The 72,089-nt window shown below is 39.2% G+C and overlaps 2 protein-coding genes and 2 pseudogenes across 2 annotated transcripts in view; 2 read left to right on the top strand and 2 right to left on the bottom strand.

Moving 5' to 3' along the window:
* Nucleotides 1–594, top strand: part of Septin14 (septin 14) — a 34,076-nt gene extending 33,482 nt beyond the window's left edge. The window contains exon 10 of the mRNA XM_026400399.2: nt 415–594. Coding sequence (XP_026256184.1) covers nt 415–594 — 180 coding nt within the window. The remainder of the gene's footprint in view (nt 1–414) is intronic.
* Nucleotides 595–16,708: 16,114 nt separating this feature from the next.
* LOC144256817 (RING finger protein 11 pseudogene) lies at nt 16,709–17,131 on the bottom strand (annotated as a pseudogene).
* A 2,682-nt stretch (nt 17,132–19,813) lies between these two features.
* LOC113190831 (uncharacterized) lies at nt 19,814–24,519 on the bottom strand. Its single transcript, XM_026400327.2, is given in 5 exon segments — nt 19,814–19,908; nt 20,075–20,184; nt 22,110–22,196; nt 22,198–23,614; nt 24,486–24,519. Coding segments are annotated over 5 exon segments (1,743 nt in total).
* A 910-nt stretch (nt 24,520–25,429) lies between these two features.
* Nucleotides 25,430–25,947, top strand: LOC113190832 (large ribosomal subunit protein uL23 pseudogene; annotated as a pseudogene).
* The last annotated feature ends 46,142 nt before the right edge of the window (nt 25,948–72,089 follow it).

Genomic DNA, 72,089 nt, shown 5'->3' with positions numbered 1-72,089 from the left:
CACCTGGCAGACTACAAGGATTTTTGTGAGCCTAGATTTAGCAATTTCACTCAAAGAGACCCTGTGGAATAAAAGAGTTAGAACATATACTTTCTTAGGAAAAAGGAAAATGTTTAAAAATTTTTGTTCACAGAATTTTTTTTTAATGGTGCTGGGGATGGAACCCAGGACCTGTGCTTGGGCTGGAAGGGGTAAGTACTCTACTGACTGAGCTACACCCCCAGCCCCATAGCATCACTTTGTTTAGTGAAAGCATATTCAGTTTTAAAATCAACAAAAAGGATTACACATATGAAAACTCATGAAAATATAATGAATCTTTAAATATTGTTTGATGTTCAGGAAAAGACAATCTGTTCTTCAGCTGTTCTGTAACACTTGGATTTGGGTCATGACCGCACATTTGTCTTACAGCTGCAGGACAAGTTTGAGCACCTTAAAAGATTTCAACAAGAGGAGATAATAAAGCTTGAAGGAGAGAGAAGAAAACTGGAAGAAGAAATCATCGATTTCTGTAAAACAAAGGCTGCCTCTGAAAATGTGCAGGCTCAGCTGTGCGCCAACATGAGGAAGGACAAAGAGCGTAAGAAGTAGTCTTTTTACCTTCCAGCTGTGCAGGCTTCTGTCACTCTCTGTCCCCTCTGCTGAATCATGGCAGTGAGCTCTGGTTCCGGCTCTGGCCTTGAGAACTCACTGGTTGTCTCTCTGTGTGCTTCTTCCACTCAAACGTGGAGTCCTTGTTAGGTGCTGTGTCATAGATGAGCAGTGTCGCTCAGAACCAGTTCACAAGTGAAAAAAGAAGCAGGCAGCACAGTACAAATAGAGTGGGTTTGGGGAGGAGGTTCTTTTACCATAGCCATGGCTGTGGCGCCAGTAGTGACTTAAAATTCACATCTCAGTAGAAACTGTGGGCTTCGTTTGAAATGGTAGGCATAAAATGTTATAAAGAGGTCACAATGAAACCCATTTCCTTATCAATTCTACTGATAACAAGTCCTTGTTAATTTTCATTACGATACGATATTGACTTTTGGTTGGAATCCTTGTACTTTCATTTCAGACTCTGTAAAACTGATATTAGGATAAAAGGTTCAAAATCTAGAGACAGTACAATGGGCAGCTGTGAGTGCCATTTAGGTGATGATGTTATATATGCCTGGAAGATTTTCAGTAAGTTGAGTCTAAAGTGTTCAAAATTATGGAAAGTAAGATTTTTTTTTTCTTTTGTGAAAGCTTTCTTCTGGCCTTATGTGCTTTATTTTCTGAATTTAAAATATTTCCATCAGTTTATATGAGTGTGGCCGACTTCCACCATGGCTCAGTCTATTAAAATACAACTTTCTAGGGTCTTTCCCTCTGTTCCCTCCAGCTACATCTGGTTTAGCACACAGAGCCTTTCCAGAGTAATGTTTGCTTTTGTTGAACTTTTATTGCTGCATTCATTTTAATTGTAGCATTTTTAGGATATCAGAATATTGTAGTATAGTCTCAAAATACTTCCAAAAACATGATCTTTGATTAAACCGGCACTGCATAGTGTTATTCTGTGAAGAACAGAGGATGGGAAGGCAGGTCCCTGTCCGCTTCACATATGCATGTTGTTAATCGTTTTACAAATGTCTCAGTGGGGGAGGAAGGGTCTGCTATATGGTTTTCTAGCGCAATCTCTGCAAGGACAGGATCTTTGTTTTGCTCACTTAGGTTTTCATTCCTGGGCTTAGACGATTCCTGACCCACAGTGGAAATTAGTAGTTGAATAAATGAATGCTGCAAGAATACATCAGCTACATTATACGCACAAACTAATTTGGTACGTGAATTTCAGAAGACAATGTAACTTGTTAATGCTTTTCAACATGCTTGTGTGTTGTATTGCTGAAAGACTTGTATTCTCTTTCTTTCATCTTAATCAAATGTTATTAAAATCAGACTCACCAATGTTATGCCATAGCCAAAAACAATAAAATTAACCTTGTAAAAATTATTGCTCCTCTATAGTTAAGAATGGACGTTTAAGGTAATAATGGAAGAATCCAGTTTTAGTATAGCAAAAAGTATTCACCCTAAAATAAACCGTAATTTTTTTTCATTGGTTTTCTCAAGTATAAACCACCAAATCATAGTTTATTTTTGCTCTTTCCACAATTAAAAAAATAGAGTTAGTTTCCTATATAACTTTTTACTATATGAACAAACCACGACTTTGCTTGGCTTTATTTAAAACAGTTTCCAAATTTATGTAGCCCAGTAAGATTTAATGTGAGAATTCTTTATTTTTTCATTAACGTCCTGACATATTGCCTTATTGTGGGCTGAGGTTTTTTTGTAGTGATGTTTTGTTTCCATTAGTATTTCCTTGTATGTCTACTCTTTATTTTCTTTTTGGCTGCTGTTGGTATTTCAGGTGACATCATGAAATTATAACAGTCAAATGTGAATTGATGTCAATGTACCCAAACTACCTCTTTAAAGTCATTGATACAACACATTATCTCTCTGTTCATTGGTAACTGGTAAGACACACACCAATGCTTCTCATGTATTGGTTTTATTAATTGGGTAGAAAATGCAAAGTGATGTGCAGACCAAAATTATAATAAAATGTGTCTCACTTTCCCAGAGAGCTTTGTGTATTTAGGTGTCCTTGAGAGTGAGTCCATCTATTTAACTTTTTCTTTTTTTTGTACTGAGGATTGAACCCAGAGGTGCTTAACATCTGAACCACATCTCCAACCCCTTTTATTCTTTATTTTGAGAGAGGGCCTCACTAAATTGCTGAGGATGGCCTTGAACTTGTGATCCTCCTGCCTCAGCCTCCTGAACCACTGGGATTACAGGCATGTACCACTGCACCTGAATCTATTTAACTTTTTAATAAACAAGTTTTAGCTGGTACATGAAAACACAAGTTGTACACACTGCTGCAGTAAAGTGATGGTTCAACACATTGACCTTGTGTGGTGTTTACGGGGTAAAAATGTAGATCTCCTCATATACTTAGCTCTTCCTTGTGCTGAAGACCTTCCCAGCCCTTTCCTCCAACTCTCTGAGACGTACAGGCCATCGTTGTTGGCTAGGTCCTTGCTGTGCAAAGTGCATCAGACTCCCTACTTTTGTCTAACTGCACTCTAGTGCTCGCTGAGCAGCCTTTCCCCATTCCCCACTTCTGGAAACCACCTTTCTCTCAACTTCTGTGAGACCAGCTGTTTCAGGTCCCCTGTGTCAGTGGCATGTGGCTCCTGCCCTTCTGTGCCTGCTTATCCCATTTAATGCAGTCATCTCCAGGTCCAGCCATGTCACAATTTTCATGGCTCCAGAGCACTCCATTATGTTGACCAGTCTCATTTTCTGCATTCACTCCCTGGCCAGTGGGCACTTCCTAGCTGCTGGGCTGGGGCTGCAGTAAGTAGGAGAGCAGGTGTCTTTGGGGATGTGGCCAGTAGTGAGATGGCTGGATAATGTGGCAGCTCCATTTTTACTTATTTAAGAAAACCATAGTGGCTATACTAGTTTACATTCCTACCAACAGTGTACAAAGGTTCCATTATCTCCTCATCTCCAGTAGCATTTCTAATTTTTAGTCTTTTTGGGTAAGAGCCTTTTTTTTTTTAACTGTGATAATTCACTGTGGTTTTGAATTTCCCCATTGATTAGTGATTTTGAACATTTTGTTTTTCATGTACCTGTGGCTATTTGCATTTCCTATTTTGAGAAATGTCAATCAGATCATTGCCAATTTCTAAATTTTTGTTTTTTCTTTTGTATTTATTAGTGCATTGTGGTCAAACATAACATTGGGGTTCATTTTGGCATAATCATACAAGCATGAAATATAATCTCCAATTCAGTCCTGAGTACTTACCCTCTCTCTCCCCTCTCTTCCTTCCCTCTGTTCCTCTTCCTGTACTGTATTGGGCTTCTTTCTATTTACATATATTTTTTTTTAAAAATTGGTGCCTTATATGTAAACACAGAGGTGAAAGTTACTGTGGTATATACACCCATGTACACAGCAAGTTCTATTGATTTCTCTCCACTGTTCCTCCCCTTCCTCCTCCCTCGTTCCTCCCGCTTTGTTCCTTTCCTCTGCTCAACCGATCTCTCTTTTATTGCCATGGAATGCCCACCACCTCCCCCCTCTGACTTCGTTCTAGCTTCTGCATATGAGAGTAAATACTTGATCCTTGGCTTTCTGAGTCTGGCTCACTTAACCTCAGCATGATGTTCTCCAGTTCCATCCTTTTAGTAGCAAATTCTTCTTAATGGCTGAGTAGAACTCCATTGTGTATATATGCCACATTTTTTTTTTTTATCCATTCATCTGTTGCTGGGCCTCTAGACCGGTTCCATAACTTGGATACCATGAATTGTGCTGTTATAAACATTGTGGTAGCTGTTTTACTGTTAGAGTCTGTAAACAAGTCGGGATGGTGCCTGGCATTTTGCCAGGGGGAGTGGTTTGTGAGGTGGCGCCAGCGAGCCATTAAGTGTGGAGATTTCTTATTGGTTGACTGCTGTATCTAGTTTATGTTAATTAAGGTAAGCTGTGTGGAATGTATATATACCCCTCCTGTCCTACAATAAATGGCTCCCACTCCTGCTGTATCAATCTACACAAGTTTCTCGTCACCACCCCGGTTATTTTGCTGTAGCCGGACTGCGGCATTTTACCATAAAGCATGCTGATTTTAGTTCTTTGGAATAATTGCCAAGGAGTGGGATAGTTGGGTCATAGGATGGTTCCATCCTTAATCTTTTGAGGAATTTCCATACTGCTTTCCAGAATGGTGGTACTAACTTGCAGTCTTTTCCCCCGCATCCTCACCAGAATTTACTATTATTTGTATTCTTGATAATTGCCATTTTGACTGGAGTGAGATGAAGTCTCAATACAGTTTTGATTTGCATTTCCCTGATTGCTAGAGATGCTGAACATGTTTTCATGTATTTGTTGGCAATTTGTATTTCTTCTTTTTTTTAAAAAAAATTTATATTTATTATTATTTATTTATTTATGTGGTGCTGAGAAGCAAACCCAGTGCCTCACATATGCTAGGCAAATGTTCTACCATTGAGCTACAATCCTAGTCCTTTGTATTTCTTCTTTTGAGAAGTGTCTGCTTAGTTCATTTGCCAATTTATTAATTGGGTTATTTGTTTTTTTATTGTTAAGTTTTTTTGGTTCTTTGTATATTATAGATATTAATCCTCTATTATAAGAGTAGCTAGCAAAGATTTTTTGTCCCATTTTATAGGTTCTCTCTTCACCTTCTGGATTCCTTTCCTGTATAAAAGCTTCTTACTTTGATGCCATCCCGTTATTAACTATGGCATTATTTCCCTGAGTTTTAGGTGTCATTGAGAAAGTTATTGCTTGTGCCTGTATATTGGAGTGTTGTTTTTATCCATTTATGATTGGGCTGTTTTACTTTTGGTGTTGAACTTTTTGAGTTCTTTATATGTTCTGTATATTGATTCCCTGGCAGTGGAGCTGGTGGTAAGATCTCCCATTTTGCAGGTGTCTCTTCATGTCTTATATTCTTTGCTGTGCAGAATCTATTAAATTTGATGCTGTTCCACTTATTGATTCTTGATTTTATGTCTTGAGCTTTAGGGGCTTAAGGAAGTTGGTGCTTGTGCTGATAAGTTGAAGTGTTGAGCCTACATTTTCTTCTAGCTGTTGCAAGGTTTCTAGTCTAATTCCTAGCTCTTTGATCCACTTTGAGTTGACTTTTGTGCAGGGTAAAAGGTAGGGCTCTAGTTTCATTCTTCTACATATGGATAACGAATTTTCCCAGTGCCATTTGTTTAAAAGTATGCCTTTTCTCCAGTGTTTGTTTTTGGCATCTTTGTCAGGAATCAGATGACTATATTGGTCTGTGCCTTCTGTTCTGCACTATTTGCTTAACTGTCTGTTTTTATGCCAGTACCATGCAGTTTTTGTTACTATAGCTCTGTAGGGTAATTGGAAGTCAGGTATTGTGATACTTCCATCATTGCTTTTTCAGCTTAGAATTTCTTTGGCTATTCTGGGTCTTTTATTCTTCCAAATGAACTTTAGGACTTTCTCTGCCTCACAGCCCTGTGAAGAATGTCATTGGTATATTGATGGGGATTGTGTTCAATCTGTATATTCCTTTAGGTAGGATGGCCATCTTAACGATATGAATTCTGCCTATCCATGAAGATGGGAGGTCTTTACATCTTGTGTCTTCTTCAATGTTCTATCTATAGATTTCATGTAGAGGTCATTCACCTCCTGGGATAGATTTATTCCTAGGTATTTTATTTTATTTTTGAGGCTACTGTGAATGTGATTGTTTTCCTGATTTATTTCTCTGTATATTTATTACTGGTATATAGAAAAGCTTTTTTTAAAAAAAATAACTTTATTTATTTATTTTTATGAGGATCGAACCCAGTGCCTCACATGTGCTAGGCGAACGCTCTACCACTGAGCCACAACCCCAGCCCAGCTTTGGGTTTTTGTATGTTGATTTTTGTAACCTGCTACTTTGCTGAATTTATTATCTCTAGTAGTCTTCTGGTGGAATTTTTGGATCTTCTAAGTATAGGATGGTATCATCTGAAGAGTGATAATTTGACTTCTTATTTTCCTATTTTTATCACTTTTGTTTCTTTCTCCTACCTAATTGCTCTGGCTAGAATTTTCAGCACCACATTAAATAGAAGTCGTGAGAGAGGACATCCTTGTCTTGTCCCAGATTTTAAAGGAAATGCTTTTGGTTTTCCCCCCACTTACTATGAGGTTAGCTTTCGGTTTTTCATATATAGCCATTATGATGTTGTAGTAAGTTACTTCTGTTCCTTGTTCTTCCATTTTTTTATTACGTAAAGGTGTTAAATTTTTCCAGACTTTCTCTGCCTCTATTGAAATGTCTGTTCAATTTTTGTCCTTAATTCTATTTATATGGTTGTTTATATTTATTGATTTGATTATGTTAAACTATCCAAGTTTGTCCTGATGTACAATCTTCTAATATGTTGTTGAATATGATTTATAATGTTTTATTAAGGATTTTTGCATCTATGTTCATCAGAGATATTGGTCTGTAGTTTTCTTTCTTTGATGTGTGCACATATGATTTTGGTATGAAGATGATACTGGCTTTCTAGGGTGAATTTGGAAGTGCTCCATCCTTTCCTATTTCATGGAACAAGCTGAGGAGCTTTAGCATTAGATCTTCTTTATTTATTACTATTATTCTTTACTCTGCAGCATGATTTTTCTTTATTATGTTTTTCAGCTGTAGCTCTTCCATTCAGAAACGGGAGACCATGTTTTCATTAAGTCTGTTTTTCCAAATAACCCAGTCGATAAATGGGCAAAGGAACTGAGCAGACCCTCTTCTCAAAGGAAGAAATATGAATGATCAACAAATCTATGAAAAAATGTTCACCATCTCTAGCAATTAGAGAAATGCAAATTAAAACTACACTGAGATTCCATCTCACTCCAGTCAGAATGGCAATTATCAAGGAACAATAAGTGTTGGCGAGGATTTTGGTAAAAGGTTCATTCGTACATTGCTGGTGGGACTGCAAATTGGTGCAACCACTCTGGAAAGTAGTATGGAGATTCCTCAGAAAACTAGGATTGGAACCACCATTTGACCCAGCTATCTCACTCCTCAGCATATATCCAAAAGTTTTAAAATCAGCATATTCTAGTGATGTGGCCACATCAATGTTTATAGTAGTTTAGTTTACAATAGCTAAGCTATGGAGCCAACCTAGGTGCCCTTCAACAGATGAACTGATAAAGAAAATCAGTATATATGTGTATGTGTGTGTGTATATGTATACATATATATACACACACACATACACACATACACACGCATATACACACACACACACAATGGAATGGAATATTACTCATCCATAAAGAAGAATGACTTAAGACATTTTCCAGGAAATGGACAAAAACTATCATGCTAAGTGAAATAAGCCAGTTCAAAAAAACCAAAGGTCCAATGGTTTTGCTGATATATGGATATATTGATATATGGAAGCTAACCTAGAGTAAAGAGGAATGGAGAATAGATATTCAGTAGCTTAGACAAAGGGGAATGAAGGGAAGGGATGGGGGATGGGTAAAGGAAAGACAGTGGAATGAATCTGAAATAATTTTTCTATGTGCCTATAAGAATATATGAATTTCACCATCATGTATATCTGCAAGAATGGGGTTTGAATTAGAATAAGCTATATTCCATGCTTACATAATTATATCAGAATGGATTCTATGTTATGTATAACTAAAAAGAACCAATAAAAATGTTTGTTTTCCCCCTCTGCTTTCCCCAGCTTAGGAGTAGGTTGAAAACGTCTTAAATTGTATAAGTTGTTATGAATTTAAATCTTAATTTATCTATTTTAAGTGTTAATAAAGCATTCAAATTGTAGATTGTATATGACTTCTAAAAATAAAATGCACTTTTATTCCGAATACATATTACCAAAGCAATCTTCTTTCTGTTTGGGAAATTTCTATTTTTTTCTATTGAAAAAATATATTAATATTTCCAATGTTGAGATAGTTGGGTGCCACTTAGTGTTCAATTTAAATAACTACTAACTTTAAAAATTCAAAATTGCTCTTACAATTCAGGTTCTAGAAACCACATTTTGGAAATGCCCCGCCCCCCCAGAGTTTATGATGTCAAAATAAGACTGGGAAAAGAAATCATGTGGGATCAAAGTCATTGTAAAAATAACCACATGCTACTTCAATGTGAAGAACAGCCCTATTGCTTTTGACTTCACATGCAGATTTTTGCCTCTTTCAAACTGCATCAAAAATTTTAGGGAACATTTAGGTAACTGGAATATACAGAAAGACTCTGCATAGTAAGAAGTGGGCTTAATTAACCACAGCCCACACTGAGTAGAAGGAGGCAGTTCATTCAGAACATCCATGTCTTTACTGCAGGTGGTCAAAGTAGGAAAGACATAATGTGTGTGTGTGTGTGTGTGTGTGTGTGTGTTTAAATAGATGTGCCCTTCTATATAGAAGCTCCATTACATCAATAGCATAAAGTGGGCTTAATGGTTTACTTCAGACAACTCAGCAGTGTCAGTGTTTAAGGAAACAAGTACCTTAGAAACAAGCCAGCAGGCAGGTAGTGCACACATTGGAATCCTGGACCAAGGGGAGATCATGTCCCAGGTGAGACAGTGGGAGATGGTGGAAGACTTACTTCATTGACCTATTCAAAACAGTGTGCAAATTAAAACTGGCAAATTATTTCTGGAATTGGCTATAGTTAACTGAAACCTCAGATATTGAAACCATGGGTAAGGGGGACTACCAAAGTCAAGTGGTTGAAAGACAAAAAGGGAATCTCAAAAGCAGGAATAGAAAAGAATTCATCACACACCAGACAGCCTCCAAAATTTGTGATTTCTGTTCAGAATTCATGAAAGCTCCATCTTTTCAGGCAGTGAGATGACATTTAAATTGCTTAAAGGAAAAAAACCTCTATCAACTCAAAATTTTATACCTGACAAAATTGTCCTTCAAAAGTAAAGGAGAAATTTGTACACTCTAGCCCCACACATGTGTCCCAGCTGTGTATAAGAGATTTGTTTTAGATCCATAAACACTAATAAGTTGAGAAAGGAAAATACTACATAAAAATAGCAACCAAAAGACACATGGAATGGCCAAGAAAATATCAGATAAAAACCATTTCATGATGAAAAGGGCACCATATGTCAAGACCATGGCCAATCTGCCAAGATGATGTAAAAACTACAAGTACCAAAGTAAACAAACAAACAAAATTCTGAAGACACTTATAATAGGTAAAAAGACTAAGTTGGTAATCAAAGACACAATAAGACATTTAGATAAGAAGAAGTGAAATTCTGTTAGCTCATAATATGGCTTTTTGGGCAGTGTGCACACAATTTTAAGCAAGCTACGAAAGAACTATTAGATAAAACAATACAGCATGATTGAAGGATACAAAACCAACATACAAAATCAGTCCATTTCCTGGACATTAGCCATGAACATTTGGAAGTGAATTAGGGAGACCACTCTATGCATGGCAATATCAAAAATTAAATACTTAGTTATAAGCAAGTATGAGCCTACCACACTGAAAATCCTCACCAGAAGAAAACATGCCTGTAATCCCAGCAGTTTGAGAGGCTGAGGTAGGAGGATGGAGAGTTCAAAGCCAGCCTCAGCAAAAATTGAGGTGCTAAGCAACTCAGTGAGACCCTGTTTCTAAATAAAATACAAAATAGGGCTGGGGATATGGCTCAGTGATTGAGTGCCCCTGAGTTCAGTCCCTCGTAACTCCCCCCAACTAAAAAAAATCTTGTCCATATTCATGGACAAAATGATGTAATGTGGTTAAGTGAAAACCTCCAAGCTGACCTATGCATCAATGCAAACCTTACCAAAATCCCCATTAGTCTCTGCAAAATATTCAGTGATTCTAAAATTCATATGGAAGTTAAGGACCCTGAGCAGCCAATACAATCTTTAAAATGAGCAGAAATAGGAGACTCATATTTCCCAATTCCAAACCAGCATAAAGTTTCACTTATCAGTGAAGCTGGACCCCTCCCACCCTATGAAACCAACTCATAAGAGACAAACACCCTGACACAAGACCTAATCACTGGAAATCCACAAAGAAAAAGAGAAAATGCCCTGAGACTTGGTGGAACTTGGGGTCTCCTTAACATGTCTCCACAAGCACAGGAAACAAGAAGCGGACTGACAGGCTGATCTCAAACCCTGAGGCTGTCACACAGCAAGAAAACAACCCAGAGTGAAGACAATCTCGCCAGCACTGATTTGATATCGTGAGTAACCACATGAATAACTCAGAAAAACAACCTAGGTAAAAGGTGGGCATGCTGAGCAGACACTTCTCAGAATAAACACAAATGGCCAATGAGTATATAAAAAATGCTCAGTAAATTAGTTTTCAAGGAAATGCAGATCAAAACTACAATGAGATATCATATTAGCCTAGTTAGAGTGCCAATTTTCTAAAAAACAAAAAAATAACAAATGATGTTGTAAATGTGAGGAAAAAGTAACTCATACACTGTTGGTGGGCATTTGAATTCTTGCATCTATTATAGAACCGGTGTGGAAGGTCCTCATAAAACCAAAACTATCTGGGCAGGGCTGCCCATAGCTGTAATCCCAGCCACTGCTGAGGCAGGAGAATTGTGAGTTCAAGGGCAGTGTAGGCAAATTAGCCAGGCCCTGTCTCAAATAAACAAACAAACAAACACCAACACAAAAACAAAAACTGGACTGGAAGGCCAGGCATGGTGGTGCATGCCTGTAAACCCAGTGATCTGGGAGGCTGAGGCAGCAGGTTGGCAAATTTGAGACCAGCCTGGGATACTTAGTGAGACTCTGTCTCAGATGTTTTTAAAGAAGGGGCTGAGGCTATCGCTCAGGGGTAGAGGTGCAAGGCCTCTGGTTTAATCCTCAGGACCTCAGATATAGTAAAAATAGAGCTACCTTATGATCTCACAAGTACTAAGACATGGAATCAACTCGGGTGCCAATGACATGCGACAGGATAAATACAGATAGATAAAAATGCATATATAAAAATTAAATCCTGTCACTGCCAGTGCGGTGGATGAAATTAGGGGACAGTATGTTAAACTGGAATAATTTATAACCAGGACAGTGCATGTTCTCTTATGGGTGGATGCTGAGGCAGCAACTTGCATGTGGGAGGGAAAAGACTGAAGGGTGAAGAGTGGGTAGAGGGATGAAGGGGATGGATTCAATGCACACCACTGTCATGTACAGGTGTGTGTTAAAATATCATTGGAACCACAATAATATGCACAGTTCATACACATTGGTGAAAACTAATATTCTTTAAAAAGTTACGACAATCAAGACATTGTGGTATGTGTATGTCTGACAGAATGACAGACATACACATCCCTGGAACAGGGAGGTCAGGGTGGTGATGCCAGGGCAACAGTAATGTGGGAGGCCAATCCCAGAAGCTTAGCAGGACCTTGTAAAAAGCACAGACTGAGAAGACTGAGAATGGCTGGGGACATATCTTAGCAGCAGAGTATCTCTGGGTGCAACTCTTAGTGCCACAAAAATAAATAAGTGGAATAGAATTTAGAATCCTGAAATGAATGTTTATATTTACAGTCAATTGTTTTTCATAGAGGGTGCCAGGGAGATGGAGGAGATGTTTTCCAAAGATCTGGAAAAACTGGTTATCCATATGTAAAATGGAGCAAAACCTAATATCATGTAAAAATTAACTTAACACAGATGAAGGACCTAAATGGGAGAGCTGAAACCATAAAAATATTAGCAAAACATAGTACAAGTCTTATGACCTTGGCTACAATCATAGCTTCTTAAAAATGACACTTCTTATGCATGCAACAGAAATTGTAATTTATTTAACTTAAATGGTTTTCTGCATTAAAGTACACAATTGAGAAAGTGAATGGTAGAAAACAAGTACAAATCATATGTAGATAAAGGCCTAGTATCAGAATGTATTAAAAAAACTTTTACAACTCAAGAGTTAAAAAAAAAAAAAGCACCCTGATTTTAAGGAGCAAATGACTTAAACAGGCATTTTTCCAAAGAAAATAAACAAATAATGAGCAAATGAAAATATGCTCAGTTTGATCTTGAAAAGAAAACATCCTATCCCTTGAAGGAACACGGTGGACCTAGAGGTGAAGTAACCCGCACCAGACCCGGGGGTGCAAAGCCCCTAGAGTCCATGCAAGCCAGCCGTCCCTGGTACCCAGGACCCGCCCGGAAGGGGACGTGAAAATGCGCCCTTGGCCCCTGACGCCAGGCCGACGACAGCCATTAGTAAGTGCCCATCTCCCCAGGTCGCCAGAACAGAGGGTTCTTAAGGTCCTCACCATGACAATAAAAAGATGTGAGGTCAAAGTCATGCTCTTACCATGTTGATCACAGGATGCAGACACCTACTGAGACTTCGCTGCGCCTCCTGAATAATCACGATTTTTATGTGTAAATTTTAAACAGAATTTTAAAACGTAGGAACTCCCAGTCACCCCCAAGTACAGTTTATACTTGCATTAGAAAAATTCCACGCCGCTCTTGAGAACTGAATAAATCCCCCTGCCACGAGGTGGAGGTGGGCAGCAGACAGGTGAGGGCTGAGCAATGGAGGACTTGAAGGTGGGAACCCGACAGCCATGCTCACAATCCTCCACAGCACTGGGAGGAGGGTCGGCCTCTGCAGCGCCGGCCAGCCGAGTCCTCCTGCCTTCTGGTTCTGCACCCTTACCCTGGCACACGCAGGTCCCACAGGACCACCTTCCTCCTGGCTAGCAGTGTTCAACACCAAGTACTGTCCTGTGTGTTCCTTTCATTCCAACACCAAAATTTACCTATAAATTGAAGCCTACTCAACTGTCATCAGAGTAAAGTGGCTTGTGAATGCATTATGCGATGGTATTACATGACAGCCTGAAAGAAACACTCGATTTGAATTGACAGTGTTTTCCCATTGTGAAGGGAGTAATGGAACACACCAAGGAGACAGGTCAATGTGCTCACTGCAGAGCTACTTCTGTAAGCTGATTTCTTGGTGCCACTGGATGTCATAAAAAACCTCTGAACAGGTCATGTGAGCTATCTTGCAAACTTTGAACAAGTCCTAAGTAAGGAGTTGCATGAGCAACAAGCAAGTAGAAAGGTCAGACTTGGCACAGATTTTAAACAAGGAACCCTGATCTTTTGGAGAAATTAGGTCAGTGTATCTAAAATAGGTTTTTTTTAGTTGTAGATGGACACACTACCTTTATTATTTATTTGCTAATCTTTATGTGGTGCTGGGAATTGAACCCACAGGCCTCACATGTGCTAGTAGGTAAGTGCTGTACCACTGAAATACATGGCCAGCTCCTAAAACAGATTTTTTTTGAGAGAGAGAGAGAGAATTTTTTTTTAATATTTATTTTTTAGTTTTTGGTGGACACAGCATTTTTATTTTATTTTTATGTGGTGCTGAGGATCGAACCCAGCGCCCCACGCAGGCCAGGCGATAGCGCTACTGCTTGAGCCACATCCCCAGCCCACAAGATTTTTTTCATAGTTGGTTTTCAGTTAGTAGGAAATTATGGATAATTTTGAAATTATCTTTCAGTTCAATAATTCTCTTTTCTTGTAAAGACAGGTAAAAGCAAACACATCTCTTTCTCTCTCTCTCTCTCTCTCACACACACACACCCAAATCACATATTACTACCTCTAATGTCCTCCCACTCCTAAAATGTATCATTAGATGGTGATATTTGTACATTCCCATCATTTTAAAGTTAGAACCAACATCTGAGGGTGTTTTTTCCCCCTAAAGGGATAAGACATTAAAAAAAAAAAAAAACTACAGTGTAATCTTTTTTTCTATTTTCTGCTGTACTGGGGATTGAACCCAGGGCCCTGCAGATGCTAGGCAAACACTCCACTGCTAAGCTACATCCCCAGTGCCAAAGGGTAACATTTTTTAAAATATTTATTTATTTTTAGTTGGACACAATACCTTTACTTCACTCATTTATCTCTATGTGGTGCTGAGGATCGAACCCAGGGTCTCACACGTGTGAGGCGAGCACTCTACTGCTGAGCCACAACCTCAGCCCCCAAAGGGTAACATTTTAAAGTAGTAATTCAAGATACAGATTTTTTTTCTGGATAACATAGACATCACAAAAACAAGTAGAAAACACAAGAACAAAAAGTAATTATCACTGAAAATATTGCACAACTTCAGCTCCAAATTTGCTTTATATAATTGGATGCTGAGCCACAACCTCAGCCCCCAAAGGGTAACATTTTAAAGTAGTAATTCAAGATACAGATTTTTTTTCTGGATAACATAGACATCACAAAAACAAGTAGAAAACACAAGAACAAAAAGTAATTATCACTGAAAATATTGCACAACTTCAGCTCCAAATTTGCTTTATATAATTGGATGGATATAAATTAATTAACAGAAATTTAAGAAAGATATATTAACAATTTAACAGAACCTGATAATCTAATTTTTTCCAGTTTTTCTCAAATTCATTTGAGTGTTTCCATCATGGTGCTCATAAGAAAATCAAACAACATATGGCTACTACAGTTGAATGTCAAATTAAGTACTTATGACATACTAAATTCTTCTGTAATAAAATTATGAAGAATTTTTAAGGAACTTATGTTTTATATGTAGAAAAGTGTTAAAGTCAAATATTCAATTCAACAAAAATAATAAACATTTTTGATTCCTTTGTTGGTGTAGACTGATTCTCCTTTTGCTAATGAATTTTTTTTAGCTGTGATATCACTGAGCTGAACAAATAAATCACCTTGAGTACATAAGAAAAAAAATAAACACATGCTAAATTGATAATCATTACTACTACATCTTTACTAGGTCATCTCTACCTCTAACACTTCAGAAGCTTAGAGATTTAAGCAAGAAAAATTAAAGGAGAAATTTCTTTTTTTGAGATCACAACTATGAAGTCATGTGGTTATAAAATTCTGCATTTGTGTGCAAAACATGAATAACATTTACTTTTAGTCTCCCTACTTATTCTTGTCAATCTCCTAGCAGGACTTAACAGATACCTTTCAAAGAAATAGAGACTGATATGTTTATATAACTTCAATAACCTCATCACTACAGTAATGAGATGCAGTATCCTTTTGCTGTGTTTCAAGACAACAGGGAAGGAAATCACAAGAAAGAGAAATCAAAATTATTACAAACTGAGAAACTACTTCTCATTAAGTTTTACAATGATGCCACCTTCATTTTTACATAAGCATGGTGGCATAATTCAAGTCAATAAGTCAGAAATCTTAATATCTAAAATTTATCTTGACTTTCATTTATCACCATATTAACCAAAAGAATTAGATAAAACACATAGGAAAGGGTAATATTAAACCCACTTTGCTGAGTTGATTTATTGACACATCAACCCATTTTTATATAGAAAAGGGATAGTGCATCTCAGTTTGCTTACAAGCTAGGAGATCACTTAAAATTCTGCATTTCCTAACTGCAAACAGAATATAGCACTTACAACAGGTTATAAATAAACTGTTTTTCAAGCATAGAGCCAGCCCAAATGATAATGCACTATTTAAAAAGACCTAAGGCAAGGAATTCCATTTCCAACGGAAAAAAAGAACTGTGCAAATAAGCTTACAACTACTCTTTTTTGTGCCAGTGTTATAAAATGTAGCTTTTAATAAAACTTTGACCCAAATGCCATTAACTTCAGAAAAGAATTTAGTGGAGAAAAGAAAGTTATTTCATTTAGGAAAAATAACCACTATATTTTTCTTAATCTTCAACACATACAATTTAAACATATACAGTTGCTTTAACACTTTACAAAATTCCTATGTACTAGAGCAATAACAAGGTCTAAATACAATTATATTTTTAAACACTGGGTCAAGGCTTTACATAAAAATACCATCCTATTGCCCCCACTCCCCAGTTTCTAAAATATCACATATTTTCATCAACATCTGCAGCCATCCATCAATTTTTAGGAAAATTTTTGTGCATGATCTTAATTCCTAATCCCTAGCTCTTTGGGCTCAGTGATGAAAGATCAAAACCACCAAAAATGATGGTTCACTTGAAGTCAGAGGAGAGACTCTGCTCAATTAAGTCTCATAGGATAAAAGCAGTGCTGCATCAACTGGCTCCATGCAGGAGGGGCACGTGGAGGAGCTCATCAACCAGTCACCTGAGCAGCCCAGGTGATAGATGTGCATGCATGGCAGAAATTGAATTGAGTCCCCATAAACAAGAGTCCGTCATACAGATCACACACTCCGGAGCTTTTTTCCTGACCCATCTCTGCCAGGGTCATAAGCTCCCTTAGGCAGATGCTGTGTAAGGCCTATTCTTTGAGCTGTCCTAATTTGTTCCTCTTTGGAGTTGCTAGCGGAGTCGGGTGTTGGACTGGAACTTGTTCCTGATGCAGCGGCTCCTGATCCCGCTCTGTCCCCTCACCAAAGCTGGCTCGGTCCACTGTGAAGCAGGGAGATGTCATCCGAGATGGAGGATTTGAGGCAGTTCCCCATCTTCCAGGGCTGGGGTGTGTGATCTGCGGGGGAGGAAGAAAGCTATCATGGGGTTGTTTGCAGGCTCCAAGGTCAGCCTCTGTTCCGGAGGTGGGGTTGTGGGCAGGCTGGTGCTCAGGAACAACTCCCTGATCGGCTGCCCTGTGAAGCTCCTGCCAATCCCCCCAGGGACTCCAGGCTGGGCCCAGGCCCACTGAGGTCACCGCGGTGTCCTCCTTGGACAGGGCCGGGGCGGGAGACTTCCCCACCCTGTCCCCAGCAGGCGGTGGCAGCCTGGAGCTGCTGAGCTTAGTCCAGGTAAGGAGGGGTATGGCCCTCAGGCTGCCTCAGCTGCTGCTGGCCTAACCAGTGCCTGAGCCTGGCCTCATCCTGCTTGCCTCAGCACATCAGCCAGACCAATGCGCCTGGGGACCAGCCTTGGGGTTACTTTTATATTACTATGTCTTTCCTAAAGCTGCCCAATTTCCCACTAACTACACAAAGCAGAAATGAATAAAAAGATACTTTTGGGAATAATATTCTCCAATATTTTGAAGTTTAATTACATTGTGTAAAAGGACCAATAGAGTTGGTATTGCACTACTGTGGGGTTCCTTACACTAAAATACTCCGGGTCATTTCAGGGGAACTAGGCTGCACGAAATAACTACACAAGAGACAGAGGTACCTTTTTCTTTGGGGGTCCTGTGATGGCTTCTCTGACCTTAAGGGTCAGCAGAAAGAGAGAGAGCAAGCACTTGCTGAATCCTTTTATTGAGGAGAAGCCATTCAAATGAGGCAAGGGGTCAGGTTTCAGGGGTTGAGTCTAGCTTCATGATATCTGCTGTCAGCAGGTTGACTGACATCTAGAAAGGCCACACCCAAGGGCAGAGTAAGAGAAGGGCACACACAAAGGACATTTCCATGGAACATTCTATCCCAAACAGGGCAAAGGGGTAGTATCACAAGGAACAGGTTAGAGTAGCTCAATCCGTGGGGCAGCTCGCTTAGGTCTGAAGGCATGTCCTCAAACTTCCGTGACCAGGGCAATGTCCAGGTCAACACAAGATGTAGTGCTGGTCAGAGCCTTTCCACTCCAGGAAGGAGAATGAGAAATCATTCAGACTGGCTCCCCACACACTACTTATCTAATAGTATTTTTTTACTATTTCCTAAAAATTTTAATAGCTTGATATCTATGGCAGAATAATATGTGAATCAATAAATGACAGTGTGAACACATTAATAAACAATCACTTTTTTTTCATTTTTTATTTGTACTTTTTAGTTATGTATGACAATAGAATATATTTGACATATCATACACACATGAAGTATAACTTCCTATTTTTGTGGTGGTGCATGACATGGAGTTACACTGGTCATGTACTCATAGATGAACAAAGGAAAGTATGTCCCATTTATGCTACTATTTTTCTCATTCCCATTTCCCCTCCTTTTTCCCTACTCTGTCTGTGCAATCTGGTGAACCTCCCTCCGTCCAGCCTATTGTGAGTGAGCAACCCCATATCAGAGAAGATATTTGGCTTTAGATGTTTTGGGATTGGCTTATTTCATTCAGCAAGAAACACTCACTTTGATTTAGTACCAAAATTCATGAACAATGTAAATGAAGTAGTTCCTAATCCACTGTAAAATTGCTGGAAAATACAGATAAAACTACTCAGGAATAAGTCTTTTTCCCCCCGATATAATGATCTTTGTGAGAATTCGGTTTTCTGGTGATTTCAAGAGCCAGGGTATTTAGTAGTCTTGGATTTAAAATAAAATTATAGCCTTTCATATGAGCTATCTGCATCATAATCTGATGTCTGTGAAGATCAATTCCACCATATCAACTAATGATGTCCAATAATTGCTAAGCAAATGTCAAAGGTAAGGCCACACGTTCTGTGATTACAGAACATCTCTATATCCAGTCCACACACACAGACAGGAGGTGCAGAGAAAGGATCACCTCCTCATCTCCAGCCCTCACACACACACATCCAGACAGGGGGTTCAGAGAAAGGATCACCTCCCCATCTCCAGTCCTCACTCACACATCCAGACAGGAGGCGCAGAGAAAGGCTAACTTCTCCATCTCTAGTTCTCTCACACATCCAGACAGGGGGTTCAGAGAAAGGCTCACCTCTCCATTTCCAGTCCTCTCATATATCCCAACAGGGGGTGCCCAGAAAGGCTCACATCTCCATCTCTAATCCTCACACACACATTCAGACAGGGGGTGCAGGAAAAGGCTTGGTCTACATTTCATATTTCTTAAGCCTTTTCTCTATGTAAATATTTTTATCTTTCCTAAGGTGTATATCCTGGAGAGGTCTTTCCACACTCATGACATATATAAGGTTTCAATACTCTGGATTTCTTGATTTTGAAGAAAGTTTGAAATTTGAATAAAGGCTTTTATATATCACTTGCATCCTAATGTTTACTTCCAGTATGAATTTTCCAGTGTTTAGTCAATTTTGAGCTATTTCTAAAGGTTTTGCCACCTTCTTTACATTCACAGAGTCTCTCTCCAGTATGAATCCTCTATTACTGGGTCAACATTAAACTTCTGTTAAAGTTTTTTTCCACAATGTTCACAATGTATCTTCACAATGTTTGTAAAGCTTCTCTCCAGTATGGGTTCTCTGATGTGCAAATGAGATTGAAGCTTTAATTAAAAGCCTTGTCACATTATTTACACTTGTAGGGCTTCTCTGCAGTATGAGTTCTCTGGTGTTGAGCAAGGTCTGCGGTTTGATGAAAGGTGTTTCCACATTCTTCACATTTTCAGAGTTTCTCATGGCTATGGTATCTCTCTGGTGTGTAGAAAGGCATAAGCAAGTCCTAAAGCTGTTGCCATGTTTTCACGTTTGAAGGGCTTCTCTCCAGTACAAACTCTTTATACTGAGGAAGGGATGCATTTAGAGTCAAAGCCTTGCTATTCTTGATGTTCGTAGGGCTTCTCTCCAGTATGAGTTCTCTTGAGCTGAGTAAGATGTGAGATTTGAATAAAAGTTGTGCCACATTCATTACAATTGTAGGGTTTTTCAAGGGTATGACACCTCTGATGTGTAGAAAGTGCATGAAAATGTTAAGAAAAGGAAAGTCACCCTGTGGGGGCAGCACTGAACCGAGTGTGGGGCATTTCATACTGCTGTCATAAGGAGTTGACTTATTCTTTATGTTCTATAGCAAGATAAACATTCCAAAATGAATAAATCTAAATGAAAAAAAATCATGCACATTTACATAAGGTTGAATTTGAAAGGTTTTACCAGGACTTTCTGAGGCTTCTAGGAATGGACACAGTCCCATAGGTCCCTCTGATATTTTAGCCAGTGATGCTTTGCTCAGGAAGATTACAGAATCTCACCCACAGAAATGCTGATGCTTAAAATAAAGGTCCATTGACAAAAAAAAAAAAAAAAAGAAGTGCTGATGCTGTCAGGAGACTTTGATCACGGTCTTTGGATGGTTGGTGTTGGCTCTGAAGGCCAAACTTCAGATGGATCCTGAGAACTCAGAAAACAGCTGGAGAACCTGTGTCCTGGTACTCTGATTTCCTGTGTAGACTTTTCACTCTCTTAATAAAAACTAATCTCATGCTCCAGGATAATTCTTGGTCCTGTCTACCACACAGGGACTGCAGGGTTTATACAGAAGCTGTGACATTTCCTAAGAATGCTGCATTTCCAATGGGCTTGGCAAACAGACAAAAACAAAGCCACTGCAGGGCATCTCTCTGTATGACATCCTGATGTGATAATGTGGGGATCCCAGCAGGTGAGAGTCAGGCTGGGATGGTGTTTTGGGGCAAGGGCTCCTTTATTACCTCTGTCTCTGATGAATCTAGGCATTGTAAAGTATGGGTTTACCACACAGAGCATCAGAAGATGGAATCAGTGCCTCCGAGTCCAGTTTAAGTACAACCACAGGGAACTCAGATTCCTCAGAATCTGAGCAAAAGCCTCTAGTTCCTTTTTTTTACATCACAAAGAGGCAAAGAATCCCACAGAATTCTTAAGAGTCTTGCAGGGGAACAAGATGGGCAGCTACCATAGGCCCTTCCCCCATTTGCCTTAACTGGTGCAACCACTGTCCCAGCCCAACATTGCTCTACAAAGGTCTCCCAGTTTCCTCACAGGGGATCAGGCAGACCCTGAGTGATGGCCTTACGTTCTTCATAGCTCCTGGGTTCATTTTCCACTTCCCAGATTTTGGCTTCTTGCTTACTTTTCCTCCATGTCTCAGTGTCTTGTCATTCAGTGATTTCATGTTTACTATAGTCACCCCAACTTTTACATAGGTGTCTTATATAGAAGATCCAGAAAAAGTTAGGAATGGTGGTGCCTGCCTGTAACCCAAGTGACTCAGGAAAACTAAGGCAGGAGGACCTCAAGGTTGAGGCCAATCTCCAAAACTCAGTGAGATTCTGCCTCTAAATATAGAACTTAGTTTAGTCCCACAAACCCCCTTTGTCTGTGCTGCACAAAATACAGCAAAAACTGAGCTTAACCTAGGTTGCAATTAGGGGAAAGAAAGACATGCAGAAAGACATGCTTCCCCTGTGAATGTTGGGGGTAGAATTTTAAATTTGGGAAAGAGAACCATATATTTTCCACCTTTTAAATTCCTTATTCTAGAAGCAGTCAAGATGATATTTACTCTTTTGTAATCATAGTGACCATGACCTGTGGTGATGGCTGCTTTAGAACCATAGCTCATGTAAACCCAGGGAAAAAACAGAATGGGAGGCTTCGCAGGGGCTAGGCTGGCAGCAGTTACATGACTGCTGTGATTCCCAGAGCCGAGCATGGCTGTTGGAGAACACAGTGTATCTCCACTGCATGGGGCTCTGGTTGCTTCCTGATACCTGCTCTTCTGCACCCTTCCATGATATCGTCTCCCATACTCTTACAGGTGTGTCCTCATTATGTTACCTGGTGAGTGGGCTTCTGTAAGAGCTGTATTCTCAGATCCACAGCACTCTCCCATGTGAGTTCTCTGATGAACAGTGAAGGAAGACATCTGGAGGAATTCCCTGCAAGGTTCACGTGCGTGGGGCTTCTCACCTGTGAGTTCCCTGATGCCTTTGGAGGTGTGACTTGTGGTAAAAGGCCTTCTGACATACATCACATTCAAAGGGCTTCTCACCCGTGTGTGTTCTCTGGTGCACCCTGAGGTTTGAGTTCTGGTTGAATGTCTTTCCACACTCTTCACATGTGTAGGGCTTGTCACCTGTGTGAACTCTCTGATGCACAGTGAGGTGTGGCTTACAGTAGAAGGACTTCCTGCATTCTTTACATTCATAGGGCTTCTTACCCAAGTGGATTCCCTGATGTCTGGTGAGATGTGACTTACAGTAAAAGGTTTTCCCACACACACTGCATCTGTATGGCTTCTCACCTGTGTGGGTTCTCTGGTGTACCCTGAGGTTTGACTTTTGGTTAAATGTCTTCCCGCACTCTTCACATGCATAGGGCTTGTCACCCGTGTGGGTTCTCTGATGTGCAGTGAGCTGTGATTTACAGGAGAAGGTCTTCCCACATTCTTCACATGCGTGCGGCTTGTCACCCGTGTGGGTTCTCTGATGTGCAGTGAGCTGTGATTTATAGTTGAATGTCTTCCCACATTCTTTGCATGCATGTGGCTTCTCACCTGTGTGGGTTCTTTGATGCCTTTTGAGTTTTTCCTTCTGGTTAAAACTTTGTTCACTTTCATATGCTCCACAGGGCTGTTCTCCCCCATGGATTCCCTGACGCATGCTCACCCGTGTCTTCTGACTGACGTCCTCAGACTCATCATGGCCACATGGCTTCTGTCTTGCATCTGCTCTCTGATGGTCTAAAAGGCACTGCCTCTTAATGACAGGCCTGTCACGACTACTGCATTCGTTATTCTGCCGTCCACTGTGTATGGTCTTATGCTCAGTGAGGTCAGATGCTTTACAAAATGTCTCCCCACACACATCAGTGTCAAAACTTTTTTCCTTCACTTGACTCAACCCTTGAGCAATAGGCAATGCCTTACCAAGGAGTCTCACACATTCATGGCCAGAGCTGGCAGAGTTTTCCATATGAAATCTCTTCTGTGTTGACAGTACCATCCTCATGATCAAGGCTCTCCTCTGTCCATAATGCTGGCAATGGCCCTGCACACTCTGGACTTTGGTCTCTGGACTAATATGCTCAGCACGTCTGAGGGGCTTCCTAGTTGCCTTAGGGTCATTAGGCCTCTCTCCTGCCTGTACATCACCTTGTTCACTGTGGAGAAGCTCATTTTTCCATACGTGAAAGTCCTCAGACTTGGTCGTTGAAGAGCTTCCACTCTGTGCAGTCAGGGCTGGAATATGGAGTGGGCTCACTTCATGTGTTCTTCTTGATTCACACCTCTCCTCTATTGATCTGCTGCCATTGGCTGTGACAACTTGCCAGGGATGTTTCACTTTGTGATCTTGGCTGGCTCCAACCTGGTCATTCACTTTATGGACATCTAAAATAGTATAAAAGGAATATTGTGAAATACATGTAAGCATTTCTATGGAATTCAAACATAAAGGTGTTAATGATGTAAGACCTCCTGATGATTATATTGAGTTATGATGTGTGTGTGTGGATTTTGTCTGGAGTAAATTTAAGAAATTACATTAATATATGTTGGCATCAAATCATGCTACTTTTTTGCTTGGTTTATTTTACTTTTTTGAAACTGGGAAATGTTTAGCTGAAATATTCACCTGGTGCCTAGTAGTAGATGTTAGCAATGATTTTTTATCTGCCATTTCTTTTGCCTGTTCTTAGTTTTTGCCTGTAGTTAGTTTTTACAGAAGATGTGAGTAAAATCTCATCCTACATTGCTTCTCTTTCAGATTTGCAATGGAAATATTCTACTTATAGGATGCAGGTACAGATGACTTGTTCTCCACATGAGCTGGAATATAGTTTTGGGAAAAAGCTGCTCACTTCACTGTTCACTGAGAAGCTTCAGTAGAAACCTAGAGGGCTCTGCTGATGAAAATGATCTTCCCACACTAGAAAGTGACATCGACCTCTAACTTCCTAATCTAATTTATCTTACGGTTCTTAGAAACACAATTTTGAGAAAGTAAGTAATCAACAAAAATGTCTAACTAGAACGAAATAGGAACTGGATTTTAAGTAAGTCTACCAAAAAAAAAAATTACATATCAGCAACAAAGAAAGGAAATGTATTCAAACATGAGAAACCATCTTTGTGTCTGAGGCATGAGACCAGCTGCCTTTGGGATGGGGACTGGGATAAACTAGTGAGAACAATCCCACACAGCTGCCGTCTGCTGAGATACCACCACCCTGACCTCCCTGGCCAGGAGGTGTGGACTGACCTGGGAGGTGCTGGTGTGGGGCTTCCTTTGCCATCCATGGCCCAGATCCTCGCTCCAACTTGAAGACCCTCTCAGGTTTAATAATGCTATGTCCTATTAATGAAGAACAATGGGAGACTTGTGCTAAACTGTGACGTTGGGTCACTGAAGGCAGCTGCCTGCCCTCAGAAGCTGAGCCAGATGACGCCAGTGAGGACATCTGTGAGACAGGTGGCACTCATTCCTCAGAGGCTGGGACCTAACAATGAAGAAGAGTCAGACAGAAAGAATTCCAGAGAATGATGTGAGAGAGTGCAAGCAGATCTGAGAGAATACAGGCAGAAGGCAGGCAATCAGAAAGGCAGCTTTTGATATGAAGGAGAAACTGGCTGAAGAGTTAGAGGCTGCAAAAGTAACCATCAAATTTTGGTGCTACAAAATAAATTAATGCAAATTTTTAAAGAAAGAAAAGAAAGCCAGCTGAAAGCTTCATTAGAATTTATGAAGAAGAAAAACAAATTTCTGATCTTGAAGATGGGAATTCTGAAATCACCAAGTTACATTTTTTAAAAAATATAAAAAATGAAGAAAACCTTTAAAACACATGGAACATCATTAATAAAGAGCATTTACATTATGGCTATTCCAGAAGAAGAGAATCTTATGCAATAAACTAACTGGTGAAATTTAGACCAGGGAAAACATGGACATCTAGATCCAGGAAGCTCAGAGGGGCCTAATAGATTTCATCAATAAAATTTCTGAGTCACAGTATAATGAAACTATCAGAAGTACAAGACAAATAGAATTATGAACACTGCAAGAGAAAAACATCAAGCCACAGATTAAAAAACAAACAAACAAACAAACAAACAGGAAGAGCAGATCTCTCAGCTGAGACCTTACAGGGCAGAATACAAATAGAGGATACACTGAAATTCCTTAAAAAAAAAAAATGCAAAAAGATGGCGCCGAAAGCCAAAAAGGAAGCTCCTGCCCCTCCCAAAGCTGAAGCCAAAGCAAAAGCTTTGAAAGCCAAGAAAGCAGTGTTGAAGGGTGTCCACAGTTATAAAAAGAAGAAGATCCGCATGTCACCTACCTTCAGGCAACTCAAGACACTGTGGCTCTGGAGGCAGCCCAAATAACCCTGGAAAAGCGCCCCCAGGAGAAACAAGCTTGACCCCTATGCCATCATCAAATTCCCTCTGACCACTGAGTCAGCCATGAAGAAGACTGAAGACAACAACACACTTTTTTTATTGTGGATGTCAAGGCCAACAAACACCAGATCAAACAAGCTATAAAGAAGCTCTATGACATTGATGTGGCCAAGGTTAACACCCTGATTAGGCCTGATGGAGAGAAAAAGGCATATGTTCAACTGGCTCCTGATTATGATGCTATGGACGATGCCAATAAATTGGGATCATCTAAACAGAGTCCAGCTGGCTATTCTAAATATACTTTCTTTTTTCCAACATAAAAAAGAAAAAATACTACACCTAGAAAAGTTATCCTTCACTTGGGCATGGTGTGAACACCTGTAATCCCAGTGGCTCAGTGGTTAAGTGCCCCTGGATTCAATTCCTGGCACAAAAACAAACAAACAACAAAAACCCCAAAAGCTATCCTTCAGAAATAAAGGAATAAAAGATTTTTCAAGATAAGTAAAATTTGAGGGGATTCATCATTATCACCCCAGCCCCACAAGTGCCTGAGGAAGTCCTGCATTAGAAGTAGAAGGATGGCAACTACCATCCTCACAGACATGAGAAGGTCCAAAACTCAGCTGCAGAGTGGACACACAGAGGAAAACAGAACAAGGCCCCCAATACAGAAAGCCACCAAACAAGATAATCAGGAGGAAAAGAGTAAAGAACACACAGCAACATAAAAAATTACAGAAATAGGAAAGATGTCTTATCAAAATAACCGTGAATATAAACACAATTTCCGAAGAAAGACACAGACTGGCTGAATGAATAAAAATAAAATTAGACCCAAGGATAAGCTGCTGAAAAGAAAACCACTTCACCTGTAGAGGCGGCAGGGCTTGAAGTGGAAGAGTGGAAAAGTGGAAAAGGATGCAGCCTGCAAACAGATACAAAGCAAGCAGAAGCACCTGCACCTGTGCTGCAGAATACAGAAGACAGAGATGGACACTACATAATGGAAAAGGATCCATCCACAAACGCATGCACACCTGTGCTGGAGTATGAGCACCAACTTAACAAGGGAATGTTACTAGACCTGAAAGGAGAGGCAGAAGGCTAAAACAATATTTCAACAGTCACTGGACAGATTGTCCTGACAAAACAGAAACACTGATGTTAAACCATAATACAGATGAAAAGGACCTTACAGACATTTACACCCAACAGTTGAAGAAAACAGAACCATCATGATACACAACATCTGAATGACCAATAGTAAGTAATGAGATTGATTAAGTATTAAAAAGTCTCCCACAGGGGCTAGGGTTGTGGCTCAGTGGTGGAGCACTTGCCTAGTACGTGCGAGGTGCTGGGTTTCATCCTCAGCACCACATAAAAATAAATAAAATAACGGTGAAAAAAAAAAGCCTAATCTTTAAAAAAGTCTCCCACAAATAAAGCCCAGAATTAGCAGCTTCAAATTAAAAAAAAAAGAATTAACATCAATGCTTTTTAAATTATTATAAATTATTAAAGGAACCTTTCTAAATTCATTATATATCATTATTGTCTTTATACCAAAATCAAACAAAAACACAAGAAAAAAATTGAAGAACAATATTTCTGATGAATACATTTTACCAGATCAAATCCAACAGAACACAAGAAAAGATTATACAGCTTGATCATGTGTGACTTGTCTCAGGGATGCAATGCTGGCTCAACATATGCCAATCTGTAAATGTAATTCAGGATTCCAAAACAGAATGAAGGATTAATAACAATATAAACATCTCAATTGATATAAGAAGGAATTTGACAAAATTTTTCCTTAGCACATCTCTAAAAAATTAGATAAAAAGAAATTGTACCTCAATACAATAGGAACCGAATATGGCAAAATCCAAGCCTATGTCTTAACAAATGGGGAAAACCTGATGTCATTTCCTCTAAGATCCAGGACAAGACAAGCATATCCACATTCACCACAATTATTCAACATGGTATTGGAAGTCTTACCATAGCAATAAGATGAGGGAACCAAATAAAGGGCATCCAGATCAGAAAGGAGGTCAATTTATCATGATAGAGTGACTACATAATTTGATACATAGGAAAACCAAAAACTTGAGCAAAAACCTATACAGGAATTCAGTAATGTTGCAGGAAACAAATCAACATAAAATGGTAATTTTTATATATCAATAATAAAATTACTGAGATAGAAATCCAGAAAGTAATCCTGTTTATAATAGCTCATGAAAAATAAAACACCTTAAAGTAAATTTAACCAAGTAAGTGAAGGACTTTACAATGAGATTATAAAACACAGATGAAAGAAAGTGAATAAGACATAAAAAATGGACAAACATCCTATTGTCATTAATCAGAACATTGCTAAAGTGCCTCTAGTACCCAAATGATTTGTAGATTCAATGAAACTCTTATCTAAATACCAATGGCAATTGCATGGAAGCAGAAAAAAGTTCTAAACACTGTATTAATGTGTAAAAGACCCCAAATACTAAAAGCAATACTGAACTAAAAGATTAAATCTGTAGTCATCACAAAACCTGTCTCCAAAACACACTACAAGATGGCAGTAACCAGAATAGCATGGTACTGCATGAGGACAGACAAACAGACCAAGGGAACATGACAGAAATAACAGTGGTAAGTCCATTTAATCACAGTTGACAGATTTCCACCCAGGCAGCAAGATCATGCATCTGGAAAGGATGCTTTCTTCAGTAAGAGGGAACTGTGTATCTCTGTGTAGAAGAAAAATGGCAGAGCCTCCTCTCAACATACACAGAAACCAACTCAGTGTGGATCAGGACAGGAGGTGAAACCACAAAACTGCCCAGGAAAACAGAAGGGGACACTTCCATGTGCTGATTGGGCAAAGCTCTGCTTTTGAGATGGGGCCTTGCTATGTGGATCAGGCTGCTATGCAGAAAAGGACCAGGAGGAAGAAGTGCCAGCATGCACAGTGGGAGAGAATGCTCATGGACTCTCCATCCAACAGGGAGTAGTTTCCACAGCACAGAAGGACTTCAACTCAAGAGCAGGAAACAAATATTCCAGTTAAAAATCAGGTGAATGACTTGAACAGACGTGTCCCAAAAGAGACACACAAATAGCCCAGGAGAGAGTACGAACAGATGCTCAGCAGCTCCCATCGCCAGGGAAGAGCCAGTGGAAACCACTGTGAGGTGCCACTGCCCCAGTAAAAATGACAGAGTTAAGTGCTGGTGGAGGTGAAGGAAGGAAAACGGCATTGCTGAGGGGGGGGTGGGGCAAGGAGACCCCTGTGAAAACCAGCAGTGGAACTCCCCTGGAGCCCAGAAGAACTGTGTGCACTTGCACATCCACTGCAGTGCTGAGCACAAAAGTCATGATAAGGAATCAACCACAGTGCCCACTCACAGACAAATGGACGAAGAAAACATGGAACATGAATACCAGGGATAACACTCAGCCATTAAAACCCCAATTTGTCATTTGTAGCAACACAGAGGGAATTGAAGAACACCATGCTAAGTGAAACAGGAAGACACGTACCAGAAGCTCTCATTCATGTGTGAAGCCAAAGCTGACTTAAAGAAACAGAGACTAGAAGAGTGGTGGCCACATCACACTACATAAAAAATTTACAATTATAGTTTCCACTAAAATATATGACATAATTAGAATTAAAACTTAGAAATGGTTCCTACATTTACCAACCCCAAAGAAAATAACTGCCATGAGAGTTACCAGGGAGTCAGTCACTCACCCAAGGACACAAGGCTGCTGCAGGTCTCCAGCATCACATCCTTGTAGAGGTTTCTCTGAGAGTCATTGAGGGCCTTCCACTCCTCCCAGGTGAAGTCCACCGACACATCCTCAAAGGACACTGGACACTGTAAAGGAAAATTTCTCTCACAAGTCTTCAGCATGGGTCAGAGCAGGACCACAAGTGCTCACACTTCTGTAAGAATGTGCCTGTCACTTAAGGGGCAAGCGGATTTTTATTCTCTGTAGAAATTCAGTAACTCTAAGAAATACCATATATAATCCTTGCCTTAGATTAAGAACTGTTTTTATTCCTAGCAAGAACAAGATAAATGAAGCTTTGCTTCTGAAAAGAGCTGACAACCCAGCCTAAAGACATAAGAAAAAACACATTTGAAGCAATACAGTGAACAGTTAGATTCACATGTTCAGCGTTGAAAGCAATAACAAAGAAGTAGAAAACAGCCTGCTCTTCAATTAGGCTGCACCTCACTGACATGACTCAGGGGTTCAGCTCATCCACTGGAAAGCCTTCTCACCAGAATGGAGCAAAGGGGTCATGCTGTCAAAGCACAAACCTGACAGTCACACCGCATGCAGGATGTCCCTGTGCTGAGAAGCCCAGGAGGGGACACACTTAAGAAATAGACAGTACTGTGATTTTCCATTTAAAATTTTACCTAGTTCTAGCAACACCAATTCCACATAAATAGAAGCACATCATACTCATGTTTCCTTCCTATACCCAGAGACTTTCTAGTGTCCCTACAAAAGCGAATACCACCTACCTCCTAAAACACAGATGTAAATAAGAAGGGGACAACAAGAGGCGGCAAATTACCTAACAGGCCTGCATTATGAAAGTCATCCTGTGTAAGGAGAGCTGGGGAGAACTGAAGGAGGAGTCAGAGGGGAAGAAATTGGGTGACACAGCTAACCCTAACATCAACAATACAAAGAGGAGGACACAACAGAAAAAGAAAAAAATGACAGAAAAAAAAATAGGTCAAGAATTTGGTACCCATTGGCTGTACAGAGGTGAAGATGGGAGTTCACTTCCTGAGTAGATGATGGTGTTCAAGACCAAAGCTGAGGAAAAGGAAGTGACCGTGATGAGGGCCAGGAGGTGAACTGAACTGCAACACTGTGTTGAAGTCTCTGTGGCCAAACACTGGGAAGCCATGTGGACACAGGGTCTGCAGCTCAGAGGAAGATTTAAGGAGAAGATGATATTCAGAAAGCAGTGGAACACCAGGGATAGCTGAGGCCACCAGAGTGAGAGAACCTACAAGATGGACGGAGTAGAAACCAGATAGAGTCTGAGGAAGCAATAACTCTCAGGGGGTGACCAAGAGAAAACTGAGGAAGATGCTCTTTCAAATTCGTTCTAGGAATAAAGAAATGTTTAATATTATGAAATCAACTAATACATTTCACTGTATTCATAATTCTATTGAAAAAATAATGTGATCATCCACAGAGACATGGAAAATTTTTGTTTTTTGGTGCCAAGGATTGAACCCAGGGGTGCTTAACCCCTGAGCTACATCCCCAGACCTTTTTATTTTTATTTTTTGAGACAGGGCATTGTTAAGTTCCTTGCTAAGAGGCTGGCTTCAAACCTGCAATCCTCTTGCCTCAGTCTCCTAAGCCACTGGGATTATTGGCCTTTGTCACTACACCTGGCTGGAAAAAATTCTGAAAGTATTATCCCACTTGCAATAAAGAACTCAGAACACCTTTCTTAACTTGATAACATGTATGTACCTAAGCCTGAAAGGCAGCACGACAAATGAAGTAGGAACTGCGAAGGATGAAGAGCTGCCTCACCCTAAGAATGACCATGTCTGACAGGCATCGACTAAAATGAAGAGCAAAAGCCAGCCAGGTTCTGATCTCTGCGCAATGCACACTTAAAACACCAGAGACCCTATGGATAATCACTGAAGAGAAGACGCCTCAGCCAATCAAATCTGTCTGTTCATTTGCTGAGATGGTGACTTGGGTTTGGGGTTGTTCTGATACAGTGCAGTATGTTAAGTAACTCTTGGCCTCTCAACCCCATTTCTTGGATGACTCCTGCAGAGGTTTAATAGAATTCAGCAGTATAGCTCTGGGAATATTTTCTTGGAACACAGTTGATTTTATCATTAAAAACAATAAAAACAATCTGAGTAGAACACTGCTTGCAGATTACTGCTTTCCTTGAATCAGCATTCATAGTTTTGCATGACTTGAAATTTGCCCATTTAATCTAAATTATCTAATATACTGGCACACTACTGTTTCTATTATTCTTCTCTTTTTAAAATATTTTTTAGTTTTAGTTGGACACAATATTTTTATTTTTATGTCGTGTTGAGGATCGAACCCAGCGCCCCGCGCATGCCAGGTGAGCACGCTACCACTTGAGCCACATCCTCAGCCCATTATTCTTCTCTTAATATTCTTTTCTTGGTGTAAACTGGGCAGTAATGTTCTCCCTTTACTATCTGATTTTAGTTATTTGAGCCTTCTATTTTTCCCTCATCTATTTAATTTTTTACTCACAGACTCACACACACAATCAACTTTCTCTGTGTTACTCAATTTCTAAGATTCTTCCCTATAAACCTCTATGGATTTCTATCTCTGAATCCCACTTTTTTCATTTTAAGCTCATGTATCTCCACTGTTCAAAGGAAAACATAGAGTTGGAGAAGATGCTTACAGTGTCTACACTTTTAGTAAAAGCCTTGTTGTGCAGGATATATGAGATATCATACACTTGTGAGGAAACTGATGGACACTGCCGAGATAGTCCAAAAAACACTTTGCAAAGAAGGAAAATTCAAGTGACATATAAATATCTGAAATGGAGTATAAATCAATACTACTGAGAGAAGCTGTCATTCAGACCATACCAAGTTCCAGCTGCCACTTCCCTCCTGAGTCCAGGGACCCCTGCTTCAGCTGGCCCATCCCAGTCTAAACCATGAGGAAGAAGAGCACAGAGGCAGTGGTGTAGTAAGTTCCCAGGATCTGAGGAGAAGGCAAGCTGGAAAGAGCAAAGGAAAGCTGCAGTAAGATCAGAGCTGAGGAGGAAGAGGAGACTGCTGAGGAGGAGGAGGATGAAAGGGTGCAGGGATGAGGAAGAGGAGGGTGGAGAGGCCCACAATGAAGGCAACCGTGTGCAGGGAAATGTCTGTGAGTGGGAGAAGGTAGGAAATTTGGTGACAGCACCATACCTCTACCATGAGGCCCCCTAGGGCCAGAAGCCAAGGGTGGAAACAGACAAGTGCACCCCGATTCACCTGGCCGCAGGCTCTGGGAAATGTTTCAGGGTCCTCCCCTCCTTTCTCCCAGCCTTCTCATTTCCTCCTCTCTAGACACTGCTCCTCCAGCCTACATCTGCTGTCGTTCCACTTTCTAACCTGTCCATCTGAGCTCCCAGCTGCCCATCTCCATCTCCTTGTTTCCCCAGCCCATCCCACCAGTCCTTGCTCTCAGACCAGAAGCTGGACAGTCCCACAGTAGCTCTCTGCAGGTTGGAGAGCTACAGGAACCAGAAGCTGCTCAGCCCAGGAAGCTGAGATTTTGAAGGACTAATGATGCAGCCCTAGCTGGAGACAGATGGCTTGGAAATCTCTGGTCAGAGTGAAGGAACAGGAGTCCAAGGTCTCAGGAGATCACACAGCAATCAAAGCACATGCCCTAGGAGCACTAAGCTCACACATGAGTAGCTTCCTCCCTCTTCCAACTTCCAGTTCCATCCAGGCCCCAACCTACTAGACTGTGCTGCCCACATTTAGAATGGGTGCACCTTCGGTGTGCTGTCTCACAAGCCAATCATTTGTAGAAACATGTTCCCTGATACTAGTAGCCTCTTAATCTTAGGTACCTCTCAGTCCAATCAAGTAGGCAATCCAGATTAACCATCCCTGGCCTGGAAAAAGAGCTGCCTCCTTCTTCCCTTTTTGTAATTTAATAAAGAAGTGGTCACACTTCTACTTCTGTTTTTTGTTTTGCTTTTGAAAGGAAGATACTCTAAGAAGTAGCTAGATCAGAGAATCAGAGGTTACCACTAAGGAGGGTGGAGGGGCGGTAAGAGGAGGAGGGCAGGGAGGGATTGCCCAGGCTTCATCATGTTGCTGTTTCTTGGTGCTGATAGTCGGTGCACGGTGAGCTCCCCTTGTGGCCATTCATTATTTCATGTAACATCAAGGCTTGTTCTTTTTGTTCATTTACTTATTTTGCAAAATAAGACCAAATTCATTAAATAAAAGGTGGTGAAAAAGAACAAAAGGGAGGGACTTTAAAAGGGCACAGGAAACACTATTGGCATTGGATATATTAACTATGTTGAAGGTTATGCTGACTTCACACATATGTAACTATGTCAAGATTGAAGTGTACATTTCAAATATGTACACATCAATTATACCTCTATAAACATGAAAAATGTGCTAGGCATCTACAGCTGTGGTTAAAACGAAATCACATACTCTTAAATAGGTAAAGTAAAAGAGAGACCAAGAACACATTAGCTAAATATCAGTCGTAATGGTTTGGAAAAGGCAAAATTTCTAAGAAAGGAGAGTAGATAAAAAACCCTACACAAATGAGTCAAATTTAAAGATATTAAAAATGAACATGCCTCAGCACCACAAAAAAAATGAACATGCCACAGAATATCAGCAAAGCCAGAATTTCTTGCTATTAGAAGACAAAAGAACTTGAACGAGCTCTGATAAATTTGACAAGTGAAAACTGCACATTGATTACATACATCTAATTGTGACACATATACATATAAGTTGTTGCCCCCCTTAACCATGGGGATCTACTTTGGGAAGTGCAATCTAAGGTGACTCTGGCATTTTCCAAACCACAGAGCACTGGCAGAAGCCTAGATGACCTAGAAGCCAGAGAGCGGACTACAACACTCTACCTGACAGACATATATACATATGAAGCCCGTCACCGAGGAAAACCACCCTGTCACACATGATGTGGGCTCTGAGGGTCTAGCAACCACAGCAGACCCACAGAGCCAAAGACAGAGACCTTAAAGGACCTTTGCCATCTAGACAGCAATGAATGACAGAAAGCACATTGCAGCAAGGAAGAAAATTACAACCTTTCCAAAGAAAGCTGCCTGACATCTGTATGACAAAACAAAATAAAACCCCCAAATCCTACTGTACCCTTTCCTCATACCACTTAAGAAATCATTTATAGAGGTAATATAAATATTAAATATAAAAAGTGCATTCAGAAGTTATACAATGGACATGGTGGTGAACACTTGTATGTAATACTAGTGGCTCAGGAAGCTGAGGCAGTAGAATCCCAAGATCAATGTCACCCTGGGCAAAATTTAAATGGGGCTAAGGATGAGGTTTCAATTATCACAACCACACAAAAGAAAAAAAGGTAGTTATTTATTTTCAAAGTAATACAAACAATATTTTAAAAATTTCATAAAATGGGAAATATTAAAATAAAACCAATATTCCTCAAATGATACATCAAAAGATACAAAACAAAGGGTCAGACTGGGAGAAAGTAACTGCCTTACATATAACACTTTTAATAAGAAAGGGAAACATAGGGACCTCAAAGAAAAGCAGGCAAGAGAATGGAACAGCCCCTTTACACAGGAGATCTGAGTCTTCAATGATCATAAAAAAATCCAAATTTTTTAGAATAAGAGAAATACAAAATAAAATTACACCAGAGAGATAAGATTAAACAGTATTGGTGAAAATATGGAAGAAATGCATTCTCAAGAACTGGAGGACCATGATAACAGAGATGGGCACAGTAGTACTGATGCAAACAGCTGATACCCAGGGTATGGGAAAGGGGAGTACAGCCAAGAAGACAAGCAATAAAAGGTGGGGAAATGCTTTCAGGGGCCAGCCACGCACTAGTAACAATAATATCTGACAGAATAAACATTCAGTTTAGCAAATAGTGTAAACATCACATAAATTTTATGTAGATGTCACGTGCATGGGTTATTTTATATGAATACATGTTTAGAAAATTGTAAAATTTATAAAAAAATAAAAATATGTTAAATCATATAAAAGACTCAATTATTTACACTAAACTTATCACTACAAAGATGAACAATTTCCCCTGAATTAATCTAAAGTATATCCCATCAAAATTTCAGCTTGGGGCTGGGGTTGTGGTTCAGTGGTAGACTACTTGCCTAGCATGTGTGAGGTACTGGATTCAATTCTCAGGACTGCATATAAATATATAAATAAAATCAATGTCCATTGACTATATATATATATATTTTACTTCAGCATGCTTTATTTATTCTTAAGTTTTAGGTGGACACAATATCTTTATTTTACATTTATGTGGTGCTGAGGATTGAACCCAGTGCCCTGTGCATGCTAGGAGAGCACTCCACAACTGAGCCACAACCCAAGCCAGCATGCTTTACTTAAAAAAAAAAAAAAATTACTTTTGGTTGTAGATGGACACAATACCTTTATTTTATTTATTTTTATGTGATGCTGAGGATCAAACCCAGTGCCTCACATGTGCTAGTCAAGCGCTCTACCATTGACCAAGAGCCTCTTCATTTTTAGTTGAAGAAGGGACCAAAGCAAAAAGTTCTAAAATCCATCTGGAAGTTAAATATATATGAAATCAGCCAAGAAATTTCTGAATTACAAGAGCAAAAGAAGTTGTTTTTTCCTGACCCTGATATATATTATGAAACTATAACTTTGTAATAATAAAGACCAAGGGATCATAATACAAACAAAATCCATACCTGAATCTACATGTATGTAAAAGCTTTGTATTTTTAGTACGATGAAGAAGAAAGGCCTATATAAATCCAACCTCATTGAGGATAAGATTAAACGTGAATGGTTGATAATGCCCAAATGTAAAGGTAAGGACTTGGGCAGTGTGTGTGCAGAATGTGCAAGGTCTGGGGTGGAACCCCACCATCACCATAAAAGTCAGATGTCAAGGGGGTGAAGTTGAACATACGGCGGAATAGGTGAGTCCTGATTCTCCCTGCATCCATGGACACCTTGTTGAACATCTTGTGCTTCAAGTCCCCCTTAGACAAAGCTATAAATGAGTTCAAAGACATACATTGCACAACTGAAAAAAAAAAAAAAAAAAAAACCTGCCATCAGATGAGTAAGAAAAGTTGTGGTGGAGTTGGGCATGAGTCCAGCCTTAGGACGTGTGCCATATCACTGGGACAGAATCACCAAGAATCAGTGTCACCTGAGGTGAGGAAGATTGGGACCACACATAGGGCACCCTAACTACATTGTCCTGTGGTTTGCATCTTCCTTTACCTAGTGCTGGGAGAGAAACGGTCTAGGCTTAAGCAAGTACCAAGGGAGGGGACAGGACCCGAGGGGCTGAAGCCACCACAGGGGGAGGGGTCAGAACGCGAGGGGCTGAAGCCAACACACGGGGTAGGAAGGGGACAGGACGTACAGCGTCCAGCTGCTTACTCCACCCGACTGAAACGCCAGAGGGGACTGAGAGCTGAGCCGCCCCAGAGCAGCATTCCGGACTCCAGAGGGGACCGCGCAGTCCCGGCCACCACTTCCTGCTCCCGCCATATCCAGCTCCGGTTCCACGTCCTCCCTTCGGGGCGCAGAGCAGCGCACTCACCATCTCCCAACCTCCTTGATGTTGACCTTGTGGCATCGCGTGGCAAGCAACCTGGGCTCTCGCTCAGCAGCGGGACCTGGAATAGCAGCGCAGAGCCGAGCGCTCCGCCGACCTACACGCGCCAGAGAGCGGAGGCACGCCTTCTCCTGCTGATTGGCCCGTCTCCTTCGCTCCCGTCTGCTGATTGGCCTGCGCTCTCCCCAATCCCTGATTGGCCCGCGCCTCAGGACCCGCCCTGTGCGTGTGCGCCCGCAGTCTGAGCGAAGGCAGACGGCTTCCGCCCGGGAGGGAGCTAGGTCGGGGAGGCTTTTTGGGCTTGAGACTGGAGACGCGCTACCCCTGAGCCACAGCCCTCTTTAGTTTGTTTTCTTTTTAAATTTTTGAGACAGAGTCTGAGTCGCCCAGTGGCCTCCGATGTCCTGTCCTCCCGCCTCAGGTTCTGGAGTTGCTGGGTTATTTTTCATTTGAGGTACTGAACTCCCAGCTTCAGGCTACAGCTACGTTAAGGTGCAGTTTCTTCTGAGTAGAGGTATCTAGCCCATGTAGCTCGGCCAAGAGAATTTTTACCTTTAATCTTGTATATGAGGTAATGCCAATTTATGCATTATACGCCACTGTATTATGCATTAATGTAAATGATATAATGACAGTTGCTTTAAAACTTCATTTAACTTTTTTGCTCTCTAGTTTTGTGAGGAGACAATTTGAGCTTTGAATTGGGAGGCAATCTCCCGAGGCAGCGATGACCAACACAAATAGAATAAGAGGCCTAAGTGAGATTTAGCATTTTCTAGTATTCGCATTAAAAATTAAAAACTGGGGCTGGGGTTGTGGCTCAGCATCAGAGCACAACCCTAGTACGCGTGAGGCACTGGATTCGACCCTTGGCACCACATAAAATTAATAAGGTTATTGTGTTCACCTACAACTAAAAATATTAAAAACAGCAGGTAAAATCTGTTGAATAATTTAACCCAGTATATTCAGAATATTAGCATTATGTGACCAATATAAAATTACTAAGGAAGTAGATATATTTTTTGGAACTACATCTTCAAAACTTATTATTTTAAGCTTCCAACACATCTCAGTTCATAGCAACTACATTTCAGCTTTGAGAGCGATGGCTCCCTGACCTTAGGGAGATGAAGGGCCTGAAACCCACCTTTTTGTGCCAGAAGTGAGGAAATACACTTCCTTACCAACATCTGTCCTCAGGGCCAAAGAACAAGACAGACACTGAGAAGAGAGAGAGCAGGGAGTTCCAACAAGGAGTCCAAAAGAAGACTATGTGTTTCCCATCTGATGCTGGGCACTGATACATTCCAACTTAAGAGGTCACACAGCAAAGAAAAAAGGTGGGTGTCTTAGGAGGTGGGGATCCCATATATTCAGATCTCTCAACAGCATGGACTCTAGAGTTTATGCAGATTGAAGGAAAACTTCTTATTTTGCACCTGGGCCAGGGACCTAATGGCAAGGCTGTTATTTGTTTCCTCCTGTGCCATGGGCACTGTGAGAATTTGGCAACAGTCATGTAGATATGTCTACATATATTTGTGTATAATTCAATGCTATCTAACAAGAGGTCCAAATATAAATTAGAAGAAGATAAAATCAGTACCTGTAGGGTATCTCCTATTGGCTAGATAACTTCTACACAACATGAGATTTAATCTTGGCATCCTGCCTGTGATGTGTGTATTAGTTATTATTGGATAAAAAACCACTCTAAAACTTACTGGCTTGGGCTGGAGATATAGCTCATTTGGTAGAGTGCTTTCCTCTCGTGCACAAGGCCCTGGACTCAATCCCCAGCGCGCGCACACACACACACACACAAACAAAAACAAAAACAAAACCCAAAATAAAAATTAAGAAAAATCCTACTGGCTCATGCCTGTGATGGCCATCAATTCAGGCTGGCTCAGCTGGGGCCTTCTGTAGTATGCAGCCAGTTGATTGTTGACAAGGTCACTGAACTTCAGAGGGTAAGCTGTCTGTCATCTGGAGCACTTTGATTTTCCTCCTGTGATTTCTCATCCCCCAGAAGGCTGATGTGGGTTTGTGCTCATGGGGAGGCAGGGCTGGAGAGCAAAGCATCCAAGATGTTTTGATCCTGGATACCCAATTAGTATCCATTCATGGTCACAGCTCTAGATGGCCATAGCCAATAAGGAGAGCCCAAACCAAGGTTTGGGAAAGAGATTAAGAGATTCTTCATTTAAAAATTTTTTTTTAAAATATATTTTTTAGTTGTTGATGGATCTTGATTTTATTTATTTGTATGTGGTGCTGAGAATTGAACCCAGTGCCTCATACATGCTAGGCAAGCGCTCTACCACTGAACCACGATCCCAGCTCAAGAAATTCTGCATTTTGATAGGGGTAGGAGTAAAAACACTTTGTCAAGGTTATGGATACAGCTAAGGCTGAAGAATTTCTGACATTTTGGCTCTCAGTATCTTTCTGCCCTTTCTTATAGATGAGGTTTATATAGTATGAAGAAACATGTTCAAAGCCCCACAGCTATTACACAGAGTGGGATTCAGGATCAACTCTGCCTGACTGCAAAGCAAAAACACCTCCACTAGATCACGTGACTCATCCTGTACTTATTTTCTCAGGTCTTGGATGGAAACATCTATTCAAAAAAAGCAGGATTTGTGTCCATCTAGTGCTATTCTCCAGTGTGAATAATATCCTTGATTGAATGCTTCTGAAGCTTCTAGGAAGGGCTTGTAAAAATTTGGGGAAATGGTTAAGGACTGAGTTTAGGGAATCAAGAAACAATGTATTTTTATTTTCTCATCAGAAGAGAAATTTGAAAACACATATAATGCATCCTACAGACAGGGTAATAAAAAAAAGATATGGAATCTGCAAAGAGAATACTGTACCTGCACCACAAGAGTGCTAAAGTAGAAAATAGGAAGTACCACATGAGAAAGTGATGGAGAACAGAGAATAAGACTATTTTAAACCAGAACCAAAAGATCTATTAGATCTCCCTCATGAGAATATCATCTGGGCCCACATCTGCAAAGGAACATGAAGCTCCATGTAACTGGCTTCAGCACAGAGGAATATGTGAGAACCTCAAACTAGAAGGACTTCAGCACTCTAGTGTATAAGCATTCATAAAACACAGTCTCAAACTTAATTGCAGTGAAGTAATCTAAATATGCTAATAGAGAATTATCTTCAAGTATGAGCTAGCTATAGTAAAGAAAATCACAAAGAAAGATGAAAAAAATATATTCAAATTCATGTATATAAATATGTATAAAAATACTAATGTAGGGATTAAAAGGGATACATTTTAAATTATAGGGCACTGAGAAGCACAGGAGAGAGGCAGTTCACCTGTCACTTGGCGGGAGCAGTGGTGGAGATGGAAACCGAGTGCCTGCTTCCAGAGCCCACGTTTATCTCCAACTTTACTGATCCTCCAGACTCTCTGCCTTTGCTGGCTCAGAAAAGTGTTCATCCCTGGCATTGAAGTGGCCTGTTCTTCATGCCCTGAGTGGGTTGCTGACCTGCTGGCATGGAGGCTCCAATGGGTAGGACTGGTTGTAGTTGCAAGACAGAGTGGTATCTATAAGTCTACCCAGAGCCATGTCTCAGGTCTCTCCTAGTGCCTGCCTAGCAGCCAAAGTCCTGGTGCCCTATCAGTGACCAGGTACAAGGGTCTGTGACTGGCCAGTGCACCATGACTACAGGCTGCACCTCTCAGCCAGAACTACCTTCTACACACACTGGGCCTTCACAAGTCCTGCCTGGCTCTCTCTTCTCATTCTCCCTAAACTTCTCCTTGGACAGGACCCTCAGAACTAAAATTGCTCCTCAAAGCTACATCCTACTTAGTGCCACCTGGATCAGCTGGATCAGAGCAATGGCTCACTTGCAAGGTGGGAGCCTGTAAATTACAACCCAGCATACACACCCCAGCCAACAGCCATGAAACCACAAGGATGGTGCTTGATTGTACTGATGGCTTTGTGTTTCATGTCAGTGCTCCTTTAGCATGTGTTGTCACCAAGGAGAGATTGATACCATCATCAGAGGCTGTGATGTTGACTTTATCATCTCCAAATGTGATTTTCATTTACTAAGTGAGGTTTGCTAGCTCCCTTTTTGGCCTGTGGGAATGGCCCTAAAGTGCTATGGGAAATGTGGGTGTGGGGCATGTAAGTTTGCTATACTTACCACAATGAAACACCACAGGCAGAGTACCACCCTATGTATACCACAGAAATTTATTTCTTATGTTTCTGGAAGTTAGAAGCCAAGATCAAAGTTTGGTTTGGTTTGGTTTCTCCAGCAGGTTTGGTTTCTCCTGCAGCCCCTCCCTGGCCTCCAGACAGCAGCATCTAGCAGTGTCATTAAGGTGTCCTCCATGGGCTTCTTTCTGTCCTTGTGTACCCTGGCCTCTTTCCTTCTTGTGATACCTGTCAGCTTGGATCAGGCTCCAACCTCATGGTCTCATGTGACTTCAGTTACCTCCTTGAAAACTGTATCTCCAAATTTCTACACACTGGTGGTAAGGGCTTCAAGAGATGAATTTTGGGGAGATGCAGTTAAGTTCATAAAAGGAGAAAAGGTTGTGGTATCTGCTATTTAGGCAGAGAAGAACTTGGTTCTTGAAGTGAGGGTAGGATCCTCAGAATTTCGCTGTCTACTATGTGCAGCCACATGTGCACACGCCAACGCATGCATACACATGCAAAGTCTGGAATGGAAACATCAGAAATGGGAAGGGGTACAAGTAAATCAGCTGTCAGGAAAGTCAGTATCATAGGATGAAAGTTAGGCAACATTAAAAATTATGAGAAATGACAAGAATGGTTTATAAAATTTAAAATTGTGAAACAAAACATGCAGTTGTATACAATTTTGTGAGATATTTGGTATTTATATTTTCTAAAAGGTAAATAATGATGAGAAAACAAAACAAAACTCAACAATACAGACCAGTTAACACAAGTTTTATTTTGTTGAAATTCTTGCAAATTTTATATGAATATTACTCAAAACAAGCACTCAGGACTCTGTGACATGTAGGAAAAATAGATTCCAAGAAAGCATAAATCCACTACCAGTGTATTGACAGTTATATTTAATGCTTGTATTCCTTTTCTCAGCATTATCTACTTAATTAGCTCCTTAGTGAATGATGGCAGTTTTTCCCAACCCTGTATCAGCCTTTTGTATAATATCTAGCAGTTCTTGAAATTTATGTTGAGATTTATTTTTCAACACTTGCACTAATTTACCCATTTGATGAATATGCAATTGACTATTACAGTATTTGAAATAAAAAATTAATTATAATGGTGCACATAATGCTAGCATCTTCAAAGTCTCCAGTGCACATAAATAATAGTGTGGCTTTTGCAAGCATTAAAACTGTACATTTCCTAGAGGGACTTCTGGCTTTACGTTTTTAAGTAGCTTCGTGAACATGTACACTAGTAAAATTGAAACAAAATAAAAACAACTATTTGAAGTTCCTGGTGGACCTTAGAGCACAGCTCAGTAGTAGACTGGCAGCATGCCTGAGGCCATTGGTTCCATCCCCAGCATAACAGAAATAGATAAACAGACAAACTAAATAAAGAAGTCAATGGAAATGGTGCAAGATTCACAGCAAATGAATGTTCAATCAAGAAAATCCACCATCATTCAGTAAGAACTCTGAAGTTCAGTGGTGTTCATATTCAGGCCTGCTTCATCCCTCATTTACCAACTCAATGAGATGAACCTCACAATACCCTGATGTCTCCAAGAGCACTGGGCTCTCTCTCTGCCAGCTGTAGGTGGTGGACTCATCTCCCTGTGTGACAAGATGTTGTCATTTTCCTCATGGCCCCAGGTTCATAGTGCTGGGACTGTGTCCTGTGTGAGTGCTTATGAGGAGTAGGACCCAGAGCCTCCTGTGCGGGGGACTGTCACACATTGAGCATGATGCTGCAGGGACATTCTGACCCTGTCACCACTGCATATAATGCCAGAATGGGAAAATCCATGGAGACTGAGAATGGCTGTTTAGTATTGTGGTGGTTGAGGATTGGGAAGAGATAAAAAAAAGGGCACTGGGTTTCTTGCTAATGTGATAAAGTTGCTCCTGAATGGATGAGTGATGGTTGCATGAATCTGAATGTGCTAATCAGTGATTTTAGGTACATGAGTTATTTCTTCATAGAGCTGTGTAACAAGGTTATGGCTAAAAACCATTAAGTTTGTCATGTGTCATGGAATTATTTCAAGTTCAGCATGTGATATTTTTTGTTGCTTGGTTACTAGTACAGATCTACCTGAGCTTCGACTGTCCTTCTGCATGACACATTCTATTTATATCGGTACATGGACATAAACAGAAGGGGAATGTCTGAAGCTTGTGAATGGGATGAATAGTGATGGTTACCTGGGTGGGGGATTCTTCAGGGGATTGTGAAGAAAGCTGACCGTGGCCTTAAAGGCATGTGCTTTTAAAGAATATACTAACCAAATTAAAAAACAAAATCCATCAGATATCACTGGAACCCAACTATGAGTTTTCAATATTGATAGGTATGGAAAGATTAACTTTTGAGTCTTTTTAAAATTTGTTCTTTTTAAATACACATGACAGTAGAGTATATTTTGACATATCATACATACACGGAGTGTGACTTCCCATTCTTGTGGTTGTACATGATGTGGGGTTACTTTGGTTTTGTATTTGTATATGAACATAGGAAAGTTACGTATGATTCGTTCTACTGACTTTCTCATTCCCATTCTCCTCTCTTCCTTTAATTCCCCTTTGTCTAATCCACTGAACTTCTGCTCTTTCCTTTCCCCCCTTATTGTGTGTTAGCATTTGCAAATCAGAGAGAACATTAGGCCTTTGGTTTTGGGGGGTCTTGGCTTATTTCTCTTAGCATAATAGTCTCCAGTTCCATCCATTTACTGGCAAATGCCATAATTTCATTCTTCTTAATGTGAGTTTTCCATTGTGTTTGCATACCTCATTTTCTTTATCCTTTCATCTGTTGAAGGGTACTTAGGTCGGCTCCATAGATTAGCTATTGTGAATTGAACTACTATAAACATTGATGTGGCCATATTACTATAGTATGCTGATTTAAAAACTTTTGGATATATGCTGAAGAATGGGATAACTGGGTCAAATGGTAGTTTCATTCCAAGTTTTCTGAGGTATCTCCATACTGCCTTCCAGAGTGTTTGCACCAATTTGCAGTCCTTCCAGAAGGACTTCTGTAAAGTGTTTAGTTTCTTTGTCCATTTTTGATTGTGTCATTTGTTAGTTAATTTTTAAAAATTTTTTTAGTTGTTGATGAACCTTTATTTTATTTATATGCGGTGCTGAGAATTGAACCCAGTGCCTCACACATGCTAGGCAAGTGCTCTACCCCTGAGCCACAACCCCAGCCCTGTTTTTTATTTTTAATATATTATTTAGATGTTGATGAACCTTTATTTTGTTCATTTATTTATATGTGGTGCTAGGAATCTAACCCAGTGTCTCACATATGCTAGGCAAGCACTCTACCACTGAGCCCCAGCCCCAGCCCCAGCCCCCCGGTTTTTCTTTTTAATCAAGCTTTTTGAGCTGTTTGTACATCCCAAAAATTAATACTCTATCTGAGGTGCAGATGGCAAAGATTTTCTCCTATCCTGTAGGCTTTTTCTTCACATTCTTGATTGTTTCTTTTGTTATGAAGAAGCTTTTTAGTTTGATACCATCCCATTTATTGATTCTTGATTTTACTTCTTGTACTTTCAGTTTTATTAATTGTGAATCTGGTCTTGTTGAGGAAGTCAGTTCCTAATTGATATGATGGAAGTCAGTTCCTAATTGATATTATTTTTTCTAGTAGGTGCAGGATCTCTGGTCTAAGGCCTAAATTTCATTTTGCTACATATAGATTTCCAGTTTTCCCAGCACCATTTGTTAAAGAAGATACCTTTTCTCCCATGTATGTTTATGACATCTTTGTCTAGTATGAGATAACTGTATTTATGTAGGTTTGTCTCTGTGTCTTCTATTCTGTACCATTGGTATTTACATCTGTTCTGGTGCCAATGCCATGATGTTTTTGTTAATTTAGCTCTGTGGTATAATTTAAGGTCTGGTATTGCAATGCCTTCTGCATCATTTTTTCTTGCTAAGGATTGCTTTGGCTATTCTGGGTCTCTTATTTTTCCAAATGATTTTTATGACTCCTTTTTATATTTCTACAAATAACATCATTGGAATTTTAATAGGAATAGCATTAAATCTGTACAGTGCTTTTGGTTGTATGGCCATTTTGACAATATTAATTCTGCCTGTCCAAGTACATGGGAGATCTTTCCAACTTCTGATGTCTTCTTCAATTTCTTTCTTTAGAGTTCTGTATTTTTCAATGTAGAGATCATTTACCTCTTTTGTTAGATGGGTTCACAAGTATTTTTTTAAGGTTATTGTGAAGGGTATAGTTTTCCTGATTTCTCTTTCAGCTGATTCATCATTGGTGTATATGAATGCAGTTGATTTATTCTTATTGATCTTACACCCTGCTACTTTGCTGAATTTGCATAAGATTTCTAGAAGTTTTCTAGTAGAGTTATTGGTATCCTCTAAATATAGAATCATGTCATTGGCAAATAGGGATAGTTTGAGTTCTTATTTTTCTATTTATATCCCTTTAATTTCTTTCTTCTAATTGCTTTGTATAGAGTTTCAAGGATGATGTTGAATAGAAATGGTGAAAGAGGGCATCCTTGTCTTGTTCCAGTTTTTGGAGGGAAGGCTTTAAATTTTTCTCCATTTAGAATGATGTTGGCCTTGGGTTTAGCATATACAATTTTTACAATGTTGAGGTATACTCCTACTCTCTCTAGCTTTTCTAGTGTTTTGAGCATGAATGGATGCCGAATTTTGTCAAATGCTTTTTCTGCATCTATTGAGATAATCATGTGATTCTTTTCTTATATCTATTGATATAATGAATTACATTTATTGGTTTCTCTATATTGAACTATCCTTGCATCCCTGGAATGAACCCCACCTGATCATGGTGCACTATCATTTTAATATGTATTTTTCCAATATCTTACTCAGAATTTTTTCATCTATCTTCATCAGGGATATTGTGTGAAATTTTCTTTCCTTGGTGTGTCTTTGTATGGTTTTGGTATCAGGGTAATATTAGCTTCATAAAATGAGTTAGAAAGGGTTCCTTCCTTTTCTATTTCATGAAATAGTTTGAGGAGAATTGGTGTTATATCTTCTTTGAAGGTCTTGTAGAACTCAGCTGAGATCCATCTGTTCCTGGGCTTTTCATTGTTTGGTAGGCTTCTGATGGCATCATCAGTTTCATAGCTTGAAATTGATCTGTTCAAATATTCAGTGTCCTCCTACTTCAGTTTGGATAGGTCATATTTCTCTAGTAATTTGTCGATGTTTTCAAGAGTTTTTATTTCATTGGAGTATAGATTTTCAAAGTAGTTTCTGATTATCATCTGTATTCCAATAGTGTCCATTTTGATATTTCCTTTTTCATCATAAATTTTAGTAATTTGAGTTTTCTCCTTCTTTTTCTTCATTAGCTTGGCTAAGGGTTTATCAATTTCGTTTATTTTTTCAAAGAATCAACTTTTTTTTCACTGATTTTTTTCAATTATTTTTTTGTTTCAATTTTATTAATTGTGAATCTGGTGTTAATTATTTCCTGTCTTCTACTACTTTTGAATTGGTTTGTTCTTCTTTTTCTAGATCTTTGAGATGTAAAGTTAGGTTATTTATTTGGTGATTTTTAATATTTTAATGAATGAGCTCAGTGCAATGAACTTTCCTATTAGAACTGCCTTCATAGTATTCCAGAGAAATTGATGTTGTACCACTATTCTTATTTACCTCTAAGTATTTTTTTATTTCATCCTTGATTTCTTCTGTATCAATTGGTCATTCAGTATTGTATTATTTAGTCTCTAGGTGTTAGAGTAGCTTCTATTTTTTATTTTATCATTGATTTATAATTTTATTGCATTCTGATCTGATAGAATGCAAGGTATTTTCTCTATATTTTTTGTATTTGCTAACAGTTACTTTGTAGCCTAAGATATGGTTGATTTTAGAGAAGAATCCATGTTCTGCTGAGAAGAAAGTGTATTTGCTCATTGATGGATAAAATATTCTACACATGTCTATTAAGTCTATTGATTATATTATTTAGTTCTATAGTTTCTTTGTTTTGTTTTTGTTTGGAGGATCTATCCTGTCATGACAGAGGCATGTTAAAGTTACCCAGTATTATTGTAGTATGGTCTATTTGATTCTTGAAATTGAGAAGGGTTTGTTTGATGTATGTAGGTGCTCCATTGTTTGGGGCATAAATATTTACTATTGTTATGTGTTGTTGAGTGTTATGTGTGTTAAGCAGTATGGAATGTCCTTCTTTGACCCTTCAGATTAACTTTGGCTTGAAGTCCATTTTATCTGATATGAGGATAGAAACCCCTGCTTGTTTACAAGATCCACATGAATGATGTGTTTTTTCCCATCTTTTTACCTTCAGTCTACAGATGTCTTTGCCTGTGAGGTGAGCCTCTTGGTGATGGCATATTGTTGGGACTTGTTTTTTAATCCAATTTGCCAGTATTTGTCTTTTTTTGGAGGGGGATACCAGGGATTGAACTCAGAGATACTAGACCACTGAGCCACATCCCGATCCCTATTTTGTATTTTATTTAGAGACAAGGTCCTACTGAGTTGCTTAGTACTTAACTTTTGCTTGAGGCTGGCTTTGAACTCTTGATCTTCCTGCCTCAGCCCCCAAGCTGCTGGGATTGCATGTGTGTGTCACCATGCCTGGCAGTCTATGTCTTTTGATTGATGAGTTTTGGACATTTATATTCAGTGTTAATATTGAGAAATGATTTGTATTCCCTGTCATTTTGACTTATTTCTGGTTTTTAATTTGACAAGTTTCTCCTTTGTTTACTATTCTCTGGTGTAGTTCCTCCCTTTGCTGGTTTTCATTTTTTCTTTGTGAAATATTTTATTATATTTTATAGTACAGGCTCTTTAGTTCTGAACTCTTTGTAAACTTTTGTTTACATTTCATCATCAATTCTGAAGATTAATTTTGCTGGGTAAAGTATTTTTGGCTGGCATCCATTTTCTTCCAGAGCTTTCCATATATTATTCCAAAACCTCCTAACTTTGAGGGTCTGTTGAGCTACTAGCTGAGATCTGGATTTATTTCCCTCTAAGTGTGACTTGTCATTTTTCTCTGATAGCCTTTTCCTTATTTTGTATGTTAGGCATTTTCATAATTATGTGTCTTTGTGTGGGTCTATTGTAATAATTTTGTATATTTGGGGTTCTGTAAGCATCTTATGTTTGATTTTCCATTTCATTCTTTAGGTTTGGGAAGATTTCCGATATTATTTCATTGAAAAGATTGTGCATTCTTTTGGTTTGTATTTCTGAGCCTTCATCTATCTGGCTAAATGTTAAATTTGGAATTTTCAGGTTATCCCATATTTCTTGGACGTTCTGTTCATGGTCTCTTAACATCTTTTCTCCATGGTCAACTTTGTTTTCAATATTATATATTTTGTCTTCATTGCCTGACACTCTGTCCTCTAATTGATCTAGTCTGTTGGTGATGCTTTTAATTTAATTTTAATTTGGTTTATTGATTCCTTCATTTCAAGTATTTCTGCTTGATTTTTTTTCAGAATCTTTATTGAAGTGTCTTTTACTTCCTGTATTTTCTCTTTGATTTCACTCTTTACATCATCCTTAACTTGTAGATCACTTGTAGTTTAACGATGCACATTCCAACTCCTTCTCTGACCTTTATTTCAATGTGATGTTGATGGATTCTTTTATTGAATTTTCTTGGGTTGTTTGGGGTGATTTGTTCCCTTGCTTTTTCATGTTGTTTGTTTGTCTGCCCATCTGACAGTAAGGATCTGAACTGGTAGTGTTTTTAACCCCGTGGAATTATATTATCCCTGAAGGTTTCCAGTACCTCACCATTTAGGGGGAGACAAATAATAACAACATACAGCATTAAACCAAATACTTCCTTCCTGCTGTGACATCTACAATGTTAACTGTCAAAATAAACAGAAATATGATGCTATTGCATATACTAAAAACAGCAAGTTTGAAAAATGGTTTACAATTTTGAAGGGTGGACAGGGAGAGAACAGAAGTGATGTAGGATGTGATGATTATGAGGGAGGAAGAGAGAAGATAGAAGTAAAAAATTAAATAGTGAAAGAGAACAGTAGAGCTTGGCTGCTAGCAGAAGAAAAGAGAGGAAGGGAATCAAGGGAAACAGATAAGTGAGAGAAAAAATATATCAAGTACAAATTTTAAAAATTAAAACTAAAAATAATGCAAAACAAATCTGAAAACACTAATCAAACATCCTAGTCCTGAAAATACTGACCCATGAAAAATAACTGGCTTCAAAAATGCTAGAAATGAGAAAAAAAACAATATGAACATGTATCAAATACCCATGGACAAGTAAGATCACAATTAAACAGACAAAACCAAAAGATCTCAATGAAAGTAAAAGAATTGTTTCCATTAGAGTTCAGAAGATTCTCAGCAGTGTTACTGGGGTTGTCTGGAGTGTGATGCTTGCTCCACCCTTAGGATGGGGTTGCTGAAGTGAGAGAGGTGATCCCGTAGGCGGAACTCCTGGAAGCAGGGATAGGCTTAGGTGGGCTCCAGGCTCTTCACTGAATGCCAGTTGGTCTGGAGATTTAAAATCAATGCACCTCAAGGTCAGCAGTTGCCTTGGTGAGGTAACTCACACTCCAGAGGGTGGAGAACCAGCCTAAGAACAGCAGGTCGGTGTGCACAGGGAAGTGGCCTCGAAGGCAGTGCTTTATGTCACCTGCTAATTCCCACCATAGTCACCCACCTTGCCAAGACTCCAGACTGTCAGGAGATCAGGACAACCCAGTCAGGTGGCCTTGGCCAGTCTCTGTCACCAGCCACCCTGGAGCTGGCACCAGGAGACCAGATCCCATGATATAGAGGCCAACCAGCCACACTGCCTGGCTTCTCTTGAGGTTGAGTGCCATCTGTCAGCAGCTGCTGCAGAGCTCCTGATAGAGTGCTATTCCTTGAGAAGTGTAACCCATCATTTGGTAAAGTCAACATTGTTTGATCCTTTCCACCCTGAAAGGGCCCCAGTGCATCCTCACAAGGCAGATGTCTCCAGACAGGGATTTGCCTTTCCTGCCCAAGAAGCCTCAACTGGCAGAGGGTCCATCTGCCTGCATGAAGTGCTCCACTTGCCCACATGGAGTCCCTTGTGGCTTTGTCTCTGACCCAGGGCTCACTTCACAGCAAGACAGGCAAGAGAACAGGCTCAAGAAACAAGTTCCCCTGGCCACATGGGAAGCGGCTGACCTCATGGAGTGCCTGGCTGGACTTCTGAAGGTTCAAGAGATGCAAGCCCAGAGGCAGCATTTGGAAGGTCTCACTGTTCAAGGGGTAGTGTGTGCCTTGGAAAGGCACATCAGCTCATCAGCTGCACATTGCCTGAGTGTGTCCCTAAAAGTCCCATGTGGTGGAAGCTTGAACCCTGGTGTGGTGGTGCTGAGGTGGTAGAACTTCTAAGAGCTGCAGTCTAGTGGAAGGTGACTAGGTCATGGAGGCACTGCTATCAGAAAGGATTAATGTTCTGTTCATGGGACCCCAGTTCTCCCAAGAATGAGTTGCTATAGAAACAGAAAGCCTGGTTCCCCAATACCCCTGGCCTCCTGTCTCACTGTGTGATCTTTCTTGCATTTGCTCCTGCCATAATGCCACCAATGGGGATGGCACCATGTTGTGATGCAGCCAGGGGAGCCCTGGCAAGAGACCAAACAGATGGGGCTGCCCATTGTGGACTTTCAGCCTCCAGAACTCGTGAGTTAAATAAACCTCTTTATCAAATATCTAGCCTTAGTAATTTTGTTACAGCAACAGAAAACAGACTAATGCAACACCCAAATGAAGACAGGCTGAACTACTTTACTCATAACTTGTGATGGTAATGAAATTATCCACCATCACCTGCATTTGACAGATTCATAGGGACAGGACAGGGAGAGTGGAATTATGTACTACAAAGAAGGGGACAGCTGCTTTTGTGCTCAGAGTGGAGGTCATTGACCTGTGGAAAATGGAGACTAACTAAAGGAAAGACATACTTTTTTATTGCTTTTAGTGTATATCTGTATTTCCCTGTTGGGTCTATTTACATACCAGGTGTTTTTCACAGTGCCTGAAAAGTTGTTTGATGAATAGGAATTTATTGCGTTCTCAGAGTAGTATTGCATTAGAAGTTTTTAATGGAAATTATTGCTGAAGGGTCAGTACAGAACAGAAGTCACTGGTGGAGAACAGCTCTCTTAGGTACTCAATCTGAATCCCTTCTTAACAAAATGAAGAATGATTATTTGAGTTATGTTGGGAAAGTTTGAGGAATTCTTGTGGTGTAAATAATAATGCTGGGCAAGTCCCCAGGGCTTCCACGGAGCTCTGAGAGGCATGTGTGAGGCAGAACAAAGCCAGGGTGACAGCGCCGGCTCACTGTAGGGCTCCATGGGAGTCAGTACTCAGGTGGCTGCCTCTCCTTGAAGACAGGTGCCCCTGGAGATTGCTTCATTTTGCAGTTATCTTGAAACTCATTTGAAACTTTTTAATAGCTGCATGCAATATGAGAGAACATGTTAGCAAGTTCTGCTCCTCCCGGAGCTGATCCCTGGGGACATGGAGAAAACAAGAATCATTATCAATGTAGCTCTGCCTAATAATCATGTAATGAGCTCTCTGGGGTTCTCTTGTCCCTGCTTCTGTGGGGAATTGCAGAAGTTGACAGCCTCTTCTGCCTGCTCCAGTTTCAGTGTTACCTGCTGACTTCATCATCCAGAGAACCCCAAAAGAATTTCCCAGTTATTCAGAGGAAATCACATGAGCCACATTTCAGTTTAGCTAGAAAATGAATGGTCCAAGAAAACTGATTTCATCAATAAATCCAAATATTTCTGATTCTTTAGTGTCCCCAACTTCTGCTTCTACCTTTCGCTTCTCACCCCTTCAGAAGATGACTGTCAGGACACCTGAGTCCACCTGTCAGTGAGTTAACAGGTTGACTGCATTTCCTGTGCAGGACACAGGAAAGGACAAATGACACGGTTACTGAAATTCACACATCTTAGGCTCACATAAAGCACTGCAAAATACTTAAAGGTGAAAACAATGAATTTCAAATGTATTCAAACCATTACCTCAAAAAATGGCAAGAAGAAACGTATATTAATTTATTAATAAATTGATAGTTTGTGTTAGTTTCAGGAATACTGTGTTCCAGGTTTCATTTGAACATGTAAATAGCTAATGGACACTGTGCCAAATTTTATCAATTGAACCATGATCAGGTCTCAGTTCTATGGGTGGTTTCTCTGTGTTGACTGTGAAAAACATTTGTTTTTTTCCACCTGTCAGTCTATAAAAAAAGCAGAACTATTCATTTCCAGATTCTGTTTTTCCATGCAAATCATGAGGAAATGATGAATTTAGTCATGTGGCCATGGGAAATGGGACAAGGCAAGCTCTGCACCATCTTGGTCCTCTACCCCATGGGCTACCCACACATGCACGAAGCTGACGAGGATGCTTTGTTTCAGGGATCAAATGAAGACACGTGTATTTTGAGAGGCTCAGATTATTCTGGAACAAGACTGATTATTAAATTCAAGCTTTTATTTAATTTGAATATTAAAGTAACATGTAATAGTGGTTTTGAAATCATTAAAAGCAGAAATTGAAAGTCCATTTCTTATGCAAATTAAAACTACAGTGAAATTCCATCTCACTCCAGTTAGAGTGGCAATTACAAAGAATACAAGTAATGATAAATGTTGGCAAGGATTTTGGGGTAAAGTTTCCATCATACATTGCTGGTGGGACTGGAAATTGGTGCAGCCACTCTGGAAAGCAGTATGGAGATTCCTCAGAAAACTTGGAATAGAACCACCATTTGACTCAATTATCCCTCTGCTCAGTTTATACCAAAAGGACTTAAAATCAGCATACTACAGTGACACAGCCTCTTCAATGTATACAGCAATTAAATTCAAAATGAGCACTCAGGATTCTGTGACATGTAGGAAAAATAGATTCCAAGAAAGCATAAATCTACCACTACCACCAGGATATACAAAGGATATAAAAAGAACTCAAAAAGCTTGATTAAAAACAAAAACAAACAAATAACTCAATAAAAAATGGACAAAGAAACTAAACAAACACTTTACAGAAGAAGAAATATGAATGCTAATCAAATATATATGAAAAATGTTCAATATCTCTAGCAATTAAAGAAATGCAAATTAAAACTACACTGGGATTCCATCTCACTTCAGTCAAAATGGCAATTACAAAATATACAAGTAACAATAAATGTTGGCAAGGATTTTTGGGAAAAAGCTCACTCATACATTGCTGGAAGGACTGCAAATTGGTGCAACCACTATGGAAGGCAGTATGGAGATACCACAGAAAACTTGGAATGAATCCACCAATTAACCCAGTTATCCCACTCCTTGGTGGTTACACAAAGGACTTAAAATCAGTATACTACAGTGATGCATGCCCATCAATATTTATAGCAGCTCAATTCAAAATAGCTCAGCTATGGAAACAACCTAGGTGTCCTTCAACAGAAATGGATAAAGAAAACATGGTACACATGCACAATGGAATATTACTCAGCCATAAAGAAGATTGAAATTATGGTATTTGCCAGTAAATGGATGGAACTGGAGATGATTATGCTAAGTGAAATAAGCCAATCCCCTCAAACCAAAGGCCAAATGTTCTCTCTGATTTGTGGATGCTACAGAACAAGGATGGTGGCAGGGGAAGAATAGAAGTTTATTGGATTGGACAAAGCAGAATGAAGGAAATGGAGGAAGTATGGAAATAGGAAAGTCAGTAGAAGAATCAGATATAACTCTCCTATGTTTATATATGAATACATGATCAGTGTAACTCCATATCATGTACAATCACAAGAATGGAGAATTATGCTCCATGTATGTATATTATGTCTAAATACACATTACCATCATATATGCCTAAAAAGAATAAATAAAAAATTAGAAAGAAGATTAACAATAACAAAAAATGGAACAATTTAATAACATATTATAATAAAAGTTATGTGGTTTTCACCTTTAAAAAGTGTTTAATATATTTCATATATTTAACATAATAGTTGAATAATTTTATTTTGATTTTATGTAGTATCTAACAACTTGTATTTAATGTATATTTATTTAGTTTAAACATTTAATAAATGCATTTGAAATATTTATTACATAACGAACTTAAAATATGTTTAATATGCTTTGGTTTTGCTTCCTGAATAAACACATGACTTTCTTTGTGACCTTATGAACTTTATTTATTATTTTATTTTATTTTATTAGGGCTTTATAGTTATACACAATAGTGGATTAATCCCACCAAATTGACACATGCTTGGAAATTGATTTTAGTTCATAATCTTCTCTTTCCCTCTTGTCCTCTTTCTTCTTTCTCATTCTTCTTCCTCTTACTAGAGTTCTTTTCACTTGCATATTAATTTGGATTTGATTGGTTCTGTATGTATTCTTTTCCTTTTTTTCTTTCCTTTATTTTACTCAAGCCTCTGCATATGAGGGAAAACATTAAACCTATGAGTTTCTGAGTTTGGCTAATTTCAGTTAGCATGATGTTCTCCATTTCCATCCATTTACTGGCAAATTCTATAATTTTATCCTTTTTTATGAATGAGTAAAATTTCATTGTATATATTTACACCACAATTTCTTAATCTTTTCATCTATTCACAGGCATCTGGGTTGATTCCATAATTTAGCTATTGTGAATTGTGCTGCTATAAACATTGAGGTGACTGTGTCACTGTAGCATGCTAATTTCAGTTCTTTTTGATAATACCAATGAGTGGGTAATATGGTGGTTCCATTCCTAGTCTTTTAGGAATCTCCATCTTGCTTTCCAAAGTGGTTGTGCTAATGTGGTGTCCCACCACCAGTGTATGAGTGTACCTTTTCCCTCACAACCGGACCAATATTTATTATTGTTCATATTCTTGAAGATTGCCAGTCTGAATGGAGTGAGATGAAATCTTAGTGTAGTTTTGATTTGCATTTCCCTGATTGCTAGAAATTTTGAACGTTTTTCACATACTTCTTGGCCATTTGTGTTTCTTCTTTTGAGAAGATTCTGTGTAGTTCTTTTGTCCTTTTATTGAATAGGTTATTTCTTTTTTTGGTGTTAAGTTTTTTGAGTTCTTTGTATACTTTGGATATCAATACCCTATCAGAGGAGTAACTGGCAAAGATTTTCTCCCATTCTGTAGACTCTCTCTTCACACTTTTAATCATTTCCTTTGCTGTGCAGAAGCTTTTTAGTTTGATGCCATCCCACTTACTTATTCTTGGTTTCATTTCTTGCAGTTTGAAGATTTTGTTAAGGAAGTCAATGCCAGTGCTTATAAAGTTTTTCCTCTACCAGTTATAAAGTTTCTGATCTAATTCCTAAGTCTGATCCATCTCAATTTGAGTTTTGTGTAGTGTGAGAGATAGGGGTCTAATTTTATTTTTCTACAGATAGCTATCCAGTTTTTCCATCACCATTTGTTTAAAAGGCTACCTTTTCTCTAACATATATTTTGGCCCCCTTCTCAAATATCAGATGGTTGTAGATATGTGGATTTGTGTCTGTGTCTTCTATTCAGTTCCATTGGTCTTCGTGTTTGTTTTTGTTACTACATCTCTGTAGTATAATTTCAGATCAAATATTGTGATGTCTTGTGCTTCACTTTTCTTGCTTATGTTGTTTTGGATATTCTGGGTCTCTTATTCTTCCAAATGAATTTAATAATTGTTTTTTTCTAATTCTGTGAAGTATGTCATTGGTATTTTGATGGGTATTAAGCTGAATTTATATATTGCTTTTGGTAGTATGGCCATTTTGACAATATTGATTCTGCCTATCCAAGAACATGGGATATATTTCCATCTTCTAAGGTTTTCTTCAATTTATTTCTTCAGTTTTCTATAATTTTTATTGTAGAGCTCTTTTTACTCCTTGGTTAGGTTAAATCCCAAGTATTTAATTTTTTGAGGTTATTGTAAATGGATGGTTTTCCTGATTTCTTCCTTGTCTGAATCACTGCTGGGGTATAGGAAAGCTATGGTTGTTGTTCTTGTAGTCTGCTACTTTGCTAAACTCATTTATTAGCTCTAGAAGTCTTCTGGTGGAGTTCTTTGGGTCTTCTAAATATTGGACCATATTGTCAGCAAACAGAGATAGTTTGACTTATTCTTTTTCTATTTCTATTGGTATCCCATTGATTTCCTTTTCTTGCCTGATGGTTCTGGTTAGTATTTCAAGGACTGTATCAAATAGGAGTTGTGTGAGTGGACAGTCTTGTTCCTGATTGTAGAGGAAATGCTTTGAGCTTTTCTTCTTGTAATATGATGTTGGCTTTGGGTTTGTCATAAATGGTCTTTATGATGTTGAGGTAAGTTTCTTTGATCCCTAGCTTCTCTAACATTTAAACGTGAATGGTTGCATATTTTATCAAAGGCCTTTTCTGCATATATTGATTTTTGTTTTTAACTCTGTTTAAGTGATTAATTACATTTATTGATTTGTATATGTTGAACCAACCTTGTATTGCTGAAATGAAACTCACTTGATCATCTTTTTGATGTGTTTTTGAATGTGGTTTGTTAATATTTTTTAAAGGATTTTTGCTTCTGTGTTCATCAGGGATATTGGTCTGGATGGGTATTAAGCTGAATCTGGAGTTTTCTTCCATGATGCATCTGTCTGTTTTTGTTACTATGTTTTTGGTATCAGGGTTATACTGGCTTCATAAAATGTATTTGGGAATATTCCTTCCTTTTCAGTTTCATGGAATAATTTGAGAAAGAGTACTGGTGTTAGTTCTTCTGTAAAGGTCTGTAGAACTCTGCTGAGAATCCATCTAGTCCTGGGTTTTTCTTTGTTGGAAGGCTTTTAATTGTTGTTTCATTTTCATTACTTGATATTGCTATGGTTAGGTTTTCTATATTTTTCTGATTCAATTTGGTTAGGTCATATGTATCTAGAGATTTGTAAATGTCTTCTAGATTTTATAGTTTATTGGAGCATAAATTTTCAAAATAGATTTGGATAATCTGAGTTTTAGAAGGGTCTTGGTGATATCTCTTTTTTTCATCTCTGTTCTTGTTGATTTGCCTCTTCTCACTCTTTCATTTGGTTGGTTTGGTGAAGGGTTTGTCAAAAAAATCAACTCTTCATTGCATTGATCCTGTATACTGTTTTCTTACTCTTAATTTCAGCTCTGATCTTAATTATTTCTGTCTTCTACTGATTTTGTTTGTTTGTTCTTTCTAAAACTTATTTTAATTCCAATTTGTTATGTATGACTGCAGAATGCATTACAATTCATATTACACATATAGAACACATTTTTATATCTATGGTTGTAAACAAAGTAAAGTCACACCATTCATGTATTCATAAATGTGTTTAGGGTAATTATGTGCATCTCATTCCACCATCTTTCCTACCCCATGCTCCCTCCATCCTCTTTGCTCTATCTAGAGTTCATCCAAATCCTCCCACACTCCCCCCAACCCCACTATGGTTCAGCATCCTTATATCATAGTTTATTCTTTTTCTAAGGCCTTGAGGTGGAGCATAAGCTTATTTATTTGGAATCTCTCTACTTTTTAAAGTAGGTATTCAGTGCTATAAAATTTCCTCTTAAAACTTCTTTCAAAGTGTCCCAGAGATTTTGATATGTTGTATCTCTATTCTCATTCTAAGAATTTTTTATTTCTATTCTCAATTCTTTTTTTTGATTCATTCTTTATTTAAGAGAGTGTTGTTCAATCTCCATGTGTTTATATGGTTTCTGTTATTTTTCTTATTGGTTTCTGGCTTCATTCCATTGTGTTGGGATAGCATACATGGGATTAAATCTATTTTTTATATTTGCTAAATTTGCTTTGTGGCATAGAATATGATCTATTTTGGAAAATGTTCTATGCGCAACTGAGAAGAAAGTAATTTAAGCTATTTGGGGGGTAAAATATTCTATAGATTTCTATTAGGCCCATTTGATTTATAGTGTTGTTTAAGTTAGAGGTATCTTTATTGATTTTATGTTTTGATGATCTGTCTATTGGTGATAATGGTGTATTGAAACCACTCAGTATTATTGTGTTGGGGTCTATGTGGGATTTAATGTCATGGACTACTTTTCCCATGTAACTGGGTGCATAGACATTTTAGGCATACATGTTGACTATTGTTATATCTTCTTGCTGGATTGTTCCCTTTATTAGGATGTAGAGGCCTTCTTGGTCTGTTCTGATTAATTTTTGCTTAAAATCTGCTTTGTCAGATATGAAAACAGCTACTCCTGCTTTTTTCTTTGAATCTTATGTCTGGAATTTTTTTTTTTGCCATTCTTCTGCCTTCAGACTGTGGGTGTCTTTGCCTATAAAATGAGTCTCTTGTAAACAGCATATATTTGGATCCCATTTTTGACCCATACTGCTAGTCTGTGTCTTTCAGTTGGGGAGTTGAAACCATTAACTTTCAGTGTTAGTATGTGTATGTTTGTGGTTTCCTGCCATTTTTGTTTTCTGCTATATTTTATCCTGTCTTGATTCTCATTTAGTGGATTATTCTTCTATTGAACTTCCTCTGGGAGCTTTGGGATTGTTTTTCAGCTTCTCTGTGTGTAGTTTATTTTTTAGTATTCTTTGTAGTGCTGATTTGGTGCTCATGGATTCTTTTCATTTATTTTTGTTGTGGAAAGCTTTTATATTCCCCTCACATTTGAAATTGAGCTTTGCTGGGTGTTGTAACCATAGTTGGAAGTTGCTATCTTTTAGGGCTTGGAATATCTCATTCCAGGTGCTCCTTAACTTTAAGGTCTAAGCTGAGAAATCAGAAGTGAGCCTCATTGGTTTTCCTTTAAATGTGACCTGATGTTTACCTCTTGTGGCTTTTAATATTCTTTCCTGGTTTTTTTATGTTAGGCATTTTGATCATGATATGTCTTGGTGACCTTCTCATTTGAATAGGTCTATTTGGGGTCCTGTAAGCCTCCTGTATGTCATTTCTGTAAGCCTCCTCCTGTCTCATTACTATTATGTGAAAAGATTTTGGAACAATCTCAATGAAAGTGTTCTTTATGCCTTTAGTTTGTATCTCCATGTTTTCTTCTATCCCAATGATTCTTGTGTTTGGTCTTTTAATGTTGTCCCAGAATTCTTGTATATTCTGTCATGTTCTATAATTTTTCCCCTTTATTTCATTCTGTGTACTCAAAATCACATATGCTCTTTTCAAGGCCTGAAGTTCTAATTTCTATGCAATTTAATTTGTTAATGATACCTTCAATTTAGTTTTTAATTTGATTGATTGTGACTTGCATTTCTAGGGTTTTGTTTGTTTCTTTTCACTATTTCTATTTCTTTATTAAAGTAGCCTTTCATCTTCTATGATCTCTTTTTTAATTCCTTCTTTTGGTTCACGGAACATTTTAATAATCAGTTTTTTATAATCTTTCTCTGGGTTTTGTCTACTTCACTGTTGGTAATATCTTTCATTGTGAATAGTGGATTTAGGAGGAGATTTGTTTGCCTGTTTTCACATGTTTTCAGAGGTTTTGGCCTTGTGCATCAATTGAGGTGGATTCCTCTAACTCTAGTTTTTTTTTCTTAAATGCGTGTCCTTTTGTAAAGTAATTATCTTGTTTGTTATGGAACTTCTATCTGTTGTTGATAAATGGGTAGGTGCCAAGGGCGTGGGACTTGAGGTCCTTCTATGTTGTTCTTCCTTGGGTCCTGGGTTGGTCTGGGGCTTTTGTGTCCTGACTTCTTAGAGTTGGAGTAATGTCAGAGAAAGTTTAGGTCAGCAGCAAAGTGTAACCTATGCACTGTAAGTGTCTCCATAGGTTCCTGGCACCTCACAGAATGGGGTGAAATAAACGATAGTAACAACCATTGCAAATAAGAAACAATACATGGTGTTAAATACCCAGTTCCTACTATGACTTATTCAACATCAATTGCCACCAATAAACAGGCATGGTGGCTTCAGCAATTGTCAACAATGAAAACAATAACCACAAACTAGATCTGGCTTTAAAGCAAAGAGCAGGTGTCAACTACATCATCCATAGTAGTAATGATTATATTAGCATTAATGGTGAGGGCAGGAGTTATACAAGCCAATTAGTTCCGAAAGATGTTAAAATACAGTTAATTAGGAGAAAAGAAAATGTGTTAAGGAGTTGGAAAAGTGTTTACAAGTGAATAGAGAGATGCATAATATATAGCAGGTTTTGTTGATATGGTAGGATGGGGGAAATAGAAGAAGGTACTGGGAGAGAGAACAGTATAATCTGGCTATTAGCAGGAGAAGATAAGAAAGAGAAACAAGAGGAATAAGCAAATGAAAATAATATAAAACAAAACAAAAATATATAATTCAAAAAGCCCAAACTCTCAAAAGACAATGCTAGAAAAATAATTACATACAAAAAATGACAAAAATGAGAGAAAAAGAAAGAAATAAGTGTATATGTTTATGCATATGACTCAGAACCAATCAGCACAGCCAGAATTCACAAGTACCCGTGCTCCCTCCATGTCTGTCTCTCTCTCTCTCTCTCTCACACACACACACACACACACGAAAACATGAAAAGAAAAAGAAAAAAACCCAAAACTCAATAAAGACTGAAGGAATCTCTTCCACTGAGGGTCAGAATAGTTGACCAGGGTGGGTGGTCACTATTTGTGTCCAGTGGTATTTCTTTCCAGTTCTTGAGTTAGGTACTGATAAAGCAAGGGATGGGGTTGTTGACCTTTTCCTGTTTTTGTGTTGATCACAAGCTGCTGGTTGGAGTGGCTTAAGGCTGAAGCCAAAGCCATTTGATGTGAGACACAGGAGGTGGACTGGGTTAGGATGTGCTGTGAGTTGGCATCTTGTCCATTCATAGCCCTTAAGTGTACTCCCAGGGTACTGCAGGCTTCTGAGAGGGGCGTTCCAGCAGGTGGCAGCTGTGGTCTCATCAGGTCTCAAGGTGGGGTCTTTGGAGAGTGAAGGTCAAACTACACTTTGGGCAAGACAGTAGTCATTTCTTATGCAGGTCTGGTTCTCAGGAGCCTCCCAAGAAATCTAGTATGGGGCAGAGTGAATCTCCACTCACTGTTGCCCACAAGCAGAGCCTACCCCTGCTCGGGCGCTTCAGCTCTTTATTTATGACTTCGAACGTTTACTTCACCATTATTCAGCCAACTGTCATTCATTCTGTTTCCTTTTTTTAGCCACAATACTTTGTACACATCTTTCTGCATATGTGCAAATATTCTTAATAAAAATTCCTGAGAATTGGAATGAATGGGTCAAATATGTGTGCATTTATAAAATTTCCAAAATTTGATAAAAAATCATCCTCTAAAATTTTAAATTTAAGCTTATTTTCTGGAAAACCTATTTGATCACTGAAAATATGTGCTGTGTGCTCCACATGTATGTTGCAAATAATTTTAGTATTTTTCAAAAATTATTAGGAAGATTTATCTGGAACTTAAGTCATTGCTATTTGTTCACTGGCCATAGTACTTGATTCTTACATTTTTTAAAAACTTCATTCTTATTTTTGTAACTTGCCCTTTCTAAAATTATCTGTTTACCACATTCTCTTGCTTTCCTGTGCACTTATTCCTTGTCATGAAAGTGTCTCCTGCAAGCAAATCCCATTGTTTTCATGTTTCTGAAAGGCTAGTAGAGAGCAAGATACACCCAAAGCTACTGTTTTGTTTCTGGGAGGAATATCCCTCCTGACTCTTGCAACCAGGTTGCAGGATTCTTTTCCTTAGGGAGAAAAGAGTGGCAGAGATCTGCACTGGCATTTTTCCCTGGAAAGCAGAACTGGGGTGTCTAATGGGACACTGGCTGTAGTGATTCCTCCTGCACCCTGATGAGACCCCAGGGCTCAGCGAAGGAGCATTGGTGGCTTCCCTGCACCCTATGCTCCTCAAGCTGGGTCCTGAGTGCAGCCTGGTGACTGCCTGAGGAGTTCAGTGTGCATACTGAGGCCTGGCATTTGTGGGGTGATGGTACCCTGATTGCCTGGTTATATGTCTGAAGAAGCTCAGTGAGCTGGGCAAGTACACCTGTGATCCTAGCCCCTGGTGGCTGCCTCTGCCAGGTGTCCACAAGCAGCTTCTTCCTGGATCCCAGACAACCCTGGAGCCCACCATCCACACCTGGGGAAGGTGGTGGTCAAGGTGGTGCTGCCTAGGCTTTGGGGGCAGTGATGAGTGCAAGGCGCAGGACAGAGTGTATTTCCGGATGTGTCTCTTGGATGTTTTACTATGGGTAAACACACTGCCGTGTATCCAGAGTCAGTGTGAGTCAGCCATGGGTATATGTGATGTGGAAAAACCTTGACAAAATAATATTTAGTAAAAGTTAAGTTCCAGAAGAAAAGTGAAATGACTGATATAAAATAAACATATATTAAAGATTTATTCAACTCCACAAGGGATAGAGGCTGATGTAATAATCAGTTCGAAAGAAGTAAAATAAAACAAAACAAATTTATATGGAGTGAAGAAGCAGTGAAATCAATGTTCAAATAGAGGTAAAACTTGTTTCCTCTGAGGTGGAGAGGAGGTCAGCTCTGTCCATCTAACAGTTTGCACGTCACAGACAAGTACTATTTTACACAGCTTTCAGTCATCAATAATTGATGATGTTGTGAAAACCTGCCACAGGCATGGAGTGGTGTCCTCTGGGGTCCATACAGTGCACCATGCCCACAGAAGCACAAAATCTTCTTCCAGCTTAGCTGTATGTCTTATTTGTGTTTTAGCTGCAGGCATATTATTAGAAGAGTGTGAGGATCTAAACCAAGCCAGGCCACCGACCTCAGCCAACTGTGTGGAAGTGTTGTGCAGTCTGAGTCACTGTGGCCCTCTGCCTCAGAATGGGCAATGCACCTGCCAATCACCTTGTGATCAGCCCCAGCCCTGCCAGGGCCTTTGCAATTCAAGGTCGCTACTTGACCTTAGCTACTAATTCCACGGTATCACCCATCCCACACTGCCCCACTGGCCCCCATTATTTTTTTTATTTATATATGACAGCGGAATGCATTACTATTCTTATTATACATATAGAGCACAATTTTTCATATCTCTGGTTGTATACAAAGAATATTCATACCAATTTGTGTCTTCATACATGAACTTTGGGTAATGATGTTCATCACATTCCACTATCATTTCTAATCCCCTGCTCCTTCCCTTTCCCTCCCACCCCTCTGTCCTATCTAGAGTTCATTTATTCCTCCTGTGCTCCCCCTCCCTACCCCACTATGAATCAAACTCATTATATCAGAGAAAAGAATCAGCATTTATTTTTTTGGGATTGGCTAACTTTACTTGGCATTATCTTCTCCAATGCCATCCATTTACCTGCAGATACCATAATTTTGGTCTCTTTTATTTCTGAGTAATATTCCATTGTGTATATATGCCATATTTTTTTATCCATTTTTCTACTGAAGGGCATCTAGATTGGTTCCACAGTTTAGCTATTGTGAATTGTGCTGTTATAAACATTGATGTGGCTGTGTCCCTGTAGTATGCTGTTTTTGGGTCATTTGGGTATAGACTGAGGAGAGGGATAACAGGGTCAAATGGTGGTTCCATCATCGATTTTCCAAGAAATCTCCATACTGCTTTCCATATTGGCTGCACCAATTTGCAGCCCCACCAGCAGTATATGAGTGTACCTTTTTCCCCACAACCTCACCAACACTTATTGTTGTTTGTATTCATAATAGCTACTATTCTGACTGGAATAAGATAATTTCTTAGAGTAGTTTTGATTTGCATTTTTCTAATGGCTAGTGATGATGAACATTTTTTCATATATTTGTTGACTGATTGTACATCATCTTCTGAGAAGTGTCTGTTCAGGTCCTTGGCCCATTTATTGATTGGATTTTTTGGTGCTTAGCTTTTTGAGTTCTTTATATACCCTAGAGATTAGTGCTCTATCTGATGTGTGAGGGGTAAAGATTTGCTCCCAAGATGTAGGCTCTCTATTCACCTCACAGATTGTTTCTTTTGCTGAGAAAAAACTTTTTAGAGTCCATTCCATTTATTGATTCTTGATTTTAATTCTTGTACCCTTGACTGAATCTTTCCCATGCTTCAGCTGTCACTTAATGCAGCAAACTTGCAAAATTGTCTAGGACTCTGGTATAAAAATATTCTGCTCCTTTTAATGTGTGGCAATTTACTATGCTGGAGTGACAGTTTTTCTAGTTATATTACATGTATACCTTTCATGTCTCCTGTCAGATTCTAAGGATTCTAAGTTCCTTGATGGCAAAACACTTTGTTTTTACTCCTTCTTAGCGTCATTCTGAGTAGTAAGTTGCTATTAAAGTGCCTTGTAGGTAGTATGTGATCATTAATAGCTTGTGGTAATGATTAATTTTAACTGATTAATTATATTCAGAAATTATTTCATTTTTAATTAATGTCACAATCATCTTGGTTCTTCAACATTATGAATAAATCTATCCCAACATGTTGTCTCAGCTTAAATAGGTCAAACATTTAAAACTATTCTTTCTCAATTCAATGTAAACTCCACAATGAGAGAGAGAAAGCAATCATGGAGGAATCTCTTCCCATGGGTATCAAAAGTCATCCCCAGATTTTTGGAACAAAACAATTTTTTTCTTGTCTAAAATGTGTATCACAAACCTGGGAGTGGCTATGAATTCTGCCATGGTCCAGAGCTATCTCAGCAGTTCCATGCATTAAGCCCCTTCAGACTGGTCTGAGAGAGAGAAATTTCTGCCCTCCTTATTAAAATAATTTCCTTGCTCTATAGTCCCCTCAGAACCCCTAGTTCATTATTCCTCATTTTTAAAAATCAATTTCCCATTACTATGTGGTTATATTTCATGCAAGGCTTCTGGTAAACAAGAGTGGAATATTATGCTTGCAAATCACACATGTGCTGTGATGGGCAGGTGCAGAGGATGTTTGAACCAACATTATCTTTGTCTCTGATACAGAACTGCAAGTGTAAAGGTAAAATTTCTAAGCTGACTCTAAGCTGCAAGAGTCTGAGTTAAAGTGTAAAAGAGTGGGCATTGTAAAGTTTCTAAATTGAAAGGCTTGGGCTAAAAAAATAAAATAATAGACCAGGTATTGTTAAAATTCCTCTGCAACCCCCGGAACCTGTAATCTCTGTAGCTGTTAGGACAATACCTGAACTGCTCAGTAAATATTTCCATTGATTCCCTGGTTGTTTATTAGCTAAGGGCTCCAAATAGCTCGGTAGGAAAACATCCAGGCCACAAAACCAATCAGTTTAAATATGTACCCCGCTTAGTAGTGACCAATCACCCCTGCCCAGACTGTTCTCGACAATGAATGTACTAATCATGGCTCAGAGTTGTTGTTCAATTTTCCTGAGCATCAAGATGATTTGTTCTGATGTATGCAAAGCCCCCCACCCTCTCCAAAAAGTATACTTAAGCTCTGCTTGACCTCCGCTCTGGGCTCTGGGCTGCTCTCCCTTCCTGAGTGAGCCTTGAGCCCCAGCATGCTGGTTCAATAAACTCCCTCCTGCCTATTGCATGAAGCTGGTCTCTTGTGTGGTCTCTTCCTCTGACGCTCTGCGGGACCCTTACACAAGTACTATTTTTCAAGGCACCAGGACTTGAAGTTAGGTGACCCCTATACTTCTAGTCTTCTAAAAGGAAACTACCATAAGAAGTGTTATAGATCTGGTGATTTCCAAATAGCTTCTACTTCGCTGCTTTTTCCTAATTTATGAGCCTATCAATGATAGTTTAATACTCTAAAAGGCACATTTTGATTTTGTACATTTTATAGAATAATTATCTTGAAATAGTATAGTATATTGGGAGAATTTTAAGACTGAGAATCAAAAACAAATGCTTGTTTTTCTATTAGAGTTCTAGCATCCTAAAATATCTATGTGGATGAGTGTCCTATCCACTCTAAAGCATGTTATGCATATTGTTGACCCTATGTTGTCTCCTTTCTGTCCTGTGTCCCCGGCCAATGTGCTCAGGGGCTTTCATAATGAACTCTTTGTCCTGTTCCACTATAGTGCCAGAGAAGTTCTCTTGTTGGGCCTTAGAAGTTTTAAGTATATTTGGTAGTATTAAAAGGGATAAATTAACTCAGATCTCTTTCTTCTGGAATATTTTATTGACTGAGAGTTTGTTTTTTAGGAACAGTCACTATAAGGAGTGGATCTGAAATATGAGAACATTAGTTGTAATTATGAGGCTCACAAAATAAGTCATCAGCCTTCCTGTTTGAAATTACCTATCATAGTTATAAGAATACTTAAAGTGTATTTGCTTTTTAAGTATAAAATAGCTTATTTGGTTTCTTGTTAAAAGTGCCTACATTTTTCATTATTCTTATGAAGAAAAATAAAAAGTTTCTTTTATCTATGCAATTGATAGCTTCTGAAATTCCAGAATTCATTGGCTCTGTGAAAAAAAATCTGCCTTTACCCCAGTATCTTCTACCATTCTTTTTAATGCTAGTGTTATTGCCACATTTCCCTGTTGCAGGGCCTTCTGCAAATTGTCATTCATGGCACATTATGAAGGTAAATTACAGAAGAGCAAAGTGAGGGATCAAATTGCCCCCAGCACATGCTCACCTAAGAAATGAAAGTGTTGAATTCTTTTAAAAAATTTTTAGTGAGATGGTTTCTATGGCACATATGGTGTGTTTATCTGAGTGGAAGAAGTGTCTCTTAATCCATTTTGGCAAAGAGGTGTGAATTTATCATTTCTATTTGCCAGTAAATGTTGATTTTGACTGGTGGGAACCTGAATCTCTTGTAAGAAGTTACCTCCAGCTGTAATTCTCTTCAGGGTGATCAGATCCATTCACTAAGGGAGTAGTTGCCCCTTACAGAGCCACAGATAGAAATCCCAGCTATATCTGGCCAGAAACCCTGCATGGAAGTGAGCAGACAATCTGAAGATTTCTGCCTTCTGAGGTGTTCTGATGCAGTGATGTGATCAACACTGGGCCAAGACTGACTTTCAAAAGCCCTGCAGTTTATCAGTCCAGGTGCTGTGTACTCTATACTGGATTCTAGCAAAGTGCCCTGATCCTCGAACTCTGTGGCTCAGCTCTTCTCCTTCCACAGGTGGGCTCTCCTTAGTGACACAATGTTGGTTTAACATTCAGTGAAAGGTGTGGAAAATATCTACACTGTGGGCTCAAATACAGGATGAGAAAAATTAAGAGAAATATAAATAATTGCACAGAGATATTTACTTGGAAGTCTTAGTATTTTAAAGTGTGCATTTTTTCCAGTGTGATCCATTGATTCTCCCCAAATCAGTCCAAGCAGAATTTATTTAGATATTGACTAGATGATCCTAATACTTACATGAAAATGAGGCAGACTGGTGTTACCGTTGTTTACTGGTGACAAGTCCTTGCTTCCCCAATGTTAAGTATAACACCAGAGAAGCACACGGAGGCAAGTTTAGAGTGGAAAGTAGAAGCTTTATTAAAGGGCAGCAGAAAAGACTTCTTCCTGGAGGAAGAAGGGGACCCAAGAGGTGGAATCCGTGGAAGGGGAATGTCTCCCCTCTTTTATAGCTAAAGTCTTCTTTCAGCTTTCCCGCATTCTTGTCACATTCCTGTCCTTTGTTCTGTTATCTTTCAGTGATGGAATGTAGGTGGGAAGGCCCAAAGGGTGGGACATAGGTGGGAAAAGGAGAAATCTGGTGAGGAAGGACTTTTGGGTCAGCATCTTCAAGTTTGCTGGGAGCTGTTTCATTAACATTTCTTTGGGATAGGCTCTGAGCCCTGGGGACATTAACATTCCAAGTGCTGTTCTGCTTTTCCCAGACTCCATTCTCAACATGGCCTTACTCCATTCTCAACATGGCCTTCATTTTCTTGATATTAGACCTTATTTACCTAACTACACTAACTACCTTTCTTTAAATCTGGCTTCACTAGAAGCGCCAACATCATCTTGAAGAAGAAATACAAGTAAGTTAATGAACATAGTAGGGAATCCAGGAATTGATTCACACATGAATAGTCACTGGATTTTAAAAATGTCACTAAAGCAATATGATGGAAAAAGAAAGTTCTTTTGAATAAATGGAGCTGTTAACAGAATGTCCATCTGAGGGGGAAAAAAACATACTAGGTCCTACCTTGTACTATGCAAAATCATATTAAGATGGACCACGTATTTGGTTGTGGAAGCTGAACCTGAGTTTTGTCTTGGTTTATCACTCCACATTCTACAGGTGCTAAAACAATAGCCAGCTTATTCTGGGTTATGGTGTGGCTTAGGAATTTGGATGTGGCACAACAGGGGTCTCTCTTTTGCTCCTTGATGTCCAGGACCTCTGGAAGGATAGCTGGAGAGGTCACATGGCTGCTGCAGGGCCTCATTTCTTCTCTGCATAGCATTTTAGGAATTTCCTAGATGATCTTTCCTCCAGCTAATGCTTGGACTGAGGCTAGAATAGCATAGTGGGGGTGGGGGACAGAACAGGGCCTGGGTCCACCTGGAGAGGCAGGGAGGCTGGGAAGGTAGGGAGGCACTCTCTCCTGACAATTCTGCTTTAAAGTCCACATTGTGTGTATTTACATCAGAATCCACACCCCAGTGGGGAGAAGTCTAGAGCAGAGATTAACAGGAAGCAGGTCTGCGTTGATTAGGAACACACTGGTGGCTGCTGTCCCCTAGAGTGACCTGTTCTTCTTTCTGGATAGTTTGAAATCCAATCTGTGGTGTTCCCAGATGTTGTTATGCTCGAATTCGGGACCCCCCAAAGACCGCCAGAGACCCAAGATGGATGTAAGCAGCAAAGAGGTGTTTATTCCGAGCTAGCTCAGTTCTCCGCACACACACACAGCAACTGGTGATGCTGAGAGGCCCTGAGCCCAGGGTTTGCAGCAGTTTTATACATTCTTTGGAGAAGGCAAGGACCCCCACATACATCATAGCATCTCTTAGCAAATCATCACACACCGTGGGAAAATCAAATAACAACTCTAAAACATGATTAGCACATTCACTGGCAGGAACAAGTTGGGTAGGGATGATTGGTTACTACAAGAGGGGGATTCATTTGAACTGATTGGTTTAAGCCAAGAGGGGTGTTTGTGCTGAACTACATGGTTTCCCAACACGTTATCAACCACCATAAACTACTGGGAGGGTCATCTGGCATCCTAGGTATTTCCCTGTCTCATGCTGATTGGTGGCTGCTAGGGGGTTGCTATGGATCCCCACCTAGCCTGACTGAGTCAGGGACACCTGGCACAGCAGATCTCTCCTGTTATTTGTAGATAAACAACTTAGCAGGGTGGGAATGTGCCTAGGAGTACTCTGTGGGTCTTTCCAAGGACAAAGGTGATGTCTCTTCCTTGGACAGGCTTTGCTCTGAGGTTGAGGCTGGTTTTTCATCTTTTCTCAACTTTTACACCCCTTTTAGCTGTGTTTTAAAGAACTTTGATAAATTTTACTCCCCTTTGTTAAATGGGATTAGAGAAGCAACGTTTTCTTTTCTTCCCGTAGTTGGCTTGAGTGCGCCCACTGCAGAGGGAAATGCTTGCTGGGGGTCTAAGAACTTTGATATCTCCCTTTTTCTTTGTCTCAAAACCCTGTCCTCATTATTAAATTGGCATTAATTGGCTTCGAGGACAGGAATCAAACTTTCAGTCACAAATTTAGGCACCCCAGAGGGGACTTTGGAGGAGCCCCCACTCTGCTTTCTTCGGGAAGCCTAGCACTCAAAACAACTGCAAGCAGAGGATTAGCTTTTTGAGAGCTGACTACTGGAAAGTTAGGAGATATGCCAGCGTTCCTGGGATCAGACCTAACCAAAGGAGCTAATCCTGTAAGTAAAAGGAGGGACTCCTAGCAGCTACCGAAGCCCCTTTTGCTTCGGGGAACCTCCCTCATTTCTTCCCTGCACTGTAAGGATTGCTCCATCTCTGTCTACTTAAAAAGAAGGGGACACTGACTGCAGTAAAGTCACCACACTGAGACCCTTGATTTTACACTTCTGGTTGCCCCTATGTGAGAACATCTGGTCCACTCGTGGGGAAATCTATGGTGCCACTGATGTAGGAGTCATAATTAAATGGGAGTTAAAAACCTGGGGAGATTTTTCTCTTATCTGGTTTGTTTTAAAGGTTATTATAGATTGTTTCTTGGGGATGATCTTGGCTGAATGTGTATCTAAAAGATGATTTTTTATTGTAACAACCTGGTATCTGAATGGGTTTTTGAAGCATTGCACAATCTTGCAGTTAAATTTGGGTTTAGGTAATTGTTTAGTTTATGATTTCAGATAATTCATGCCAGAAAACTTAAATACTTAGGATGAAAAATTAAAGAACTCTACTTCCAAGTTGGCAAGTAACTCCCAATCATTTAGTTTTATTTTTTCATCAATTTTTGAACTGGGTAGCCTGGGAAGATTTCAATAGGTGTACCAGTGCATTAATTTGGGCAAGGATAGTAAATTATGATATGGTATCTGTTCCCCTCAGTGCGTAGGATTTAGGAAAGGAAAGTGTTGGATTGGGACGTTGGTCTGGCTTATTGGAATGACATTGAATAGCAACAGTCTTGGGAATTTTAAAAGCTTAATTTTGGATATACATGGTAGTATGTGGTTCTCTTTTGGAATTTTTTTTCAGGTGATTTAATGTAACTTGATACTACTTTAGGAACTTCAGAACAAAGAAAGTGGCTTAATGATCCTGAAGGAATTTCTTCTGATGGTAGCTTTTATATTATCAAGTAAGATCCTATTTTCAGTTTTGTGTGAGCAAGTTTTTCTGGTGTAGGAAGATGTAAAGGTATGAAATTTTGTGAATTGTGTCTTAAACTTGTATCATAATTTTCAACATCCAAACCTGAAAATTGTGACTTATGGTTAAAATGCCTTAGGCATGAGGCTTTTCCTCAGAATTCCAGTTTTTCTTGCTCCTTCCAGACCTCAGCCAGGACTTAAGTTGAAATGCAATAGAAGAAGCCTGCGAGCTCAGTAGGAGACTGTTCTGAGGCCCAAGGGGGAAAAAAAAAGTAAAGGTGTCTTTTACCTGAACTCAAACTAGATTAAACCAAAAAGTAAATTGTATTGAATTTACTAATTACTGGCCAGTCATTTTTTTCTAGGACTCTTGCTTTTTCTTAGATTCTGTATTTTTTGAGCTCATGATTTTGATCCTACAGACCTAAGTTAATGTTTTTCTGATCAGTTCTATTTTTGATCAACTGTGGAGTTTTTTTAAACATTGCAATGGAGATTTCACCTGAGAAAAGCTATAAGGCCTTGTGTTATGTGTGCACACTTGTGTTATGTGTTGTATGTCTGTATGTGTGTATGTCCTTATATCATGCAGTGATATGACAATTGGCAGATATATGAGGAGCGCTCATGAAAAATTAAAAAGAATGGATCCAAATATCTTGGATTCATGTGATTCAAATGGTTCAATTTAAATTGGATAAATAGATGAAAGTAAAGATGTCTTTAAAATTAAGCTTATAAGTTTTTCTAGGTGTTAAAAAACTAATAAAATGTTGATGTCTATGAAATAATCTGCCTAAATTCAGAAATTTACAAGGATTGTTTCAAAATGTGAACAGAAAAGCAGATTAACAGATGGAAAAGAGAAATTAAAGGTTCTAGGCATGGTTTTAATAGAGGGAAAATGTGGTTTTGGATAAGAGAGTCTATGTGATTAAGTAAATAAGAGGGTTAATGTAAGTGATAAAGAAGGTCTGTGTAAGTTGGTTATATGTGTAAGTTTTTTGAGCAAGTAATCTTAAAAAAAATTAAAAATT

Source organism: Urocitellus parryii, chromosome 9, assembly GCF_045843805.1.
Source record: "Urocitellus parryii isolate mUroPar1 chromosome 9, mUroPar1.hap1, whole genome shotgun sequence".
NCBI classification, from domain to species: domain Eukaryota; kingdom Metazoa; phylum Chordata; class Mammalia; order Rodentia; family Sciuridae; genus Urocitellus; species Urocitellus parryii.
Note: the sequence above shows the minus strand (reverse complement) of the source record. Positions and strands in the feature narration are given on the sequence as shown.